General features: G+C 41.9%; 4 protein-coding genes across 4 annotated transcripts; 1 reads left to right on the forward strand and 3 right to left on the reverse strand.

The window, feature by feature from the left end:
- Positions 1 to 1113: 1113 nt before the first annotated feature.
- LOC308395148 (multidrug and toxin extrusion protein 1-like) lies at positions 1114 to 52610 on the reverse strand (the record flags this gene model as incomplete). Its single annotated transcript, XM_080879847.1, has 16 exons — positions 1114 to 1358; positions 1431 to 1494; positions 1572 to 1666; positions 2326 to 2458; positions 2552 to 2621; positions 2931 to 3006; positions 4175 to 4283; positions 4366 to 4547; positions 4973 to 5070; positions 6150 to 6247; positions 6355 to 6399; positions 7218 to 7260; positions 8702 to 8850; positions 9073 to 9141; positions 9231 to 9332; positions 52428 to 52610. The coding sequence occupies 16 exons, from the start codon at positions 52608 to 52610 to the stop codon at positions 1114 to 1116; spliced, it is 1761 nt and encodes a 586-aa protein (XP_080735973.1).
- LOC308396328 (uncharacterized protein) lies at positions 18783 to 20716 on the forward strand. Its single transcript, XM_080881538.1, has 3 exons — positions 18783 to 19157; positions 19582 to 19696; positions 19904 to 20716. Exons 1-3 carry the CDS (start codon positions 19000 to 19002, stop codon positions 20429 to 20431), a joined length of 801 nt encoding a protein of 266 aa, XP_080737664.1. The 5' UTR covers positions 18783 to 18999; the 3' UTR covers positions 20432 to 20716.
- LOC308395905 (uncharacterized protein) lies at positions 31820 to 36602 on the reverse strand (the record flags this gene model as incomplete). Its single annotated transcript, XM_080880957.1, has 7 exons — positions 31820 to 31923; positions 32025 to 32126; positions 32217 to 32279; positions 32363 to 32425; positions 32587 to 32703; positions 36416 to 36451; positions 36524 to 36602. The coding sequence occupies 7 exons, from the start codon at positions 36600 to 36602 to the stop codon at positions 31820 to 31822; spliced, it is 564 nt and encodes a 187-aa protein (XP_080737083.1).
- On the reverse strand, positions 42517 to 51672 carry LOC308395149 (multidrug and toxin extrusion protein 1-like). Its single transcript, XM_080879848.1, has 15 exons — positions 51571 to 51672; positions 51413 to 51481; positions 51042 to 51190; positions 49558 to 49600; positions 48695 to 48739; positions 48490 to 48587; positions 47313 to 47410; positions 46706 to 46887; positions 46515 to 46623; positions 45276 to 45351; positions 44897 to 44966; positions 44671 to 44803; positions 43917 to 44011; positions 43776 to 43839; positions 42517 to 43703 (listed from the first exon to the last, which is right to left on the reverse strand). The coding sequence occupies exons 1-15, from the start codon at positions 51655 to 51657 to the stop codon at positions 43459 to 43461; spliced, it is 1563 nt and encodes a 520-aa protein (XP_080735974.1). The 5' UTR covers positions 51658 to 51672; the 3' UTR covers positions 42517 to 43458.
- Positions 52611 to 53536: the final 926 nt, after the last annotated feature.

The raw sequence follows: 53536 nt of genomic DNA on the forward strand, positions 1-53536 counted from the left end.
GCGGAAGTCAACAATCCAGGACACAAGAGAGGCATCCAGCTGCATTTCAATCTGATGCCACTACTAAAAAAGTCCAACAAAGACTGTTCTTTTTAAGGAAAATGAGATCCTTTAATGTCTCATCTGAGATGTTGTCTTTGTTTTGTAGTTTTATTGAATGATGTCTTTTCGCTGCCTGGTTTGGTAACCTGACGGTGAAGAATAAGAATAAGTTGGGACTTCTGGTAAAAACTACTAGCAAAATTTCAGGGCGCTGGCAAGATGGACTTTTGGCTATTTACAACAAAAATGTGCTTAGGAAGGCTCATTCTATTGTTAATTGTTTGAACCATCCACTTCACAGTGAGTTTGAGTTGTTGCCTTCTGGGCGCCGTTTTTGAGTACCTTTGAGGAAGACCAAGACTCCAGGTTTCTTTTATCCCTACTGCATCCCATCTCCTTAGTGGCAAATGACCATCCTGTGACTTTCTATTACTATTATTGTCATTATTATTTTATATTATTGTTTTGTTTACTTTTATTTTGCCTGCTAAACTAATTTCACCCTGTGGGACAATAAAGAATTTGAATTGAATTGGCTATGACAGAGTGGATAATGTCACATGTGGGGTTAGCAGAGGGAGGCACAGAAACAGCCACCAAGATTAGATGGGTAAAAAACCTGACTTCAGAGTCGAACTGTGCTAGATTTGCTATTATGGACATTGATAATTAACAGTACTGGTTGTTTGATGAAACTGTCTGAGAAGATGTCATTTATTGCATGGGCTGATATGTATCTGAATGTGAATCTAATCTTTATTTAAAACATATAATTAGCAAACATTAATAAACACTAAAAAAAACCTTATATGAAATCAGAAATACAACTATTATTAGCTATTAGCTATAAATAAATATGCTATTTCATACATAGTTTCTGTAAAAGACACATAATTAGACAGAAGAGATAGCTAAATTAAATTAAATTCTTTAATTTTCTTTTGGTATTTCTGATATCTTTTTGTGATATGTTGATTAAGGCAAATAAAATAAAAAGTGGTATTTTTTGTGTGCACACTAAATATACTAAGCGTGTATGTATATACACAACAATACATTTAACCCATTACATCATTTGAGCAGCGGGGTGAGGACGGTGTTGGTAATGACTCCAGCAGCGAGGATGAGGATCATGATGAGTATCGCCAGGCCGCGCCGTAACACCAGCTGTGACACTGACAGAACATCTCCCACTGTAGTGGTGTTGGTGGTTTGACTCTCTTCTGGTATTTGCACCTCCACGTATACGTGGTCCACCCCGGCGCTCTCACCACTGGATCCAATAGTACTGATTGGGGTCTGGATGTGATTAGAGTCTAGGGTTTGGAAAGAGAAGCATGAATAAGACACTGTAATAATGGGATGTTTCAGCCAGTTTGCCCACTCACCTCTATTTTCCATCTTGATCGTGTCTTTTTCTTCTTTGATGCGGACTCCCGCTCGCACTTCAGCCTGATCAGACACAACAGTTAATGACATGCTTTGATGAATGAAAGTGTGATAAACTGTCAATAGATGCAGGTGCGCACCTCTTCAGCAGCCTTCTTCCAATCGAGTTTGCACAAAAATGTGATGAAAAAGATCGACTGCACGAACACGCAAACCGTAAGGCCTGTCCAAAACCCTACAGCAGAAAAAACAGAAGAAGAAGAGTTTTAATAGTTTTTCTGACAAGCAGGAAGTACATTTAATTTCTGACCGCAGCACGCATTTGTCACAATCCACCTGTAACCTGAAAGACACAACATACACTGGTTATATATAGAGATGTAGATATGTAGATGAATAGCAGCATATGGCATATTATGATACGTCTTTAGCAAAAACTAAGCAAAAAACGCAAAAGCGAGGTGCTTTGCTTGGGATGATGATTGTGGTGTGCATTGAAGTTTGCATGGCCCAACATCTCCTCTTTATTCTTGTCTGTCCAAAGAACATTGTTCCATCAGATGCAATATTGCAAACCTAATCCATGCTGCAATGTTCCTTTTGGACAGAAGAGACTTTCTTCTGTCAAACCTTCATGGACAGCAACAAATGCTTCCCCAAAGTCACTGCTGATGTCTTTCCTCCCTGGCATTATTATAACATACTCGACTAGAAAACTACCAAAATGTCTGGTTTTATTTAATGAATATAATAAAATTAATTGTTATTATATAAAATTAGGGATAAATAAAGTACGACATATCTTATTTTCTCTTGTCTTGAATATGTAATATCAATCCAATGCTATGAAGGAAAACAAAGGAGCTTGGAATGCCACCCTCACTCAGTCCTCACCTACAACCCCCATTTTGGCTGCAAACATCAGAGACACACCAGTGGGTAAGCCAATAAAGTAGTACCCGATCAGGTTACACAGAGCACCAACCGACTGCTTTCCTACACCTCTGACAACTCCTCCAGTCACAGCCTGTAAACACAAACACAGATTTCTCTGAATCACATTTTATATTTGACAGTATTAGCCTGAAATGTCGATCACTGCTGTAAAATCATTTCTTACCGAAATCGCATCACCAAGATGCAAGAAACTAATTATCAACATGAGGTCAGAAACCCTCTGCAAAATATCGCTAAAAACAGTGTGCAGTTTCAGCTTCAGTACATCTGTCTGTACATTCACAAATATTGTCAAACATCAAGAACATATGAAACTTAATGAAAACAAGACCTTTAATACAATGGGACACATGAACAATGAATTTATTTGATTATAGCACTCACATAGGCTTGTTTTAGTTAACTGAAACTAGATAACAAGGGCAACATGTTTCTGAGACAAAGGTATAAATGATTATCTTGAATAATACATGTAATTAAAGAAGCAATAAATAAGAGAGGAACTCTTCCTGGAATCAAGGTTAAAGGTCAAAGATACTTACGGCTCTGATGTGAAAATGTATCCGATGACATCCTTTGAGACGCCAAAAATAATACTAACAAAGCATGCAATTATGACTGCAATGAGAAAAACCATTTAAATATTAAAATCACAGGAAAAACAGAAAAACAAGGAACACAAAAGGTGGCCAACTTTACAGTTTATATACAGTTGTGGTGAAAAATGTACTGTAATTTCATTATTCTTCTTTTTCCAAAGTAGAACGATTGTACAGCATTCACGTTTAACAACAAAAACAAGTTCAAAAACAAGGCACAAGTTGAATTTATGTTAACACTTTAGAACCTAAACCATGATATAACTGCCAGAAATCTTTCATTTTTTGATAATGGACTGTTTGTTGAACCTTTAGACAAAATATATATCAAATTTTAATCAGCATATATGAGGTTTAACTTGAATCACATTCGCTACATGAGCGATATTTTTGCAATTTAGTCATTAAAATGTGTCATGCAATTTAAATCATTTGGGGGTGGGGGTGGGGGTGGGGTGGGGTGGGGTGGGGGGAGTCACGCTGATGATCACAAAAAGGCATGTATCAAATACGATACGCTGGGATTTAAAGGGTTCAAGTTTAACTGCAGGCTCAAAATTACATGAAGTATACATAGTCCACAAATTTATTGCAGCTTATTCAACATGTGTTCTAATGCATATCAACTACATACTATTTTGCCCAGGGTCGGGTAAACAAACTGGTCCATAATAGGCAAAAGGTCACTGGTTCAATTTCAACTGGAGACAAATCCCCTTTGGGACTGTGTCAGGATGGGTATCCGGCATAAAACTGACCAGATCAATCATGCAAAGCTACCCCCTGTGGTGACCCCTTATGTTGACGGAACAGCCATGGACCCTGTATGGGTTGTGGAGGTACTCGAGCTTCCTCCCAGACCAAAGAAATGCATGTTAGGTTAGTTAATGGCTCTAATGTCACTGTATACATGAATATGAATGGTTGTCTATCTCTGAGTTGGCCCTGTGATGGACTTGGCACCGAGAGTCCACCATTAATCTACCATTAATTGGCTACGCTGTTGGAAGGTGGCTGGATGGATGAATAGTTCATTTATATTTTATGAAATGTATTCTACTTCATATTCTTATGTCATGAAGCTCAGCATGAAATAAAACTAATCCTGCTACTGCTCAGTTAGCAGTATTTTTACTTTTTTCTGTTCATTTAACACAGAAAATAATACTTAGTGTGTTGGTTCTTACATGCACAGATGATGGGGACTTTGCACGACAGCTTGGCCTGCTCGATGTTTCCTGCACCAAGTGCATTCCCAACCCGTACGCTGGCAGCACTAGCAAACCCTAATGGAATCTGTGGGAAAATCCATGTGTAATTCCAAAATGTAATGCCAGGTCAACATATAAGCAAAAGTCAAAAGGTTCACTGGAGTTACCATGTATGCAGTAACAGTCAATTCGTAGGATATCAAGTGAGCTCCCAACTCGGCCTCACTGATCACACCAGCCAGGAATCCTCCCACTTCAACCACCCACCACTCCAGACAGAGCATGAGCATGCTGGGGACAGCCAGCTGGGCAAAGGGTCCCCACTCCTGGAGACAGTCGAGGGACCAACCTGTGTGGGTCAGAGTGACTCTATATGTCATCTTTCAAACTATTGGTTTAAATTATGATTTAATTATGGGCCTCGGATCAACAATTACTAATGAGGAATTTGCATAAATCCGACATTACTATTAAACAATATTTAAATCCCACACATTTTAACTATTACAGAGATGTCTTGAAGTTTATTGGAACCGCAGTGTTAAAGAATAACCTCTCCTCCACACTGCACTCCACAGTTATAGAGTATGACTATTTTTGTCAAACATTAAACTCTTGAGTATTTATAATGGAAAACTTCAGGTATGAAAGGCCAAAAGCTAAATGATGCAACATGATGAAATTATTGGACAGAATTGGAAATAAGGCGAACGACACAGCAAAATCAAAACATTTCAGCAAGTTCAGGATCCCCGTAGAAGTAAAATGACTGACCTGCCCATGTGGCCTTATGCAGACCTCTCAAGTACATGTAAATGAATAAGACCGATGCCAACAAATACTGGGAGATGGCACTGGCTGCTGCTGATCCACTAGAAGATAAAAACATTAGAGATTAAAAGAAGGAAAAAAAATGAACAATTAAAGCTCCATATTTACAGGTGACAATTCAAGCACCCTAAGATAGGCTTCAGCCCCCTGTAACCCTGTAAAAAGACAAGTGAAAGAGGATGGATGGATGGGTTTCGAATTTGCTGTCAGTTCATTATTCCTTTGAGGTTTTTGAGAAACAATTTATATTCATGTTCTACATTTTGTTATATATTTTTTTCAATAGTGCCGCTTTGTATTTCCTTGTGCTTATGGGTTTTATAGTCTTCCGAAGCCTGGTATTGATTTCTTATTAGATATATGTTGTTTGCTTCAAATTAAGCACTTTAAACTAAAACCACTATCAATGTGTATGCCTGTTACATCTAACCCTTCTTTCCTTCCATCATGTGCAGACAGAGCTTTCAACGTGTGGCATGAACTGGGAATTCATAAATTAAAAGACGTGTAATCAAACGATACCTTCATGTCATTTCAACAATTAAAAGATAGATTTGGAATACTGTGCAGCCATTTTTTAAGATATCTTCAACTACGAAATTATATCCGCACACATCTGCCACAGTTTGAAAGCATGTTGTCTGATACCTTGACACTGACACTAAAAATATTACTGTGCTCAAGCTCATGATGTTATGGTCCTGAATCGGTGACCCAGTGTTTTGTGTATTATTGGTGTTATTCTATGATTTCATCTTTGTATATGACTTCTAGCCTTCTGAGTTCTGTTTTTGTATTTTAGTTTTGAGGGTTTTTTTCTGGTGCCTCTGTGTCTAGTTCTTAGGTTTAGTTCTGTGCCCAGTCTGTTTCCTGTTTTACTTTGACGGTCAGTGTATTCTCGTCTTTCAAGTGCACAAGGATCAAATGCAGGACACTTGATCCTTGTGTCCTGCATTTGGGTCTGCAAATTTACCAACACACCATAAAACCTGTGGTAATTCACCTAAATTCACTGGATCATGAATTTAGATAAAGAATTTAAAACACATATAGTTTTCACTGTCTGAATTGAGGTTACATTCAACCAATGATGTCACAGGAATGATGGAGGAAAACTTACGCAACACCCAAATCCAGCTGATGGATGAGGACGTAGTTGAATATTGCGTTAAAGACATTTCCGATTGCTCCAGTTATAACTTGAGGCCATATAATTCCCTGTACACCAAAGCACAAAATACAAATAATATTCATGTTAATGTTTTAAAAGCACAACCAGTTATTAAAGTAATGTAGGCCATATGCATGCTTCAAAAGCACTGCACCTGATTTTGAAGATACCTCCCCTGCAGATGGTACATGAAAGCAGCCTGAAGAAAGCAAACATTAAATTATAAGAGACTCGTTGACAGAAGTGAAGAACAAATTTGAGCACATGATCGGATCTTAGGTTAATCAGCACGCTAACACTTTTCAATGAAAACAATGAACATGTCAAATAATTAGTAATAAATCAAAGAAATAAAATTTATCACAGATTCTATACATTGATACACCTCCACTGCAAGTTATTAACCCTCATCCACTTTGTCTGATAGTTTATGCCTCAAAGTTCAACCAAGAATAAATGAGAGGGGGGCATCAAAGTTAGAGATTGAGCAGTATTGTTGAACAATGTAAATCTCCTTAGAAACGAATACCAAGTCAAACATGATAAATGGTGAATGCACTGATTCTTATAAAGTGCTTTTCTAATCTCTCAGAGCACTCAAAGTGCTTTTTACAACACGTCTCATTCACCCATCCAATCCTTAACCTCTTAAGCACCAACGCCCATAGATCTGGGGACAAAAGGGAGGAGATCACATTTAGGGTTAGGTGAGCATGCCTAAGTGCTTTTTATCTAACATTCACACTCCAATGGATTCATTGGAGAGTAACTTGGGGTTACTATTTTGCTGAAGGACATTTGGCATGCAGACTGGAGCAGCTAAGGGGTCAAACTACCAACCCTAACCCTTAGTAGATGACTTTCTCTACCACCCCGTGTGCTGAGGTGTGACCGATGCTCTCTGGACCTTAAATAGCACTGCATCTGTTGTTAAGACCCTCAGTTCTGGATATCAACCTGCCTTTTGTTTAAATATTGAACACCTTCCAAATCTGCATCAAATCCTGTCAAACTCACCGGCAGAGCGGGCATGAAGATCTTCACATAGAGCTGGGAGAGGCTTCATGTGGAAATGAAAAAAACAAAGTAAGCCTGTGAAACTGATGATGGTGACATTTGACTGCACATAAATTAAGGTTACATACCATTTTGCTTGTTCTTTTACTTCATTCTGCTCATTACTGTTTCATGCTGTGTTACACAATGGTGACTTTAATGCGTTATGCTGTAAAATAAGCCCACCAATGATGGTGCTTCCTTTTTATACTTATTGGGTCCAACTAATCCCAAATAGTTTAGACAAACTGAAAATGCATCTCAGGTCTCAGGATGTTAATTATCTTTTTAAAAGTTTTTGGCAGCTTTATCCAAAAGTCGAGGCACAGTAACAATGTGACAAACAAACAAACACAGCACGTAGTTTAAGTAGTGTTGGGTTGTAAACCTGTACAAGGATCTACTGAATTATTTCTCACAGGTCAGAAATGTGTGCAGTAAGAACCAGCACACATTTCCATGCATTTCCACTGCTGAGTTAACAGCTGGTTTCTGCTGCTACAGGTGGTCAAACTATGAGGTTTGGTATAATGTGCTTTTCGATTACTGCATTACAGTGACGCCCCGTTTATCTCGAGTTACGTTCTAAAAATATGTTGTTTTTAGGCTGTAAAACCCGTCACTACACCCGAAAGACAAAACGCCAAAACACAGACTTAACAATGTGGTGTATGCTGTACAGTGCAGCGAGGAATGCCCGGACCTCTACATTGGAGAGACCAAACAGCCACTTCACAAGCACATGGCCCAACATAGAAGAGCCACCTCCACAGGACAAGACTCAGCAGTCCATCTGCATCTTAAACATTAATGAATCAATGGTACGGAAGTAGAGGAAGCAAGAACAATGAGTTGAGTAAAGTTTAACTCATCTGACTGTTTTGTTTTGCCTAATGCCTCATGGTCTGAAAAATACGGTAACTTCTACCTTCCTTTAGCATGTCCAGAAGTTCATCATTTGTGAGATGGTTAGCATCTTTCTCTGTATCTTGGGTGCTACCGCAGGTGCCTTTGACGGTGCAAAACGTTTCGTCGACATTGTTGTTTTTGTTGGGGAGAAAACTTACAAACATACAGTACAGCACTTCAGAGTCACACTGCTAGTGATCGAAGATTTATGTAAATTTGACAAGCTGAATGCATTCTGTACTGTACAGGAGACACGGCACGGAGGAGATCGATTGACAATGGACAGCCGATCATGGACACAATGCACTGTGAAAACAGAAAAACAAAAACAAAAAAACATGCAAAATTGCACAAAAAAAATCCGCGAAACAGCGGAAGGTGAACCGCAGTATAGCGAGGGACCACTGTATTTTTTGCACAAACTAACAGTGCTTGGCATTTTGCATAATTTGTGTTTCTTTAAGAGTGAGACAGACACATGCTCAGCAGTGTCACAACATCCACGCGTCTGTTATTGCTGGTTAATAACAGCTCACCTGGCGACCTCTGGACTCTGTTTGAGAGCAAGTAGGAGAGGCTCAGTGTTGATGAGGATGGCCCAACAAGGGAAACAGGCCAGCAGCAGAATCAGAACTCCCCTCTGGAGAATCACACCCACACGCTTCAAGTTACCGCTCCCATACGTCTGCGTGAAACAGGTAGACAGACGCTCGGGTGAGAAAAGTTGGAAAACACAGAATCCCACCAAAGAACAAGGGTATGACTGATCATAGAAAAATAACTCCACACAAAAGCTCAGTGTTGAGATGTTTAAAAGGGCATTCCAGGAGAACCTGGGAACCCAGCTGTGCTGCTTGTGTTTGTCTTGGTTACACAAATAAAGTGAAAGCTCTGGTGAGGACCCTACCTGAGATATGAGGGTATCACAAGTTAACGACAAACCGGTGCCAATGGAAATACCAGTGACGTTAACTACCTGCAAACGAAACACAACATGCATAAAGTGGGGTAAAAAATGATGCATATTTACAGTTCAACAACAAAGGCACTGAAATGTCTGCTCACCGCAATTGATAATGCTACAGCTGCAAGTTCAGTTTTCCCCAGGTGACCACAGAACACCGTGCTGACAAAACCGATCATGAAAATCATGAACTGGGAAATGACCTGAAGCACAGAAGAGGAGATACTGACTCTGTGTTGTATTTAGAAATACATTTAAAGGAAAAATAAATAAGTAATGAATATGGTTAAAACATTTAGTAACTTAAGGATGTTAAACATATAGCAAATATCTAAAATAGATGGATACTTCCCACAAGGGAAATTTCTGTGTTACAGCAGCACGATAAAGAGTAAAAATAGTAAAAACATAAGCAACTGTATGTTTTGGGGGCTTAAAGAAAACATGGAGGAATTTGATATGTAATCCAAATAATGCATAAAAACATAGTAACTTAATTTAAAATTAAATGATTGTAATACTAAACAGATATACACAGTACAGTCCTACAGTGCTTGAGGTCCATTCAGAAACAGGACTTCATAATAACATAAATAACATTTAATGTATTTATTAATAAGACACTAAACCAGGGTCCAGGTCCCACGTTTAAATCAAATTACAGTTTATTGACACATGGTGCATCTTCTGTAGTAAATCCGTTCTTCCTGTCAGTAACAACAGACAGAGAGTGTGACAAACTTCAAATGAGCTTCAAATTTACACACAGTCTTACCACTGGTCCCACCAGTTTGGAAAGTTGCACAAGCTCATTGCGGTAAACTGACGGAATAAACCGAGGGACACATATGTGGCAACAGCCTCGGGAGCTCTGTGCGCAAGCAGCCGCTGCACTTTCCTTTAAATCCTCTTTCACTGCCTCGGTGCATTTTCCTGAGTCCATAATTGAACAAATACAGATCCTCTTCACAAACAGCTCTGGGTGATTTCTGTCACTCAGGCAGAAGAAAATGTTGTTGGTTTGATAACCAGCGCAGGAGTCTGAGGAGGGGCCAGCCACATACTGTCCTCCTCACCTTACAGCCAACCAACTCTTGACTCTGTTTAGGTGTGATTTCTGCTATTGCAAAATACTCAATACACTTGTACAAATAAAGCATTCACTTACAGTTGATCATTAAAATGACAGTTAAAAGATGCTGGTGATATTCCTTAGTAAATGGTAAATGGCCTGTATTTGTATAGCGCTTTTACTAGTCCCCCCTAGGGACCCCAAAGCACTTTACACACCCAGTCATCCACTCTCACATTCACACACTGGTGGAGGCAGCTACAGTTGTAGCCACAGCTGCCCTGGGACAGACTGACAGAAGCGAGGCTGCCATATCGCACCATCGGCCCTTCTGGCCCACACCAGTAGGCGGTAGGTGAAGCGTCTTGCCCAAGGACACAACGACCGAGACTGTCTGAGCCGGGGCTCGAACCGGCAACCTTCCGATTACAAGGCGAACTCCCAACTCTTGAGGCACGATTGTCCCCTAATCCAATCGAGTAAAGGCTCTAATCCTTCTGGAAAGTAGCACTTTCCAGAAGGATTAGAGCCTTTCCTCGATTGCACTGGGTCCTTCCACCTGCAAATAAAACAGGGTCCAATGAAACAGAGTGAGACTGGATGAGGTTGTAACTAAAGTAACTAAAGGTAGCAAAGGATGATTTATTTACAGAACATAATTAAGGTGAATGTGTATGTCAGCAAGTCAGTAGTGTAAAACGTGCATGAGCATGTGACAAGGTCAGTAAGAATCAAAAACACATGTTGTAGCTGAGCCAGTGTAGTCTAGGAAGCTGGTGTCCAAACCAAACAATAGCAGTGAGGAAAGGATAACCAGAGAGCAAGGGAAGGATCTGCTGCAGGAAAGAGGGAGCTTTTATAGTTAAACTCACTGGGCTTAGCTGTACCTCAAGCAGCAAGCTTCTTTAATCAGCTCCTGCAGAACGAAGCACAGCACAAAAAACAAAACAGAGACACCCATCACCTGGGGTCATCAAAATATGCAGCGCTCAGATACCAGAATACATCTTTATTAAGTTTCACTGTGAAAAAATGACTCAAAATTTCATAAAAAAAGTCTGTTCCACTTGACAGAGTATTGCAGATATTCAAATATGATGCAGTGAAATGAAAACAAAGCTGAAAAATGGCTCTTCTTTTAAATGTCATGTAAATAAAAGCGCTGGATACTGACAACAATATAAATCTCTAAACAATATTTCCCACAAATATTTGAAGACTTTTATGCAACAGACCTCAAATGGCTTGAAAATGCAAATGATTAGAGGTAATTTGTCTGGCCCTGAATACGTAACAGTCTGCTCGTTGCATCACAAAACAGTTACTTTTTAACAGAGAAAAGAAACACTGTCATCCCAGACTTGAACTGAAGATGAGAAATAAATAAACAGCTGAAAACGACTGAACCAAGATGGGGCTGAGTGGGACAGAAGTCATTACCACAGGTAGCTCAGTGATGAGCTCTGTGCTTGTCTCTGAGATGAGACTGATGACTTACAGTGAGCTCTGAGTGACTTCAAAGAGACGACTTTTTGACGTTTGCTTCAATAAGATTCTTATTTATGTATTTATTTTACAGTGGAGCTGTTTAATCATACATAAATACACACATTCACACTTAAAGCTGCCCAGTATGACCAGAAGACAGTGATTCATAAATTATCAAGTGACTGCTTCAATGCTTTGCAGACTCTTTATTGTTACATTATTATGAATCAGGACAATACTTTTACACAGCAACTTCCTCAGAGGGTTTCAGTTACCTGGACATTTAAATTCAGTAGAATCACCAGCATAAAAATATAAAACCAAAATTTTTACATTTGATTCTGGAGAAGTGGAGACGAACAGGTGAGCATCAGGGAGCAGGGTCAGGTCATTGATGGGAAACTGAGTCAGTCTGAGGGTAAGTGTTACCATGGTAACAACCCCTTGTTGTGAGAATGTCACACACTAGAGGAGCAGTTTATTAGGAACACCTGTACACCCGTTTGATTGTGATTGTACAAAGACATGCAGATATGGTCTTATTTACCATAAATGATTGTCAAACGTAATTAGACAGACAGGGCAAAATTTAATTAAATCCTTAATCTTCTTTGGTACTTCTGATTTAGCTTTTAGGCAGACAAATCAGTTTCTATGCTTAATGCTACAACAAAAATACCCCACAGTTCACAAAAAAATCCTACTAGAGACATGATTTTATCAATTTCAGAATCCTCCCATATGGAACAGATATATAGATATACAGATATATACAGTGGTCGCCCCATGATCGGAAGGTCGGCGGTTCGAATCCACTTAACGGCTACCCTGAGGTACCCCTGAGCAAGGTACCGTCCCTACACACTGCTCCCCGGGCGCCTGCTTAGTGGGCTGCCCACTGCTTCACTGAGTGAATGGGTCAAATGCAGAGAAAAAACAAGTAATTTCCCCATGGGGATCAATAAAGTATCCATTATTATTATTATTATTATTATTATCATTATATAAATCTTATAAAGTTTGTATCTGTCTTGTGTGAAACTTGTATGAAAAGCATATAAGAGTGAAAACAGATATAAGATCCCTTGAAAAATTATATAATGAAACTTGTATGTTTTGGATACTTCCTAAAACAATGTATGAAAGTAATGAGAAAGTGGCCACTTTCATGAGTAATCACATATAAGTTTCTTGTTCTTGAGTCACAGCATTCATGACATTTTCAGAAAATGTTACCTCTGACCTTGAGATCAAAGTCACTGAAATTCAAACTCATCCAAGAATTTTAGTAGCTGCACCGAAGCTATCAATTTGAAAAACTTTAAACCAACCTGAGCCGCTGAGTTGTGGCATCATGTGACATCACAGTCATATTTTTATTCTGAAAATACAGACTGTAAAGAATGTTACCTTTGCATCAACAAATCTGTAAAGTCTTCAGTAACCCAACCTGAGCTGCTGAAATATGGCATCTTAAATATCACATTCCTTCCACCAAAACAGACCAAGTGCCCAATCTGGAACCAGTTGCACCTTACAATAACCACCAATGAGTCACAAATGTAGCCTGGGATTCTGTCCTTGATTTCTTTGCATTTTACCATAATTTTTTTTACTGTTATAGTCTGTTCTCAAACTGAAATGTGACCTGGATCTCATCAGACACCATGGTCCTGCACCAACACTGGAAAAAGCTCAAGAGAAAAAAGTTTTATAATGTATAAAGATGCACAGCGCCTTCTTTTTGCTTCAAGAGCAGGTCTAGTCCCAGTGAACAGAGTGTGCCTGAAGACATCTGCTTTCTCATACTTCTGTTTTGTATCTCCTTGTTTTCACTGTCTTTATACAGGATTGTTGATAAAATGTACATTAAGTTCTATGAGTCACAAAGATCAACTGTCATCAAACTGATTATCATTATCAAACAGTGGCCTCATTTTACACACATTTTCATTAAAGGCCTTAATAAAGCTGTCCTTTGTTTACTACATATTCCGCCTTTTTCATCTTATTGAATTCATCTCTGTGGCCGGACACTGTAAGACGGGGCACAGACTGCACACAGCTGTTCCTCTGTTGAATCAACAGTGTAAGTAACTCTCCCACAAAAGAAGGTGCATTTTTATTACTTAGATAAACTTTGTGCTCCAACTCATGACTCTATTTAAGGGTGATTTTTGCTGTGAGGATTATTCATGTTAATTTAAAAAAAAAAATCATTATTACAAGTAGCTGATGAGCCACAGCTTCCTTGGGGATTTTACAAATCAATGGCCTGTAATTCTTTAACACAGTGAAATTTAGGGAGTTTTTTTTAACAGGCTGTATTTAATTGATCTGGTATGCAACCTGATGAAAGTCATTGATTGATAGCAGAAGTTAGGTGAAGATGGAAGACTCACAATGAGAAATTTGGGAGTAATACTGGCCTTAAGGCAGGAAGTAGTATAGGAGATATGTAATGGAAAACTCGATAAAGCTCAGATACCAGATTAGCTGAGAATCTTGGACCGGTTGTCAGGATCCAGGTTTGCTGTGTGACCTAATAAAAGTGATCTTAACAGCAAAAAACCCCAAATTATGTATATATATAATTTTTTTTTCAATCAGCAGAAGACACAGTAAGAAACCCAGACTAGATTAAGGTTAATTAAGATTAAGGTTAATTATTGAAGGTGTTAACAGGAAGCTTGGACTGTGCATATTATTGATAATCGAGTCAGAGAAGATGAATGTTCTGAGTTGCTTGAATGTATTGCCGCTTCATGTGAAGCTAGTTCAGCATTTTATCATTTTTATTCATAATTGTTGATTTAATTGGAGGGATTGAAACTGGAACAAATCTGGATTTTAAAGCTATGTTTTCTGAGAGCTAATATACTCAGCTCACAAGAAAAGTATTTATACTCTAAATTTACACATTTTTCTTTTAAAATCAGATTTGACTTTTGCACATGAAATTTTTTTTAGTTTTTGTTTTTTTGCCCAGTTGACCGTTAAAATGAAAGTTAAAAACTGATGCCTCAGTGCTAGAGTGGTTCATGTGCTTTTTTTTTTTGGTTTTTTTTTAGTACACAGAGCTTAGATATTAAAATGTATCTGTATTAAGTTACATTGTGACAGCATGACTCCAAGCACCATATTGTCTACATGACAAAGTATTACAAATATATAGTGCATCCATCGATCCTTCCTCTTCTGTTTATCCTTATCAGGGTTCCTGCTGGGAGGGCTGGATCCTAGCTCAGCTACCATATGGCGAGAGGCAGGGTTCACCCTGGACAGGTTGCCAATCTGATGTAGGGCTAACACACCGACAGGAAACCATTCACTGCTAGAGAGTTAATACCCTACAGCTTATGACAAAATTTGATCCGAAGTGATTGATGGCCCTAATCACGACCTTTTGACCTCCCGCCCCTCCCCCCGGAAGCGTGTAATGAGCGTGACGAATCGTATCCGGAGAAGGGGGGTGGGAAACCCCCCGCGTGACGAATTATATCCTGAGAAAGGGGGGCGAACCCCGGAAGCGCGCCATCTGTTGCTAACCGTGTCGAATTGCATCCTGAAAAAGGAGGGGTGAACCCCCGGAAGAGCGCCATCTGTTGTTGGGAAAAAAAGTTTTTAGTGGGAGGGACTGCAGCGAGGGAGGAGAATAAAAACCAGAGAGGTGGAGCCCCGTCACAATTTCTAAGTCTCACACACACACACAAGATGGATTCTTTCCTTCTGCAGCCCTCCAGCGGTCCTGTTTACTTGGACGGTGAAGAAATCTGCTCTCCCGCAGAACCCTCCTCGAGCATGGGCGGCAGCAGCAGCGAGTGGGCATCGTCGATTATCAGCGATACGCCCGTCTCTGTCTACAGTACCAGACCCGAAGCAACCGACACTCCGCGGAAAGAAGGAAGAAGTAAGAGCGTCTTCATGTTCCGCAGCCAAATTCCAGCACCGAGAAACTTGCGAGGAGAATGGACTCTGCCTGCTGAGGGTTGTGGAAAGTGGGGCTACATATTCAAATATGAGTCGGGGGAGCTCTGGTTTTATCAGTTGAACGAAGGAGAAAGCTTGACGGAATCGAGCAGCATTGTGAAGCTGACTCCCAATGACTGGGCCGTGCTGAAGCTGCTGGTTGCGATGGCTATCGGAGAGGCAAATGAGGATTTTCCCATTCCTGAAGAGGAAGATGTTGCCGCTAAAAGACCCCGGAGAGAGGTAGATTCTCCTCCCCCTCCTCCTCCTTCTCCTTCCGGCTTCGGTGATGAAGAAGAGCATGATGCTGCTGATGATGAAAAAGATCCTCCTTCCCCTCCTTCTGTCTCCTCTGATGAAAAAGAGGATACTGCTGTTGAGAATGATGAGGATAAAGAAAAGACCCCCTCTGTAGAGGATGTTTCCTCCCCTGATGAATCAGCTGTTGAATCAGCTGATGATGATCATCCTCTCGACACAGTTACAGAAGAAGAAGAAGAAGAAGAAGAAGAAGAAGAAGAAGAAGAAGAAGAAGAAGAAGAAGAAGAAGATGATGATGAGCCCCTGGCTGAAAAACTTCCAGAAGAAGATGATGAGCCCGCAGCTCCAGAAATAAAAGAGGAGAAAGCAGCTCCTGAGAATAAAGAAAACATTCCCCCAGCTCCAGAAATAAAAGAGGAGAAAGCAGCCGCTGAGAATAAAGAAAACATTCCCCCGGCTCCAGAAAAAGCTACGGAAGAAGAAATAGAAGCTATTCCCCCTCCCCCGCCGCGGAACGGAGGCATACGCTTCAACGATGAGCAGCTGATCAAGACTAAAACAATCTTGTCAACCGTCTGGTCTTCAGGAACCACAGCCACGGGGAGATGGAGAATGAGAGCTAGTCTGCGTTCGACTGACGAGTCTGATGCGCCTGACATTTTTGTCATGGAGAAATTCAACCCCGACTGCGGATTATTTCGCAGCATGATGGTTATACCAGCCAAAGAGTGGGTCGTAAGAATGCTGCAAGTGAGGAAGGATATTACAATTCTTTTTCAAACTTGCCGCTGCTGGAGGGATGCTGTAGGAGTAAGGAAATGTCTCAACTTCTGAAAATCCCCGCCCCTCCCGGACCACGCCCCCCTTCCTTCTGTTTTAAAAGTCCGATCAAAAAGCCTTTTTTAGCTCAGAGAGAGAGATGGACTCTGCACCCCTGCTTCGCGATGAGGAGACCAGCTCCACCGATTGTTTTTCTGACGAGGGCGAGCTGGTACCCGACACTCCCGGTTACTACGGGCCTCTGAAGCGCCAGAGGCGGCAGCGGCAGCAGCATACCGACGAGATGGACGGCTGGGCGTCTTCTTTATTCATCGACACTGTGAAAACGGCTGTGTATCATCTGGTCAACTTGGTGATAAACAAGCACCGCACCGACGAATGTAATGGATGTAAGATAGACCATCCCAGCCAGAGACAACACGAGTGCCTGCAAATTCTGGAGGATGATTTTTATTCCGACAATTATTATAACATCAGAAAGAAACTGCTCACTCCTCGCTTTGTCCCTTCCATTCAACCAGTGGCGGCTGGCCCATAGGGGGCGCTCGGGCTCCGCCCCCCCAAATGTGGAGGAGTAAAAATATATATTTTTAAAAAATTCATCAATGATAGTTTTACTATGTGTGTGCCCATATACAGCCAGGCGTATTTTAACATTTTCACCAGCTGACTCATTAAAGTTCAACCAACAAACGGTGTTTTTCTTCTTCTGGGGCGCTCGTCAAAGCGCCCTTGATATGCAGCGAAATAGCCTATCATTAAATGGTTGCCAGGGGAAAATAATAAATATTTGACCTATCAGCGTCGCTGAATTAAATGGTTTGGGGGCGCTTAAAATTGCGCCCCTGCAGAAAACGCGCGAAGATTTGCTGTTCTAGAATTTTACCTCAGTCAGTAGCCTAAGTGAGCTATAAGGTCAGAGAGAGATGATGGCAGCGGTATTGTTAACGGTTGAGGCACAGCCTCCCCCAAATTCGGTTAGATCGCTTCTAACCTACCCTTTTGCCAGAAGGACAATGGCAGAAAAACTGCAAGTTAAAGAGTTGGGACCTGACAAGCCCGAAATTCAACTAACCCAGGCAACGAAGGAGAAGTCAAAAGCATACAACAGGACTTTTTGTCGGAGTTGGTTCCAGCGCAAGTCGTGGCTGACAGGCTGTGGAACAGCTAATGCACTTTTTTGTTTCCCGTGCATACTGTTCAAAAGTGACAAGTGTGATTTGACGTGGACACAATCTGGACAAACCGACTTAAAGCACCTCTCCGAACGAATCAAGAAACATGAAAGCTCACGAGTTCATATGGACAACAGTGTAAAGCTAGCTGTGCTAGGGAAAACTAGCATAGCGGCGCAGCTAGATGATGGACATCGGATTGCTTTAAGAAGGCACAACGAAGAGGTAGATAAAAACCGTCATATTTTATCTAAAATCATCGATTGTATTAAGTTTTGTGGTGCTTTTGAGCTAGCAATGCGGGGACATGATGAAAGTGATTCCTCAGACAATCCAGGGATTTTTAGAGGTTTAGTCGACTTGATGGCATCAATTGATCACGACTTGAGGCAACACCTTGAAAATGCTACTGTATTTAAAGGCACCTCGAAAACAGTCCAGAACGAGATCCTGGATTGCATGTTGGCAGTTCTGAGAGAAAGGATCGTGGAAGAAGTAAAGGCAGCGAAGTTTTTAGCCATTCAAGCTGATGAAACCACTGACATTTCTACACACTGTCAGTTAGTCATGGTGCTAAGATACATTGACCAACGAAACCGTATTCAAGAGCGTTTTTTTGAATTCATCAAGCTACCCAATGCTTGTGCAGATGCAATAGCCAGTGCCTTATCGGAGAGGCTGCGCTTCATCCTCCCCCAGGGACAAGAGAGAAAGTTGATCGCCCAGGCCTACGATGGGGCCGCTGTAATGAGGGGTACCACTGGAGGAGTGCAGCGTAAGATACAGGACATTTATGCTAACGCTCACTACGTACATTGTTATGCCCATCAGTTAAACCTGGTAATGCAACAAGCAACCTCCCACATCCCTCAAATCAGTCACTTTTTTTCCGAAATAGCAGGATTCGCTTCTTTTTTTACTAAATCGAGCAAGAGGACTGCAGTGCTTGACGAGGTGGTGGCGCACCGACTTCCAAGTGCATCGGCAACCCGTTGGAACTTCAACAGTCGTGCTGTGAATACAGTGTATGAACATAAAGACGATCTGGTGAGGTGTTTTCAGACCATCCGTAACAGTGAAGGATTTGATGCCCCTACAAAGAGAGATGCCGGTGGTTTCGTGAGAATGCTGGAAGACGAAGCTTTCTGTTTTTTCCTGGCCTTGTTTCACAAGATAATGCCACATGTAGACATGCTGTATAACCACCTACAGAAGAGAAACATCGATTCTGTCACCATCGCAGGGATCACCCAGACATTCATCAGCCGCATGCAGGCTATCAGGTAGGCATAAAAGCATAAATATGTAACCTAGAATAAATGTTAATTATCTATGCATAGATTCTATCAAATTCTCTGCATATATTCTGTGTTCTGTGACTTAAATGTTTAATGGAATTCAGATAATTTTGATTTATATCAGCCTTTGAAGTAATTTTATGAAAAATATTTGATTAAGTATATTTGATGAAGTATATTCCCAGTAATGATTTGATGTAGCCTATACCATAGGCTATTTCCTGAAATTATGGCCAGGGCCTTTATTTACTTGCACTGGTTTTCCCCCAGCCATTAAACCAGGTCCGGTTATTAATTAAATCCGGTAATTCCCGGTAATTAGAACACAACCTTTGTTTGGTTTGTGTTTGGTTAATATATCCCTATTCAGTTTTCAGAAGCCATTAATGAAACTTATGTATTGGATCAGGGAGGCACTTCCTAATCTGGTTGTGGATGAGGAGTACAGGGGACCTGTTCAAGACCCACCCACAAAGAGACGGAGAACATTGGGGGAAGACAGGCAACACCATTTGGCACTGGAGGTAAGCACTAGCTGCTTGGTCTGATTTAAATCGGATCATCAGATAAAATCTAATGACGATGCTGTCAGATGTCATTTGATATAGTGGTCATGACTGTTTTGTTTTGTTATGGACAGATTTTTTTTTTCAGAATAATGATTAACATGAGACATGTGCCAAAGTCTTACCACTGAATCTAACTCTTACCAATTATATATTATTGGATAGGTGTGCGACACCATTATGAGCCATGCCAAGGAGAGGTTTTCTTTCACCAAGCACCTTGTCAGCGCCACTCTGTTGCAAGGAGACTTGTTCCAACAACACAGCAAAAATTTTCCAGATGCAGCACTACAAACCACAGTGGAAGCCTATCCCTCATTGGACAAAGCCAGACTTAAAACAGAACTGTCCCTGATCTACGACAACGAGGAGTTTCAGAGTTGTAGTGGTGCGCTGGCGCTCTATCAGGTTCTGATGGAAAACAACCTTCAAGACACATTCACCGAAACTGTAAGTCTTCTTAACATCCTCATCACCACACCAATGACAACATCAGAATCGGAGAGGTGTTTCTCTACTTTAAAGAGGATAAAAACTTTCCTGAGAAACAATATGGCTCAGGATCGGCTCAACGCTCTGGCTATGCTGTCCATAGAGAAAAAACTCACACAAGAACTTCCTGATTTCAACACCAGGGTCATCGAGAAATTTGCCACTCAGAAAGACAGACGAGCAAAGTTCTTGTACAAATAAGAACCCTTAACCATATTTACTCTCTTTCTCCATCCCTCTCTCTTTCTCTCTTTAGCCCACCCCCCCAATCAGTTTACAGTTGTTGTTTTCAATAGTTATTTTTCATTCATTCAAAAAAAAAAAAAAAAATCTGTTCATGTTCATTTTTACAAATCTATACAAATGGCCAGAATATGGTTGTTCATTTTAAATTTAAATTAAAATTGTGTTGTTTGATGTACTCATTAAATGGGTCATTTTAGTCGATATCATAAAAATTGCCCCCCCTGAGATTTTTTTCAGGAGCCGCCACTGCATTCAACGTCTGCTGATTGCTCGCAACATCAAGACTGAGGACGTTAAAGTCGGGATGGTTGCGGAGACCCTGCTTCATGAGCTGAAATCGGTGAGGAAAGTCTTTGACGCCATCACAGACGCTTATGACAATTTGGTGGGGCAAGATGTGGTTAAAATCGGGGAACTCCGTTTGGTTACGGAGTTTTACAAAGGTTGCTGATTCTTATCCTGCATGCTTCCTATATTTAACCTTGTTTTTTAAATCATGTATTCTGTTTCTTTTAAAAAAAACAAAAAAACAAAATCCTACCTCATTTTTAATCGTGTATTCTGTTTTTTTAAAATCCTACCTCATTTTTTTAATCGTGTATGCTTTAAAAAAAAGTATCCTGTTTGTTTGTAACCATTTAACATGTTTACCTCATGTTTTTAAAAAAAGAGTTTTTGTAACCGTTTGACTCTATATCTGTGTTTTATCTCAGGGTTTTGAATAAAAGCGTATTCTGTTTCTTTTTAAAAAACAAAAAAAAAAAAAACTACCTCGTTTTTTAATTCTGCTTTATTTTAATCATGTATTCTGTTTCTTTTTAAAAAACGAAAAAACAAAAAACTACCTCGTTTTTTAATCGTGTATGCTTTAAAAAAAAGTATCCTGTTTGTAACCTTTTAACATGTTTACCTCATGTTTTTTAAAAAAAAAGAGAGTTTTTTTGTATTCTATAAGTGTGTTTTATCTCAGGGTTTTGAATAAAAGTGTATTCCTGTTTTTTTTGTAACTTACTTGTATTCCTGTTTGTATTCTATAAGTGTGTTTTATCTCAGGGTTTTTGAATAAAAATGTATTCCTGTTTTTTGCATGTTAAACCCTCTGGTTTTGAATAAAAAATATTTAAAAAGCATTCATCTCTGGTTTTTGAATATTGTATTCCTGTTTTCTGCACATTAAGCCCTCTGGTTTCAAAAAAATAATAATAAAAAACATTCATCTCTGGTTTTTGAATAAAATAATAAAAGCCGACTCCTGCGACGTTATAACGCAGACGAGCTTTTTATCAGAAGACGAGATGGCCGAGAAAAGTGAGATGAAAAAAGTGTATTACGACCCGCATCACCCAGGTAGTTTCGGAGGAGTAAATAGACTTCGACGTGCTTTAGAAGATGAAACTGGTAAAAAAGTTGATATCCGCAAGGTGCAGAATTTTTTATCCGAGCAGGACGCCTATACTCTGCACAAGCCGGCGCGAGTAAGATTTAAGAGAAATAGAGTGTTTGTGACCAAACCCCTGAAGCAGCTTCAGGCCGACCTGTGCGACATGAAACAGCTGTCTGAATACAACGACGGATTCAATTATTTATTAACCGTCATAGACGTATTTTCAAAAAAGGCTTACGCCCGCCCCCTGAAAAAGAAGACGGGTTCGGAAGTGACTGAAGCTTTCGAATCTGTGTTGAGAGAGAGTGAAATACCGGAAAATTTACAGACCGATGCGGGAAAAGAGTTTTTCAACAAGAGTTTTCAAGCTCTGATGAAAAATCACAGCATCTCCCATTTTGCTACCGCCAGCGACCTAAAGGCCTCGGTGGTGGAGAGATTTAACCGCACCCTGAAAACGAGGATGTGGAGATATTTCACCGCGCACAATACCAGACGCTATCTGGAGGTGTTGCCCGACCTGTTAGAAGGATATAACCGCAGTTATCACAGCAGCATTAAAATGGCACCTGCCGAGGTGCGCCCCGAGAACGCGGATCAGGTGTTTCGCAACTTGTATGGAAAGACACCCGCCTGTCCTAAAATAAAGTTGAAATTTAAGAGGGCGGATCTGGTGAGGATATCCAAATTGAGAGGAGTATTTGATAAAAAATACGAACAGAGTTTCACGGACGAAATCTTTACTGTGATCAGGGTCCTTCACCGATCGCCACCGGTGTATAAACTACAAGATTATGACGGGGACCCCATCGATGGGTCGTTTTATGAGCCCGAGCTGCAGAAAGTGAAACTGACCGAGGACAAAGCGTTTCATGTGGAGAAGATTTTAAAGCGGCGCACAGTCAGAGGGGAAAAACAGGTTTTTGTCAAGTGGAAAAACTGGCCGGATAAATTCAACAGCTGGGTGAAAGCCTCGGAAGTGGTAGGCGTATAAAAAAAGAGACCCCTCGCATCATTCGGCTCATTTTTTAAAATTCATCATGCAGTCCGAAGGGTTTTACGTGACCCTGCCTTCCAACGCCAGCAAGGGCTTATTTAAAGATAACGTCAGCGGCTGCTACACGGTGGATCTGGCCAAACCCCTCGAGCTGACCGGAGAATGGAGCGTGGGCTTATGCGAATTCATTTACCCGCGCACATGGTACAATCTACCGCCGGACGCCTCCTACTTGGAGCTGATGCGGACGACGGAGGAAGATCAGCCCCTGGTGATTTTAAAATTCGGCAGGGGAGGTCATTACGGACGTGTTAAAGATCTATTGGATCACCTGGTGCCGGCGATCCAAAAGTACGACCCGTCCTTCGAGGCTTCATTCAACAACATCACCAAACGTCTGGATGTCAAAGGAGTCGGGAGCCATAAAATAAAGGTCTTCCCTCCTCTGGCTTACATGCTGGGATTGAAAACGAACGAGTGGTGGACTCTGTCGAAGCGCTCTACTCCGTATCCGTGCGATATGAACGCGGGCGTATATAACCTGTTTCTCTACACCGACATCGTTCAGTACCAGCCGGTCGGTGACAGTTACTCACCGTTGCTCAGCGTCCTTAACGTGAAAGGCGATTACGGAGACGTGATCAGCATCAGACATAATACGGTCCATTACTTGCGCGTTTCTAAAAAATACATTAAAACCATACGCGTAGAAATTAAAACGGACCGCGACAGATTCGTGGATTTTGTTTACGGGAAAACGATAGTCAAGCTGCACTTTAAACCGGCTTGACAATGGCGGCGCGTCTTCCGCAGGACCCCCACCGTTTTGTGAGGTATTATGAGGGGCAGGTGGGAGGTTCCCTTCCGGGTTTTTACGGAGCGCCCGTGATGTACGGCAGAGGGATAGGATCCATCTTCTCCAGACTGTTTCGTTTCGTGTCTCCTCTCTTCAAATCCGGGTTCGCCGTAGCTAAACCTCACCTGAAAACGGCCGCAACCAATATCGCTACAGATGCTGTGAAAAGAGTGATGGGTAAGCTGACAGAGCCTCGCCAGGAGGGGGCGGGGGGTATGATGGTCCTCTCCCGCAGGAAGAGGAAACGCCCTCCGGGCGAGCGGATTAAAAATAAAAGCGTCAGAGTAAAAAGTAAATCAGTTAAGGCTGGCAGCGGGAAGAGAAGGAAGCCCCAGAGGAGCTCGGACATATTTTAGAAGAAAATAAATAAAAAATGTCTCTCTTACACAAGAAATCTGCCGAATGCACCCTTGCCGAACTGGATCTATTTTCGGCTCCCATGACCCAGCTATCCATAGAGGATAAAAAATATCAAGAATGTCAGCCCCTCTCTGCTTTGAACGACAACTCACCCATTGAATTTTTCATCCCCGGAGACGGGGAAAAGTATCTCGATCTGAACGACACCATGCTCCATCTGAGAGTGAAAATTACGGAAAGGGACGGGAGCAACATCCCACCCGATGCAGGGGTAGCCCTCATCAATTATCCTCTCAACACAATTTTCAGTCAGTGCGACGTTATTCTGGGGGATCGATTGATTTCGCAGTCCAGCGCCACCCATCCTTACAGGGCCATGATCGAGACGCTGCTCAACTTTTCAGAAGACACTCTAAAGAGTCAATTCAGCGCCGGTCTGTTTTACAAAGACACTGCCGGAGACATGGATTCTATAGTTATAAGCAACGGGCCGAACAGAGGGATAAAACAGAGAGCCGTTTTCACGGCCGAGTCGCCAGAAGTGGACCTGCTGGGTCCCCTCCACGCAGATATTTTCTTCTGCGAGAGGCTCCTGCTGAACTCTGTGGATTTGAGAATTAAATTGATACGCAACAGCGATGCCTTCAGTCTGATGGGAACTCGGGATTCGCAGTTTGCTCTGAAAATAACTTCGGCCTCTCTGTTTGTTAAAAAGGTCACTGTCTCGCCGGCCGTCAGGCTGGGGCACGCCGCGGCCCTGATGAAAGGAAACGCCCTCTATCCTCTTTCGCGCGTTTCTGTGAAAACCTACTCCATCCCTGAAAATTCCAGGATCTGCAACCAAGAGAATCTCTTTCTGGGAGCCATGCCAAAATACGTGGTCCTGGGCATGGTTCATCACGACGCCTTCACCGGGAGGAGGGATCTGTCACCTTTCAACTTTAGACACAACGATGTGGAGTATCTGGCGTTGTGTCAGGACGGCAGGCAGGTGCCCGCCAAAGCTTTCCAGCCACAGTTTGACCGCGGAAATTCGGTCAGGGAGTTTTATCACATGTTTTCCGCCACGGGGAGACACCTCAAAGATTTACCTCTGAGCATCGATCGCCGGGAATTTAACGAAGGGTACGCCCTTTTTGCCTTTAATCTGGAACCCAGCGAGGATGCTGACGCCCTGTCTCCCGTCTCCAACGGGAATTTGAGGCTGGAGATGAGATTCAGAGTTCCTCTGCCTCAGACCACAACTCTCATAGTGTATGCCTGCTACGACTCAATTCTGGAGATTGACTCTAAAAGACAGGTGCTGGTGGATTATTACTAAAAAAAAAAATATATACATGGATAACCTTCAGCTGGAGCACATTCTACATCGCGCCTTGGGAGACGTTTTCTGCGGGGTTTGGGCCTCGGACCAGCTGGCCTTTTTGAGGCGCGACTTTAAACCCCCCGCCTACTTTATAGTAAACACTCACCCCTCGCACTTGAGGGGAGAACACTGGCTGGCTCTGACTCTGGAAAAGGACGGTTCCTCCACTTTTTTTGACTCTTACGGATTCCCTCCCGACTTTGCTCACTATCCCTCGGTCATCTCAGAGTTTCTGGAAGGCCGCTCTGACAAAATACTCTATCACAATCGTCAACTTCAGCACCCTATGTCTGTCGTTTGCGGGCAACATTGCATTTTTTATCTATGTCACAAGGCTCAGGGGTTATCCGTCGGTAAAATACTTTCTCTGTACTATAACGATGTGTTTAAAAATGATGACATGGTGTCTGACTTTCTGAAAGGACGCTGCCCCGCTCGCTCTCGCAGAGGTCATCACGGGGCGTGCTCCTTACAAAAGTTTAAAGATGTGTGTATCGAATAAAGAAACGTAAACAAAAAAAAAGTTTGTTGCAGCGTTTTTTTTTAATTTCATTTGTAAACAAAAAAACATTTGATTTTACATAGAGGTCCAGGTCGGGGAAAGCGTTATTTTGACCCGAGAAGGTTTTCTCCCCCTTCGCGCAGGTGTCTGTCCTCCCTCCTCCTCCTCCTCCTCCACAGATTTAAGACGCGCATACTGGTCGCGAGCTCTATGGTTATGTATTGAGGATGAGGGTATGTTTGTTTCGACCAAAGTAGTTAAAAACGCGTTCCATCCTTTCGGTCGCGTTTGGTTTTTACTTTTAAAAGAGAGGGAGAGGTTTTTAAATAGATCGATCATGTGCGAACCCCGCACCGCATCCCCCTTGTAAACAAATTCACCCCTCTTTGTCCATCCTCCTCCACCCTCAGCTAATTTCTGCATAATGTAGCGGGCGTTTTTGCGATCTCGAGGGGGTAAGGATTTTAATACTTCTTCCATCATTTCATCATCCTCCTCTCTGGGCCGCTGCACTTGTTGCTGCACCTGCTGCTGCACCTGCTGCTGCGCCTCCTCTGGCGGGAGGTGGAAAGTCACCCTACTCTCCTCGTCCCGGTCCTGTTTAGAGAGTGTGAGATATCTCCGCAGCAGAGACTCGTATCTTTTGATTTTTTCGTACGAATTTAACCGCGGATCCTCCAGTATGGCTTTCATCTTTTCGTCCAAATCGTCTTTGGCAGTTTCTCTGACGGTAGGCTCGGTGGGTCAGGTCAGTTTTTTCAACTCGTGAGAGGGAACGAGAATCATTTTTTTAAACATCTCAGCGTTTTTGAAATATTCCTCCCAGCAGGTTCCCCAGAATGGGTACGGCTGCGGACAACAGAGGGAAAAGAAACCCGCCCGTTTGTTTCTTTAAAACTTGACGCTTACGGTTTAAACTCGTTTTCTTGTCGGCCAGCAGCCTGATGATCTTTTTCTGGCGTTTCAGTTTTTGGTATTGAGGAGCGGAAAGAGGTATGTTTCCCCTTAAAAGATTTAAAGCTATCTCGCACAGCGCCTGGAGGAAATCCGGGGAGCTGTGAGCGAGAATGTCTTTGCGTTTCTGCGGCGACGCGTGGTACAGAGCTTGCAGTAAGACTGCGTTTCTTTTTATACGCTGAGACATGGCTACTTGGGTTTAGGCAGGTAAATGACGGGGTACTGCCCCGGAAGCAGACCGGCGCGCACTCTGTAGCGTTCTGGGCACGAGGGAGTGAGATCGAGGATTAAATACCCGTGGGGCTCCTCGGTGGCGTCTTTGAAACTGTCTGAGAAAAATGTTTTTTGCGAAGGGAAAATCTGACGGGCCAAAATCTCAATCTGCAGCTTGTCTCTGGGGTTTTTAAACAACACCATATAATTGGAGTTTAAGCTGATGGTGCGGCTGTATTTACCCTGATGGAAAACGTTCTGGGTTAGCATCATGACCGAGACGTTTTTATGGTGGCGGTATTGAGTGAAAATTTTAACCACTTCCTGGTGATCCGAGGCCTGAAAGATGACGTCATCCAGCACCACCAGAACGTCTCGGAAATCTTCAAAAGAATCAGGCAGCCCCTCGACAAATTTAATGTTTTTATTGGTCTTTGAAAGCTCCTCGTACATGGGTTGAAAAGAAGTATAAATCCACACAATATTCGCGGGTACAGTATCCATGACGCGTTCACAGTTTTCCAAAACACACTTTACAAAATGAGTTTTCCCACACCCGCTAGGACCCACAACTAGACAGGAAAAAGGTACTTTCAGTCTGTGATCAAAATCAGTTTCCTCCATTTTTTTTAGAAGAAAACTAAAACAAAAACACTAGTACCCGAAAGGCAGAGTTGTACCGTCTGGAAAGAGACGTCTCTTGTCGTAAACCACGCGAAACTTTTTCTGAAATGTTCTGTTTTTGAGCACAAAGCCTCTCTTATCCCTCTGAATACCGTTCTGAGGGGTCCCGAGCTCCGCCTCTTTCATACCAGAAAGGTAACTTTCCACCAACCCGCTCATACTGTCGAAATTGACACGTTCGCAACATTCTCTCGTCTGCGTTATTCCTTTCATTTTTACCACCAGTTTCTTTTTGTTTCTGGTCCGGTAGGCGTAACTCTTTGGACCCGCGGAGACAAATTCCTGGATGGTGTCCCCGTCTAATTCGTCCGTGAGATCCCCTAGATAGTTGCCCAGCTCTAAAGGTTCCTCCCCCTCTTTCACTACGTAGATCAGAGAGTCGGTGTCGGTGTACAGAACGCTGCGCTGCAATTTTTCTAAATACTCGTAGAGTTTTAGACGGGCGTAGGCTGTGGTGAAAGCGGCGATGAAAACGTTATTGGTCGCGCCGGGAGGTATCACGCACCGCTCGTTATAGCTCCACTGAATTAAAGCCACTTCCTGTTTTTTGGTCTTTAAAAAAGAGACGTGTTTAAAGACGTACTGTCCTGAAAAGACGTAGTTAAAAAACTGACTCGGCTTTCTGACCAGAGCGGTCTGAGTCATGTTGGCTCTCTGAGCAAACTTTCCCCAGAAACTGTTGAGACACAATTTCGAAACTTGTCTTTTGGCCTGATTCACCTCTATTTTTGACGGGTCTAAACGTATGCCCTGATGCCTGTGGTACTCTTCCACGTATTTGTTCCTCTCATCCTCGTCGCGAGCCTCCGGAGGATAACCGGAGGCTTCCTGTTTGCCTTTGAGAAAAGTGTTAATATAGCCGGCGAAAATATCGCTGCTGCTACTATCAAAGTGCCAGACCTCTGTGATTTTAGCCACTCTGTAACCTAATTCTAAGGCTTTGTTAAACTCGACGGTGACCCAGACCCCGGTGAGAGCTCTAGCCTCGTCGTCGTGAAGGCACGGACCGCTTTGTTGATTGGTCTCGGCGCAGGTGCGACAGAGGGAGAATATTAATTTACCTCCGGGGGTTTTGTACGGTAGAACGGGGAAATAGAGCCCGCGCGGCGGGTAAACGGTGGCTCTGATCAGCCCGAAATAACTGCGAGGGTCTGCAAAATTCTCTCTGATGATTTGGGGGTGATGCAGAGGGTAAGCGCGCTTGGCGTTGACGTAAGGGTACAGGGATGTGACGTCTACGTAATACACATTTTCTCCTGGCGAGGCGCTGTAACGCAGCCTCAAGGCCGAAGTGCGGCCTCCGTAAAGCCCCGAGCGAGGAGACAGAGGTTCCGGGACTTCGTAGCTCCGCATAAAATTTATAACCTCCTCGTTCGATTTTTTCATCTTGTTCCATTCGTGCTCCCACAGAGTGACCGTGCGGACTCTGTAAACGTTTCTCAGCTCCCGGAGCCTCGCCTCGGCAGAGGCGTGCAGGTCCCCGTAAGGAGCGCGGGTCAAAGGGCAGATTTCCTCAGGCCTGTAGCATTTTGGACAGCCGTGATAAAAGCATCCCAGAAATTCCCACACCCACTTTTCCCCGTTAATCAGCGCGTATCCGTCGACAAAGTACGGGCCTATTTTTTTCTCCCCGCCGGTTGTGAGAGCGTGTTGAACGGGAATTTTCTGAGAGTGAGCTACCCACTCCAGCCACTGAATGGACGCGTGCGAATAGGCTTTGAACCTGCGCCCATAGTTGTCGGGCGAGGGGATGGCCAGACTGTTTTCGGGTAGGAAATTGGTGAGAAACACTTTCATGCAGGCTGAAGCTATAGTGACGCAGCTGAAAGGGTCTACTTTAGTTTCGCCTATAAACCCGTCTCTGAACTTTACGCACGCCTCTCTCAGGATATTAACGTCGTTTCGGCAGTAATACAGGGATTCTTTTTCAAAGTTAAACACTCCCCGGGAGGCCTCGCAGTGCCAACGCAAAAACTCTGCCCTTTCGGGGGGTGACATGCGCTCCACCCCGTAATCTGAAGGAGGAGGGTACGGACCCGAGTATTTTAATCGGTCCCGCAAGCTGAATTTGTGAGGAAAAAATCCCTTGGATTTGTCCTCGAAGCCTAAAGCTTTGGGCATAGCGCTGAGACGCATGGTGAGAAAAGAAAGCGAGTCTATGAATTTGAGAAGGAAATCGGATTCTGTGAAACATATAATTTTACTGCCTTGCATGATGAGAGAGGGCGTCATCCCACCCCCCACCAGGTGACTTAGAATTAAATAGCTGTCAAACCCTTTCGCGTTGTGCGCAACGAACGTGGTCTCTCTATATCTTTTCCTTCTGTATCTTTGGAGAAACTTTTCAACACAGTCTACACCGTAAGCGTGCCACTCTTCTCCTTCTAGAGATTTTGTGCACACTAGGTAAGGGACGTGCGCCCCCTCCCTGTCTGGGAAGGTTTCAAAGTCATAAAAGATTATGGAAGCGTTATCAGAGTTTTCATGTTTCAAAGGTTGGATGTAACACAGGTGTTGATCGTTGTCGGGAGGAAGCTCCGCGCGACAGATTTTACATCTGGCGGCTGTGCACCTGTGCTTTCCGCGACGGGAGAGGAACTTGCAGTCCGGACATTTATACAATCGTTGACAAACGCTGAGGTCTGAACCGGAGTCAATTCTAGGTTGTTTGTGCTTTAAATAACACGCGCGTGTGCGACATGATCTGTTACAATCCGTACAGATTACAGAGTCCAGAAAGTGAGAGGGGCATGCGGGGTCAAAACAGAGGTTGCAGCGGTTTTGACAAAAGTGTTCTTCTCTTTTATAATACCCGCGGTGACATTCGTCGCAAATGTACTGAATTCCTAAAAATGTTTTTAGATTTTTTATTCCGTAATAGTGATGGTGGAATAAGAATAGGTACAGCGGGTGAGGTGTGTTCGGGTAGTCTGTTTCGATTAATGAAAGAGTTCTGTCCTCGGGCGGGCGGTAAAACACGACGATTTTACGTTTTAGTATTTGTTCGAATTTACCTATGTCGGTGAGAGTTACCTGAGTGCGATCGCTCAACCCCGCTAAACGCTGCAGCTCTCTGCCGCGTTCCAGGGCCTGTTTATCTGTGAAATGAGGTTGAGTGAGGTGAATCAGGTTGATGGCAAAACACAGATTATCGTTTTTGTTTTTTACCACGTACAGACAGTGACGCTTTTTGACTAGAAGTTCATCATCTAACATTTTGTGAATTTTTTTACGCGGGTCATTACTGCCACCGCCTCTAGGATTTCTAATTACTTGCACAACAATTTCTAGGGGAGAGCCTGCGACGATCGCTCCGTTTGATTGTATCAGCCTGGCTAGCAGGTCCTCAAAAACCGGTACAATGTTTTCAGCGCTTTCGTCATCGACGTTAAAAACAGAGTGATTTCGCGCGTGCTCGCTGATGATCTCCAGTTGAACCCGGTCGTTACGACTAACTTCCGGTCTGACCCTATCCGCTAGATCTACAAAATTATCCCTGACGTCGAGGTAAAATTGAGCGAGGTCGCTCGCTTCATCCGGAGAGGGAATGTTAAATACTCGCCTTATTTCGAAATTATTAAAATGTTCGCGGCGAGTCACCGCATCGTTCTGTACCCGAGATCCTCCTCCTCCTCCTCCTTGTTGATGCTCCGCAGGCCGGTCCTCCTCCTCCCTGGGCTGCTGATGATGATGCTGCTCCACCTGCACCTGCTGCTGCACCTGCTCCTCCCCCTGCTGCCGGTCGTAGAGCTGAAGAGCATTTTCTATCGGCTGCAGAGGGTCAAAGTTCAGTAGACCGGCAAGCCGTTCGTTTTCAATGTTTTGAAGGAGGACCTGCAATGCGTTTTCTAAAGGTTGTAGTGGGTCGTTTGGTGGTGGGGCTATTGTTTTCTAACGGTGGGGCTAAATGTTCATCGTTTCTGTTTAATTCTGCCACGGCTTCCAACAAAGCCTCAGGAATGCTGTGTTCTTCCGACATGATTTTCTTTATTTCTTAATTCACAGACTTTTACATGCTTTTACTTTACAGGTCCTTGTGTCTGTATATCGATGCATATGTGCGAACTGTTATGGCGTACATGAAAGCGAGGTTTTCAAGGATTCTCTTCTTATGAAGCATCCGTCGAGCTGTAAGAAAAGACGGACAGAATGTATTTTTAAACCTTACATTTTTTATTTTTATAGAGCAGAGAAGTTTAATAGGATCGATTCATCCCCCCGTCAATTACCTCTCGGTCTCCTGAGAGGAGCTCTCACTCTCCTGAGAGGAGGCGATCTGGACGGTTCCTCCCCAGCCTGATTTTCTTCCGCCTGATTTTCTGTATCGGTCTCTGTCGGGGGGAAAATAAAACAGAAGAGATTTAAGAAAACAATCTCCCTCCTTCCTATTTTTTTTGAGAATGAAAAAACTTTTTATTTACCTCGCTCCTCCGCCCTATTGTCTGTAGCGGCGGGGGATTGGTTAGGTAAATCCGCAATCTCGGCTGCCGAGAAATAAAACAGAAGAGATTTAAGAAAACAACCTCCTCCTTCTTATTTTTCGAGAATGAAAAAACTTTTTATTTACCTCGCTCCTCCGCGCGATTGTCTGTAGCGGAGGGGGCTTGAATAGGTATATCCGCAATCTCGGCTGCCGAGAAATAAAACAAAAAAGAGAAAGATTTAATAAAAAAAAACTTTCTAGCACGCTTTATACCACTCCAAGTCGGGAGGGGCGGTATAGCACACTCGGATTACTCCGCCACATCCTGATATTTATCGAAATGACGGATATTGCATCATATTGTTTACCTTTTGGTTTAAAAGGTATTTTTCTGCAGTTCTCCCGGTATGCGTTGACGAAAATAACGTCGTCGTCTTCTTCTTCTTCTTTTCGCTGCGGCGGGGTCTGTATATTCTCGGTTACCTCTGTCGAGAAATAAAGTTAAACTTTTTAAAAATCTGCTCCGGGTCGGGAGGGGCGGTATAGCACACTCGGATTACTCCGTCACATCCTGTTATTCAACAAAATGGCGGATAATGCATCATATTGTTTACCTTCGATTTTAAAACTTTTTTCTCCGCGGTTCTCCCGTATGGAACGCCAGGACTGCCATAATGAATTAATTAAATACACCATTAAATAATTAATTAAATGTGGCAATAATTAATTAAAATTGGAATTAATTAATTAAATAAATAGTTATGACACATGTAATTAATTAATTATTGACACATTTAATTAATTATTTATGTATTTCACATTTTAATTAATTATTGACACATTTCATTAATTAATTATTGACACATTTCATTAATTATTTATGTATTTCACATTTTAATTAATTATTGACACATTTCATTAATTATTGACACATTTAATTAATTATTTAATGATATATTTATTTATTTCATTTTGGCAGTCCTGACGCCTGGCTCTCATCATGAAATAATTTTATCTGTCAGCCTCACCCATCAAACTCAGGGGGCGGGGTTAACGCTGATCGAGTCAAAACCATTGCTTTGGCCTGGTGGCCATTGTTTCTAGCACACAACAACCGGCATGTGGAAGCTAACAGAACTGAGCTTTGAAAAACCCTGTTTGTGTGTTACCAAATACCGTTTTAATATTTTTTTAGCCGAGAATGTAGTGGTTTAATCTTCATGTGTCTGGTCGGTTTGTCAAGATACAGCCTCTTTGCAAAAGTGTTTCGATGATTTCGGAGATGTCTGCCCAGTCTCACGGCAAAGCGTGGGATAGACCCGCTCGCCTCGCAAGCAATCCCACCGACAAAGCGCAGGCCCCGGTACACAGCTGTAGTAACCCCCGCTGACTTCTTTTACTGAGGTTATATTTATCGATGTTTTATTTCCTGATGTTCTTATGTGTCCTACGTGTTTCAGTCGCCAATTCTGAATTATAACTAACATTAAAAACATGTTTAAGGAGGAGAGAGAGCAAATAAATCTGTTTAACATCTGATCTTTGGGTTTTTGTTCAGTAATCAGCGTGACCTGTGTATAAACACATAAAAGAGATAACGTTGGTGTTTCCGTCATGTAGTAACTGCTGGCTTTAACTGTACAAAGGTTGTTCGACACTATGAAACACATACTGACTTCATGATGTTCGGCTAATATTTTTATTGTGAATATTAATCATGCTGACCTCGCTCTGTACACCACGCAGCGAGGTCAGCATATCCACGATATCCACGATATCCTCAGCTCCATGAGTTAACACAAAGTTTCCCAGCTGACTATCTAACTGCCAACTATTCCAGAGACGTGAAAATATACAGCATAAAGAAAAGTGTAAGAGACTCAGCAGCAGATTAGAATAACAGTTATACATTTAATAAATCACCAAATGAATCCAAGAAACGAGCAAACCTGTTCCGACAATTTGAATTTGTATTCCCTCAGCTGCAGACTCGCTGCTGTTTAAATGTTTGAAAAGGAAGATTAGATATAAACAAACGTCAAACATAGACTCAGTCTGCCTTCACATTTGATATGAGGCCAGCACGTATAGTGGCCTCAGCAGGCTATTACTGAAATACACGTGCTATATCATAAACTATGATATAAACAGGGAGGTCCTATTAACATGTTTAGTTTTAAAGGACACCTTCCTGCCTTTAGTCTCATTCATGAGCAGTATTAGTTTTCTTCTAACATCCAGAAGTCTGCACAATGTGTTTCATAGTTTGTAACAAGCCTTTGACAGGTAAACATAACATGACCGAAAAAGCAAAAAAAAAAAAAAAAAAAAAAAAAAGAGAGAGAGTGTTGACATAAGAAGAGAAAATTCTCTCAATTATGGAGACAGACAAATGGTTCATTTATGTTTGATGTGTGTTTATTCCTCCCTAAATATCGTCGGTGAAGTTTGCCATGCATGTCAGATTTTCCTGCGCATTTTTATACCTCTGCCAACAGAGAGAGAAAAAAAATCACATTCTAACAGACAGCTGGTGCTTAGAATACAGTTGAATAACTATTAAAAAACAGATGATATTTAGATGATAGTTCAGTCTAACACATGTGCCAGTGAACCATTAAACGTCTGTGAAACTATGCAGTTATGAAACGTAACTTTAACCTCAGCCAAACCGATTTGCTCAGTTGTAAATAAAACAGCGAAGTAAACGTGACCCGACAGACAGAACCTGAGTGAATGAAGTCCAGCGTTTAACCACTGAGAGCTAAAACTCAGCTGAGGTTTGAAAGCTGTGTGCCGGTGATTGGACATCAGCCGCTGATAAAGCTGTTCGCCTATAAAGTGCTCTGTAAGGAAACGAGCTCCAGCAGCTCTGCGCTCGGGGAAAACACTATATTTACTTATCTTGTGCAGAAAAATGCGCTGACATTGCGTTATATCGAGCACCGGCTGCCCAGTTAAACTGTGACTATCACCAGGTAACTAGGCGTGTTTCTTGAATTAGCAGCAGGTGTTAAACAGCTGACAGATGAGGAGGAGGATGCATGCAGGTAAACTGAGGGTCTGTTGAGCTGATCGCTGGTTTCGTGAGAAAAATGTCAGCTCGTTCTTTATGTTACAGAAGCACAGAGACACAAGACCAGGCGGAAAGAGACGATCGTTCGGTGAAAATGAGAATCTGCGAATGCAACATGTGGAACACGGAGAGTGGAATATGTAAACAAACCGGTTAACGTAACCCCCTCGGTGCACTCTGCATGCTAACTGTTAGCAGAGCTAGTGAAATCTCTGAAAACATCTGAGCACTTTTGCAAACATGTGTCAACATATGTTGACAACCTGACCAGACATACGTCGCGACATTCGCGGCTAAAACACTGTTAAAAGTGTAGCTGGTGACAGAAAAACGGGGTATTTTAAAACTACACCACCACCATTGCTGCTTGTGATTTGATCTGCATTCTGGGATAACTGGCTGCCCCAAGTCTACACAAGCAATCGATTTTCTAGGATCGACCTGTTTTGACTTACTTTGCACGGCAACCAATCAAATGTTAGAGAAGCTGCATGGGCAGCGTTAACCCCGCCCCCTGAGTTTGATGGGTGAGGCTGACAGATAAAATTATTTCATGACGAGAGCCAGGCGTCAGGACTGCCAAAATGAAATAAATAAATATATCATTAAATAATTAATTAAATGTGTCAATAATTAATTAAATGTGTCAATAATTAATTAAAATGTGAAATACATAAATAATTAATTAAATGTGTCAATAATTAATTAATTACATGTGTCAATAATTAATTAAAATGTGAAATACATAAATAATTAATTAAATGTGTCAATAATTAATTAATTACATGTGTCATAACTATTTATTTAATTAATTAATTCCAATTTTAATTAATTATTGCCACATTTAATTAATTATTTAATGGTGTATTTAATTAATTCATTATGGCAGTCCTGGCGTTCCATACTCCCGGTATGCGGAGACGAAAATAGTGCCGTCTTCTCTTCGACGCGGCGGCAGCGGAGGTTCTGCGGGGGATATGGCTTCTAATTCGCCGCGGAAAACGGCCGGATTTCTGCTGTTACTCACTGCATTATCGATTGTTTCTGTAAGTATCAGAGCATGGTTAAATCAAGTCTATCTAAACTTATTTAAAAAATGGTATATACTTATTTAAACGTACCGTAGTCCACTTGCGTGAAATCATTGATGTAGAAATCTAAAAGAAAGTAATCAAATTATTGACATCTCTGTTGATATATAATTTAAAGTCGTAAAGAAAAAAACTTACCGGGGTGAGGTATGAACAGTTCTGGCGAGATGGCCCTGGCGCTCTGATCGGCGGCGTTGTTTGAACGGAATGCTGACATAATATTCACGGATTCTTCCTCGCGATTGGTAGAACTGTCACAGATAGCGACTCCCCTTCCGCTTCTTCTCTCATTTTATCCTAGTCTAGCGAAGCATCTGTTTTTCGCATCTTTCTCTTGACAATACCGATAGTTAGAGTGGGTTGTTTTTTTTTTGATTGCCTTCTTGCGAACGCCGTCTGTTTTTCCACATTCTGCAACGGTAAAATATGGCTTTGAGACGGGTATTTGTTTTACCAAATGGACAATTGCTGTCTGACCTTGTTCTTGCTGTTGACAAAACTCGGCTCATGGTTGACTCTTTCCCACAGAGGGGGGTGCTTTAATAAACTTATTCGAATATGAGCTTTTTTCCTCGCTAAGACTAGTTTTATGGGGAGATGTAAGAAACCGGGTTACAAGCAATGATAATATCGGATGTTGACTCCTCAGCGGATCAACATTTTCTATCTATTGAGAAAACTTATTGTAAAAAGTAATGAAGAAAAAAACTCCTCCTTGCCCCGCGGGGTGTGTGTGTGTGTGTGTGTGTGTGTGAGTGTGAGTGTGTGTGTGTGTGTGTGTGTGTGTGTGTGTGTGTGTGTGTGTGTGTGTGTGTGTGTGTGTGTGTGTGTGGGCCTTCTTGTGAACGCCGTCTGTTTTCTGCAACGGTAAAATACGACTTTGAGACGGATATTTGTTTTACCAAATGGACAATTGCTGTTGACAAAACTCAGCTCATGGTTGACTCTTTCCCACAGAGGGGGGTGCTTTAATAAACTTATTCGAATATGAGCTTTTTTCCCCGCTAAGACTTGTTTTATGGGGGGATGTAAGAAACCGGGTTACAAGCAATGATAATATCGGATGTTGACTCCTCAGCGGATCAACATTTTCTATCTATTGAGAAAACTTATTGTTAAAGTATTGAAGAAAAAAACTCCTCCTTGGCCCGCGGGGTGGGGGTGGGTGTGGGTGTGTGTGTGTGTGTGAAACAAGATCGCCTGTCGCGGGTTTGTTTTTTCAGTCTCTTGTAAAAAGGACTCTCAAAAGGAAAAGTAGTATTCACTAAGCGGTATTTATTCATTTTTTACACATAGGCAGCCTGTAGGTTACAAGCGGATAGAAAGTTCTTCTTTTCATCACAAGCTATGGTGTATCTTAAAGGTTTTTTACAGCGTCTGTATTATAGGAAAATAAAATTACTATTGAAATCTCTACAGGAAGTCACTCTTTATTTCCATTACAAACGCCGGTGCAGCTTAAGAAAGTAAAATTACATCCGCTCTGTCTCTCTATACATCACAGAATCAGCTGCTGCATCACCGCTGTGCTTAGGGAACATGACGCAACAGGTCTGAAAATGACTAGACACTTCCGGAGTATTTCCGGTAGGGTCATAAGGTCCGGATCGAGATTGAATATGTCATATTCAAAACCTTCTTCTTTGGGAGAGCAGATCTCATCGGACACAGGAACGCTGCAGAAGGAAATCCATCTTGTGTCTGTGCCTTAGAAATTGTGACGGACTCCTCTCTCTGCTTTTTTATTCCCCTCCAACAGATGGCGCGCTTCCGGAGGTTTCCCCCTCCCTCTAAAAACTTTTTTTCCCAACAACAGATGACGCGCTTCCGGAGGTTTTCCCCCTCCCTCTAAAAACTTTTTTTTTTTTTCCCCAACAACAGATGACGCGCTTCCGGGGGTTCACCCCTCCTTTCTCAGGGTGCAATTCGACACGGTTAGCAACAGATGGCGCGCTTCCGGGGTTCGCCCCCCTTTCTCAGGATATAATTCGTCACGCGGGGGGTTTCCCACCCCCCTTCTCCGGATACGATTCGTCACGCTCATTACACGCTTCCGGGGGGGAGGGGCGGGAGGTCAAAAGGTCGTGATTAGGGCCATCAATCACTTCGGATCAAATTTTGTCATAAGCTGTAGGGTATTAACTCTCTACTGCTTAATCATCCAATTGACCTAACCCCACTAACAGCATGTCTTTAGACTGTGGGAGGAAACTGGGCAGAACCTGCACCAACATGGGGAGAACATGTGAACTCCACACAGAAAACCTGTGGCCAGAGGGTGGAGCCAAACTCAGGACCTTCTTGTGAGGCAACAGTGCTAACCACCATTCCACCATGTGGCCCAAAAGATGACAACAGAGAATAAAAACTATTTGTACTGAAAGTGCTGAATACTGACAAAAAAATGTGCAGGTTTAAACAATATTTCCAATAAACGTTATGTTATGTTATGTAACAGGTGTCAAATGACTCAAAAAAGGAAATCTGGCCCTGAACACAGTCTGCTGGCGGTATCACAAAGAAGTTACTTTTTAACTGTGATCATGCAGAGAAAAGAAACAATGTCATCCTGGACTTGAACTGACACTCATAAATCACTAAACAGCTGAAAACATCTGAACCACGAGAGGGCTGAGTGGGACATCAGTCATTTCTACAAAATTCTCCCTGTTTGCAGAGGAGCTGTTTCATTACATATAAATACACACAGTCACACTTAACAGCTGCTGAGAATAAGCAGAAGTTTGTGATTGTTGGATCATCAAGGGAAAGAGGACCCACTTTCCACTGGGGACAAAGAGGGAACCTCGGTCCACTCCTGACCATGATGGAGTATTCTTCATCTCTGTTACTTCACCACTAGTTTTCTTTTTTTTTTTTTTTGCCTGTCCCATTTGGTTCTTTAGCCGTCAGAATTGTTGTCTGAAGACCAACAAGGATACCCAATGGATTTATTTTGCCAAATGGATCAACGTGGCATTGCCGTATTGGTCCATTTGATCGACCTTTGTTTTTATTATTTAAACTTTATTATTTAAGCGCGCTTGTATTCAAATGGTTTCCACATGTAATGGTCTGCAAGAGGATGTAGAGAGCCATAGCCCCGTCCCCCAGGGCATGAAGGAGGCATGGAGGAGATCCAGGCCCCAGACATCCAGAGGCCCCAGAGTGCGAGAGCCCAAGGAGGACCACCGGAGGGGCATCCGTGCCACCTTCATGGGAAGGGCTGAGGATCCCCAGACAAGGCGTCACCCAGTAGCCACCGAGCAGAAGCTAGAGGGGGCTGCACCGGCGTGCCCGCCGGCTCTGCCGGCAGCCAGCTGTGCCAGAGTGAACCAAGCCGCAGGCCCAGAGGCCAGAGGCCTGAGGGCCCCCCGCACCACTAGTTTTCTTGATCATGTCTATGGTCCAGCTTCATCAGATGCAGCGTGATACAGAGTATAAATCACACTATTCACGGATTTTGCTCCCAGTTCTTTCTCCTAGATTTCTCCCCTTTTGTGAATGAAAATAAAAAACACTTACAGTAAAAACTGCATTGTGCATTCAAACTCTGTCTCTTCTTCCGGACGGATGTGACCATGTTATCTTCTAATACAGTGGCTTGCAAAAGTATTCGCCCCCCTTGAACTTTCCCACATTTTGTCACATTACAGCCACAAACATGAATCAATTTTATTGGAATTCCACGTGAAAGACCAACACAAAGTGGTGTACACGTGAGAAGTGGAACGAAAATCATACATGATTCCAAACATTTTTTACAAATAAATAACTGAAAAGCGGGGTGTGCGTAATTATTTGCCCTAAAGGACTATTTAGCACCTCCTGGATGTCAGCTCACGAGGTTTGTGTGTTTTATTTTCTGTAATCAAGGATTTTTGATTGATTAACACTACTTACAAGAGCGCATTTTGATGTGTTTTGTTTTATTGTTTTGTCTGTGAGCAGTTCTCACGGGTTGCCAAGACCAGAATAAACCCTGTTCTATAACTACATCGTGCGTACGTCAATCCTTGAGGGTGCTACACTGTCCATAGGACAACTATTAGTCGTGCACTGCACAAAGTTGGCCTTTATGGAAGAGTGGCAAGAAGAAAGCCATTGGTAACAGAAAACCATAAGAAGTCCCGTTTGCAGTTTGCCACAAGCCAGGTGGGGGACACAGCAAACATGTGGAAGAAGGTGCTCTGGTCAGATGAGACCAAAATGGAACTTTTTGGCCAAAATGCAAAACGCCATGTGTGGCGGAAAACTAACACTGCACATCACTCTGAACACACCATCCCCACTGTCAAATATGGTGGTGGCAGCATCATGCTCTGGGGCTGCTTCTCTTCAGCAGGGACAGGAAGCTGGTCAGAGTTGATGGGAAGATGGATGGAGCCAAATACAGGGCAATCTTGGAAGAAAACCTCTTGGAGTCTGCAAAAGACTTGAGACTAGGGCGGGGTTCACCTTCCAGCAGGACAACGACCCTAAACATAAAGCCAGGGCAACAATGGAATGGTTTAAAACAAAACATATCCATGTGTTAGAATGGCCCAGTCAAAGTCCAGATCTAAATCCAATCCAGAATCTGTGGCAAGATCTGAAAACTGCTGTTCACAAACACTGCCCATCTAATCTGACTGAGCTGGAGCTGTTTTGCAAAGAAGAATGGGCAAAGATTTCAGTCTGTAGATGTGTAAAGCTGGTAGAGAGATACCCTAAAACAGCGGTCCCCAACCCCCGGGCCTCAGACCGGTACCGGTCCGTGAGTCGTTTGGTACCGGGCCGCGAGAGTTGAGGCTCAGGTGTGAAATGTATAGTTTTCAGGGTTTTTATCAGTTTTCAGCGTTATTTTGTTATCGTTTTTATCGTTTACTCGGTTTTCCTGGGTCTTTTCACGTGTGTTATGAATACATTTTCTTTTTTTCGGTACCGGTACTAGTTTTATTTTGTTGTATTTGTTGTACACCTTAAAGGCCGGTCCATGAAAATATTGTCGGGCATAAACCGGTCCGTGACGCAAAAAAGGTTGGAGACCGCTGCCCTAAAAGACTGGCAGCTGTAATTGCAGCAAAAGGTGGTTCTACAAAGTATTGACTCAGGGGGCTGAATAATTACGCAACTTCACGGTTTGTTGAAGACTGGCCAGTCAGTTGGCTTATCTGAACAGTCACCAGGAGGAACAATGCCACCATTTCTGTGATCTAACATCAAAGAGACCTGCTTTGGTGATAATTTATTTGAATTTCAGGAGTGAAACCACACCTCGATACACACCCTTCCAGCTCTATATATTCTCCCCCACTTCATTCACATCTTATTAGCAAATGGAGATCTACCCTTTTGCCCTTTGATTCCTTCCTCAAACCGCAACCGGCATTTCACAAAATTCAAAGTGTTTTTCAAGTGATGTCAACTCATTATAATGTTTGACAAAAATGCATAATTTTTTTCTTAAGTCAGGAATGCAGTTCCTCTTGGTGCCACTTGAGGCTGGCTGTGTCAGTCCTCAGAGAGACCCATGAACAGCTTAAGGCACTAAAAAGCATTTTCACAGCTTCTGGCATCACTGGATAGTTTCCACTCTGATAACAACTGCATGAACTTTTGAAACCCCATTCTCAGGGATACTCAAGTTAGAGGTATGGCTGCTTTGATTTGTCTGGACGCAGGTAGTTTGATCCGATTGATAACTACAAGGCCTAAAGTCCACTATTTTGAGTCAGTCTTTCAACGCCTCTCTCTGTTTCTCGCAAGAAAAGTTGACCCACACAACAAAGTAAAGCTATTTTTCAGCTACGAGCCGACAGGGACCCCGCCGTAGTAGTCAGAGCTCCCTTTACTACAGTTCGGAGCCGTGGACCTTCAGTAATAGTAATAAATCACACAGCAATAGTACATTCATGTAGTTGTAAAAAGCATGATAATATATTAAGTAATCCAAAGTATTCAGAATACGTTACTGTCATTGAGTAACGTAACGGAATACGTTACAGAATACATTTTGGGGCATGCATTCTGTAATGGAATACATTTTAAAAGTAACCTTCCCAACACTGTATATACAACAATAACCCCAAGGTTCATGCACGAACCCTCAACTAAAAAACAAACAAAACTGTCACTGGAGTTCTGTTTTGGTCAAGTAACTTCGACCTTTTATTGACAAAACGAGTACAGTTAAACAATATTTCTATAAATCATTACTGGAAGACGTCCCACTTTTCATACCACAGTCATAGTTTTATTCTGAAAATACAGACTGTAAAGAATGTTACTTTAGTATTAAAACATCAGTATCTTCCTTCCACCAAAACAGACCAAGTGCCCAATCTGGAACCAGTTCCACCCTACAATAAAAGTTTTTTGTTCTGTTATATTCTGTTCTCAAACTGAAATGTGGCCTGGATCTCACTGTCCTGCACCAACACTGGACAAAGGTCAGCAGAAAAAAGTTATATAGTGTGTAAAGATGCACAGTGCTTTCTTTTTGCCTACAAGAGCAGGCCTAGTCCCAGTGAAGAGAGCGTGCTTTTGTGTTTCCTTGTCTTAACCCTGCCTAAGATGTACATGAAGGAAAGAGGTGGACTGCTCCAACAGTTGCAAGCAAGGATACACAGGTTTATCAGTGATGTTTAAAAGGAGTGTGACTAACTGTATGCAAACAATATCTTTAAAGTTGCTACATACTGCTACAGTGTGAATGGTATTACAGCAAAATATAAAATGAAATGAGAGGACTGGACGCTTCATAAAATGTGCATTAAATTATTTGCAGGTTCTGTATGTTACAAATTGACTGTAAAAATATCATCAAACTGATTATCATTATCAAACAGTGGCCTCATTTTACACACATTTTCATTAAAGGCCTTAATAAAGTTGTCCTTTGTTTACTACATATTCCACCCTTTTCATCTTATTGAATTCATCTCTGTGGCCGGACACTGTAAGACGGGGCACAGACTGCACACAGCTGTTCCTCTGTTGAATCAACAGTGTAAGTAACCCTCCCACAAAAGAAGGTGCATTTGTATTACTTAGATAAACTTTGTGCTTTTTGTCCAACTGTCAACTTTGCATCATTTCAGCAGTGGAGTGAGGACGGTGTTGGTAATGACTCCAGCAGCGAGGATGAGGATCATGATGAGTATCGCCAGGCCGCGCCGTAACACCAGCTGTGACACTGACAGAACATCTCCCACTGTAGTGGTGTTGGTGGTTTGACTCTCTTCTGGTATTTGCATCTCCATCAATACGTGGTCCACCTCGGCGCTCTCACCACTGGATGCAATAGTACTGATTGGGGTCTGGATGAGATTAGAGTCTAGGGTTTGGAAAGAGAAGTATGAATAAGACACTGTAATAATGGGATGTTTCAGCCAGTTTGCCCACTCACCTCTATTTTCCATCTTGATCGTGTCTTTTTCTTCTTTGACGCGGACTCCCGCTCGCACTTCAGCCTGATCAGACACAACAGTTAATGACATGCTTTGATGAATGAAAGTGTGATAAACTGTCAATAGATGCAGGTGCGCACCTCTTCAGCAGCCTTCTTCCAATCGAGTTTGCACAAAAATGTGATGAAAAAGATCGACTGCACGAACACGCAAACCGTAAGGCCTGTCCAAAACCCTACAGCAGAAAAAACAGAAGAAGAAGAGTTTTAATAGTTTTTCTGACAAGCAGGAAGTACATTTAATTTCTGACCGCAGCACGCATTTGTCACAATCCACCTGTAACCTGAAAGACACAACATACACTGGTTATATATAGAGATGTAGATATGTAGATGAATAGCAGCATATGGCATATTATGATACGTCTTTAGCAAAAACTAAGCAAAAAACGCAAAAGCGAGGTGCTTTGCTTGGGATGATGATTGTGGTGTGCATTGAAGTTTGCATGGCCCAACATCTCCTCTTTATTCTTGTCTGTCCAAAGAACATTGTTCCATCAGATGCAATATTGCAAACCTAATCCATGCTGCAATGTTCCTTTTGGACAGAAGAGACTTTCTTCTGTCAAACCTTCATGGACAGCAACAAATGCTTCCCCAAAGTCACTGCTGATGTCTTTCCTCCCTGGCATTATTATAACATACTCGACTAGAAAACTACCAAAATGTCTGGTTTTATTTAATGAATATAATAAAATTAATTGTTATTATATAAAATTAGGGATAAATAAAGTACGACATATCTTATTTTCTCTTGTCTTGAATATGTAATATCAATCCAATGCTATGAAGGAAAACAAAGGAGCTTGGAATGCCACCCTCACTCAGTCCTCACCTACAACCCCCATTTTGGCTGCAAACATCAGAGACACACCAGTGGGTAAGCCAATAAAGTAGTACCCGATCAGGTTACACAGAGCACCAACCGACTGCTTTCCTACACCTCTGACAACTCCTCCAGTCACAGCCTGTAAACACAAACACAGATTTCTCTGAATCACATTTTATATTTGACAGTATTAGCCTGAAATGTCGATCACTGCTGTAAAATCATTTCTTACCGAAATCGCATCACCAAGATGCAAGAAACTAATTATCAACATGAGGTCAGAAACCCTCTGCAAAATATCGCTAAAAACAGTGTGCAGTTTCAGCTTCAGTACATTTGTCTGTACATTCACAAATATTGTCAAACATCAAGAACATATGAAACTTAATGAAAACAAGACCTTTAATACAATGGGACACATGAACAATGAATTTATTTGATTATAGCACTCACATAGGCTTGTTTTAGTTAACTGAAACTAGATAACAAGGGCAACATGTCTCTGAGACAAAGGTATAAATGATTATCTTGAATAATACATGTAATTAAAGAAGCAATAAATAAGAGAGGAACTCTTCCTGGAATCAAGGTTAAAGGTCAAAGATACTTACGGCTCTGATGTGAAAATGTATCCGATGACATCCTTTGAGACGCCAAAAATAATACTAACAAAGCATGCAATTATGACTGCAATGAGAAAAACCATTTAAATATTAAAATCACAGGAAAAACAGAAAAACAAGGAACACAAAAGGTGGCCAACTTTACAGTTTATATACAGTTGTGGTGAAAAATGTACTGTAATTTCATTATTCTTCTTTTTCCAAAGTAGAACGATTGTACAGCATTCACGTTTAACAACAAAAACAAGTTCAAAAACAAGGCACAAGTTGAATTTATGTTAACACTTTAGAACCTAAACCATGATATAACTGCCAGAAATCTTTCATTTTTTGATAATGGACTGTTTGTTGAACCTTTAGACAAAATATATATCAAATTTTAATCAGCATATATGAGGTTTAACTTGAATCACATTCGCTACATGAGCGATATTTTTGCAATTTAGTCATTAAAATGTGTCATGCAATTTAAATCATTTGGGGGTGGGGGTGGGGGTGGGGTGGGGTGGGGGGAGTCACGCTGATGATCACAAAAAGGCATGTATCAAATACGATACGCTGGGATTTAAAGGGTTCAAGTTTAACTGCAGGCTCAAAATTACATGAAGTATACGTAGTCCACAAATTTATTGCAGCTTATTCAACATGTGTTCTAATGCATATCAACTACATACTATTTTGCCCAGGGTCGGGTAAACAAACTGGTCCATAATAGGCAAAAGGTCACTGGTTCAATTTCAACTGGAGACAAATCCCCTTTGGGACTGTGTCAGGATGGGTATCCGGCATAAAACTGACCAGATCAATCATGCAAAGCTACCCCCTGTGGTGACCCCTTATGTTGACGGAACAGCCATGGACCCTGTATGGGTTGTGGAGGTACTCGAGCTTCCTCCCAGACCAAAGAAATGCATGTTAGGTTAGTTAATGGCTCTAATGTCACTGTATACATGAATATGAATGGTTGTCTATCTCTGAGTTGGCCCTGTGATGGACTTGGCACCGAGAGTCCACCATTAATCTACCATTAATTGGCTACGCTGTTGGAAGGTGGCTGGATGGATGAATAGTTCATTTATATTTTATGAAATGTATTCTACTTCATATTCTTATGTCATGAAGCTCAGCATGAAATAAAACTAATCCTGCTACTGCTCAGTTAGCAGTATTTTTACTTTTTTCTGTTCATTTAACACAGAAAATAATACTTAGTGTGTTGGTTCTTACATGCACAGATGATGGGGACTTTGCACGACAGCTTGGCCTGCTCGATGTTTCCTGCACCAAGTGCATTCCCAACCCGTACGCTGGCAGCACTAGCAAACCCTAATGGAATCTGTGGGAAAATCCATGTGTAATTCCAAAATGTAATGCCAGGTCAACATATAAGCAAAAGTCAAAAGGTTCACTGGAGTTACCATGTATGCAGTAACAGTCAATTCGTAGGATATCAAGTGAGCTCCCAACTCGGCCTCACTGATCACACCAGCCAGGAATCCTCCCACTTCAACCACCCACCACTCCAGACAGAGCATGAGCATGCTGGGGACAGCCAGCTGGGCAAAGGGTCCCCACTCCTGGAGACAGTCGAGGGACCAACCTGTGTGGGTCAGAGTGACTCTATATGTCATCTTTCAAACTATTGGTTTAAATTATGATTTAATTATGGGCCTCGGATCAACAATTACTAATGAGGAATTTGCATAAATCCGACATTACTATTAAACAATATTTAAATCCCACACATTTTAACTATTACAGAGATGTCTTGAAGTTTATTGGAACCGCAGTGTTAAAGAATAACCTCTCCTCCACACTGCACTCCACAGTTATAGAGTATGACTATTTTTGTCAAACATTAAACTCTTGAGTATTTATAATGGAAAACTTCAGGTATGAAAGGCCAAAAGCTAAATGATGCAACATGATGAAATTATTGGACAGAATTGGAAATAAGGCGAACGACACAGCAAAATCAAAACATTTCAGCAAGTTCAGGATCCCCGTAGAAGTAAAATGACTGACCTGCCCATGTGGCCTTATGCAGACCTCTCAAGTACATGTAAATGAATAAGACCGATGCCAACAAATACTGGGAGATGGCACTGGCTGCTGCTGATCCACTAGAAGATAAAAACATTAGAGATTAAAAGAAGGAAAAAAAATGAACAATTAAAGCTCCATATTTACAGGTGACAATTCAAGCACCCTAAGATAGGCTTCAGCCCCCTGTAACCCTGTAAAAAGACAAGTGAAAGAGGATGGATGGATGGGTTTCGAATTTGCTGTCAGTTCATTATTCCTTTGAGGTTTTTGAGAAACAATTTATATTCATGTTCTACATTTTGTTATATATTTTTTTCAATAGTGCCGCTTTGTATTTCCTTGTGCTTATGGGTTTTATAGTCTTCCGAAGCCTGGTATTGATTTCTTATTAGATATATGTTGTTTGCTTCAAATTAAGCACTTTAAACTAAAACCACTATCAATGTGTATGCCTGTTACATCTAACCCTTCTTTCCTTCCATCATGTGCAGACAGAGCTTTCAACGTGTGGCATGAACTGGGAATTCATAAATTAAAAGACGTGTAATCAAACGATACCTTCATGTCATTTCAACAATTAAAAGATAGATTTGGAATACTGTGCAGCCATTTTTTAAGATATCTTCAACTACGAAATTATATCCGCACACATCTGCCACAGTTTGAAAGCATGTTGTCTGATACCTTGACACTGACACTAAAAATATTACTGTGCTCAAGCTCATGATGTTATGGTCCTGAATCGGTGACCCAGTGTTTTGTGTATTATTGGTGTTATTCTATGATTTCATCTTTGTATATGACTTCTAGCCTTCTGAGTTCTGTTTTTGTATTTTAGTTTTGAGGGTTTTTTTCTGGTGCCTCTGTGTCTAGTTCTTAGGTTTAGTTCTGTGCCCAGTCTGTTTCCTGTTTTACTTTGACGGTCAGTGTATTCTCGTCTTTCAAGTGCACAAGGATCAAATGCAGGACACTTGATCCTTGTGTCCTGCATTTGGGTCTGCAAATTTACCAACACACCATAAAACCTGTGGTAATTCACCTAAATTCACTGGATCATGAATTTAGATAAAGAATTTAAAACACATATAGTTTTCACTGTCTGAATTGAGGTTACATTCAACCAATGATGTCACAGGAATGATGGAGGAAAACTTACGCAACACCCAAATCCAGCTGATGGATGAGGACGTAGTTGAATATTGCGTTAAAAACATTTCCGATTGCTCCAGTTATAACTTGAGGCCATATAATTCCCTGTACACCAAAGCACAAAATACAAATAATATTCATGTTAATGTTTTAAAAGCACAACCAGTTATTAAAGTAATGTAGGCCATATGCATGCTTCAAAAGCACTGCACCTGATTTTGAAGATACCTCCCCTGCAGATGGTACATGAAAGCAGCCTGAAGAAAGCAAACATTAAATTATAAGAGACTCGTTGACAGAAGTGAAGAACAAATTTGAGCACATGATCGGATCTTAGGTTAATCAGCACGCTAACACTTTTCAATGAAAACAATGAACATGTCAAATAATTAGTAATAAATCAAAGAAATAAAATTTATCACAGATTCTATACATTGATACACCTCCACTGCAAGTTATTAACCCTCATCCACTTTGTCTGATAGTTTATGCCTCAAAGTTCAACCAAGAATAAATGAGAGGGGGGCATCAAAGTTAGAGATTGAGCAGTATTGTTGAACAATGTAAATCTCCTTAGAAACGAATACCAAGTCAAACATGATAAATGGTGAATGCACTGATTCTTATAAAGTGCTTTTCTAATCTCTCAGAGCACTCAAAGTGCTTTTTACAACACGTCTCATTCACCCATCCAATCCTTAACCTCTTAAGCACCAACGCCCATAGATCTGGGGACAAAAGGGAGGAGATCACATTTAGGGTTAGGTGAGCATGCCTAAGTGCTTTTTATCTAACATTCACACTCCAATGGATTCATTGGAGAGTAACTTGGGGTTACTATTTTGCTGAAGGACATTTGGCATGCAGACTGGAGCAGCTAAGGGGTCAAACTACCAACCCTAACCCTTAGTAGATGACTTTCTCTACCACCCCGTGTGCTGAGGTGTGACCGATGCTCTCTGGACCTTAAATAGCACTGCATCTGTTGTTAAGACCCTCAGTTCTGGATATCAACCTGCCTTTTGTTTAAATATTGAACACCTTCCAAATCTGCATCAAATCCTGTCAAACTCACCGGCAGAGCGGGCATGAAGATCTTCACATAGAGCTGGGAGAGGCTTCATGTGGAAATGAAAAAAACAAAGTAAGCCTGTGAAACTGATGATGGTGACATTTGACTGCACATAAATTAAGGTTACATACCATTTTGCTTGTTCTTTTACTTCATTCTGCTCATTACTGTTTCATGCTGTGTTACACAATGGTGACTTTAATGCGTTATGCTGTAAAATAAGCCCACCAATGATGGTGCTTCCTTTTTATACTTATTGGGTCCAACTAATCCCAAATAGTTTAGACAAACTGAAAATGCATCTCAGGTCTCAGGATGTTAATTATCTTTTTAAAAGTTTTTGGCAGCTTTATCCAAAAGTCGAGGCACAGTAACAATGTGACAAACAAACAAACACAGCACGTAGTTTAAGTAGTGTTGGGTTGTAAACCTGTACAAGGATCTACTGAATTATTTCTCACAGGTCAGAAATGTGTGCAGTAAGAACCAGCACACATTTCCATGCATTTCCACTGCTGAGTTAACAGCTGGTTTCTGCTGCTACAGGTGGTCAAACTATGAGGTTTGGTATAATGTGCTTTTCGATTACTGCATTACAGTGACGCCCCGTTTATCTCGAGTTACGTTCTAAAAATATGTTGTTTTTAGGCTGTAAAACCCGTCACTACACCCGAAAGACAAAACGCCAAAACACAGACTTAACAATGTGGTGTATGCTGTACAGTGCAGCGAGGAATGCCCGGACCTCTACATTGGAGAGACCAAACAGCCACTTCACAAGCACATGGCCCAACATAGAAGAGCCACCTCCACAGGACAAGACTCAGCAGTCCATCTGCATCTTAAACATTAATGAATCAATGGTACGGAAGTAGAGGAAGCAAGAACAATGAGTTGAGTAAAGTTTAACTCATCTGACTGTTTTGTTTTGCCTAATGCCTCATGGTCTGAAAAATACGGTAACTTCTACCTTCCTTTAGCATGTCCAGAAGTTCATCATTTGTGAGATGGTTAGCATCTTTCTCTGTATCTTGGGTGCTACCGCAGGTGCCTTTGACGGTGCAAAACGTTTCGTCGACATTGTTGTTTTTGTTGGGGAGAAAACTTACAAACATACAGTACAGCACTTCAGAGTCACACTGCTAGTGATCGAAGATTTATGTAAATTTGACAAGCTGAATGCATTCTGTACTGTACAGGAGACACGGCACGGAGGAGATCGATTGACAATGGACAGCCGATCATGGACACAATGCACTGTGAAAACAGAAAAACAAAAACAAAAAAACATGCAAAATTGCACAAAAAAAATCCGCGAAACAGCGGAAGGTGAACCGCAGTATAGCGAGGGACCACTGTATTTTTTGCACAAACTAACAGTGCTTGGCATTTTGCATAATTTGTGTTTCTTTAAGAGTGAGACAGACACATGCTCAGCAGTGTCACAACATCCACGCGTCTGTTATTGCTGGTTAATAACAGCTCACCTGGCGACCTCTGGACTCTGTTTGAGAGCAAGTAGGAGAGGCTCAGTGTTGATGAGGATGGCCCAACAAGGGAAACAGGCCAGCAGCAGAATCAGAACTCCCCTCTGGAGAATCACACCCACACGCTTCAAGTTACCGCTCCCATACGTCTGCGTGAAACAGGTAGACAGACGCTCGGGTGAGAAAAGTTGGAAAACACAGAATCCCACCAAAGAACAAGGGTATGACTGATCATAGAAAAATAACTCCACACAAAAGCTCAGTGTTGAGATGTTTAAAAGGGCATTCCAGGAGAACCTGGGAACCCAGCTGTGCTGCTTGTGTTTGTCTTGGTTACACAAATAAAGTGAAAGCTCTGGTGAGGACCCTACCTGAGATATGAGGGTATCACAAGTTAACGACAAACCGGTGCCAATGGAAATACCAGTGACGTTAACTACCTGCAAACGAAACACAACATGCATAAAGTGGGGTAAAAAATGATGCATATTTACAGTTCAACAACAAAGGCACTGAAATGTCTGCTCACCGCAATTGATAATGCTACAGCTGCAAGTTCAGTTTTCCCCAGGTGACCACAGAACACCGTGCTGACAAAACCGATCATGAAAATCATGAACTGGGAAATGACCTGAAGCACAGAAGAGGAGATACTGACTCTGTGTTGTATTTAGAAATACATTTAAAGGAAAAATAAATAAGTAATGAATATGGTTAAAACATTTAGTAACTTAAGGATGTTAAACATATAGCAAATATCTAAAATAGATGGATACTTCCCACAAGGGAAATTTCTGTGTTACAGCAGCACGATAAAGAGTAAAAATAGTAAAAACATAAGCAACTGTATGTTTTGGGGGCTTAAAGAAAACATGGAGGAATTTGATATGTAATCCAAATAATGCATAAAAACATAGTAACTTAATTTAAAATTAAATGATTGTAATACTAAACAGATATACACAGTACAGTCCTACAGTGCTTGAGGTCCATTCAGAAACAGGACTTCATAATAACATAAATAACATTTAATGTATTTATTAATAAGACACTAAACCAGGGTCCAGGTCCCACGTTTTTTTTTTTTTTTTAACTCTTTATTTTGTACTTTTTCCTTTGTATTACATACGGACAAGACAATAATAATAATAACACAACAACAAATACACAAAAAAAAAAAAAAAAAAAAAAACCACGAGAGGTCCCGCCCTATAAGGCTGACTGAGACTTATAAATTATCCATTATCCAGGTCCCACGTTTAAATCAAATTACAGTTTATTGACACATGGTGCATCTTCTGTAGTAAATCCGTTCTTCCTGTCAGTAACAACAGACAGAGAGTGTGACAAACTTCAAATGAGCTTCAAATTTACACACAGTCTTACCACTGGTCCCACCAGTTTGGAAAGTTGCACAAGCTCATTGCGGTAAACTGACGGAATAAACCGAGGGACACATATGTGGCAACAGCCTCGGGAGCTCTGTGCGCAAGCAGCCGCTGCACTTTCCTTTAAATCCTCTTTCACTGCCTCGGTGCATTTTCCTGTTTTTTCCCCAGAAGAGTCCATAATTGAACAAATACAGATCCTCTTCACAAACAGCTCTGGGTGATTTCTGTCACTCAGGCAGAAGAAAATGTTGTTGGTTTGATAACCAGCGCAGGAGTCTGAGGAGGGGCCAGACACATACTGTCCTCCTCACCTTACAGCCAACCAACTCTTGACTCTGTTTAGGTGTGATTTCTGCTATTGCAAAATACTCAATACACTTGTACAAATAAAGCATTCACTTACAGTTGATCATTAAAATGACAGTTAAAAGATGCTGGTGATATTCCTTAGTAAATGGTAAATGGCCTGTATTTGTATAGCGCTTTTACTAGTCCCCCCTAGGGACCCCAAAGCACTTTACACACCCAGTCATCCACTCTCACATTCACACACTGGTGGAGGCAGCTACAGTTGTAGCCACAGCTGCCCTGGGACAGACTGACAGAAGCGAGGCTGCCATATCGCACCATCGGCCCTTCTGGCCCACACCAGTAGGCGGTAGGTGAAGCGTCTTGCCCAAGGACACAACGACCGAGACTGTCTGAGCCGGGGCTCGAACCGGCAACCTTCCGATTACAAGGCGAACTCCCAACTCTTGAGGCACGATTGTCCCCTAATCCAATCGAGTAAAGGCTCTAATCCTTCTGGAAAGTAGCACTTTCCAGAAGGATTAGAGCCTTTCCTCGATTGCACTGGGTCCTTCCACCTGCAAATAAAACAGGGTCCAATGAAACAGAGTGAGACTGGATGAGGTTGTAACTAAAGTAACTAAAGGTAGCAAAGGATGATTTATTTACAGAACATAATTAAGGTGAATGTGTATGTCAGCAAGTCAGTAGTGTAAAACGTGCATGAGCATGTGACAAGGTCAGTAAGAATCAAAAACACATGTTGTAGCTGAGCCAGTGTAGTCTAGGAAGCTGGTGTCCAAACCAAACAATAGC

Source organism: Rhamphochromis sp. 'chilingali' (genome assembly GCF_963969265.1).
Source record: "Rhamphochromis sp. 'chilingali' genome assembly, chromosome: 4".
Classification (NCBI taxonomy): domain Eukaryota; kingdom Metazoa; phylum Chordata; class Actinopteri; order Cichliformes; family Cichlidae; genus Rhamphochromis; species Rhamphochromis sp. 'chilingali'.

Coding starts and splice junctions, on each gene's coding strand:
- LOC308396328 (XM_080881538.1), top strand. CDS start 19,000: ATGCTGGAAGACGAAGCTTTCTGTTTTTTCCTGGCCTTGTTTCACAAG. Junction 19,158..19,581: donor AGCCGCATGCAGGCTATCAG/GTAGGCATAAAA, acceptor GTATTGGATCAG/GGAGGCACTTCCTAATCTGG. Junction 19,697..19,903: donor AACACCATTTGGCACTGGAG/GTAAGCACTAGC, acceptor ATTATTGGATAG/GTGTGCGACACCATTATGAG.
- LOC308395149 (XM_080879848.1), bottom strand. CDS start 51,657: ATGATTTTCATGATCGGTTTTGTCAGCACGGTGTTCTGTGGTCACCTG. Junction 51,482..51,570: donor CTGTAGCATTATCAATTGCG/GTGAGCAGACAT, acceptor TTTCGTTTGCAG/GTAGTTAACGTCACTGGTAT. Junction 44,804..44,896: donor ATCTTGGTGATGCGATTTCG/GTAAGAAATGAT, acceptor TTGTGTTTACAG/GCTGTGACTGGAGGAGTTGT.